General features: G+C 43.0%; 2 protein-coding genes across 4 annotated transcripts; one reads left to right on the top strand and one right to left on the bottom strand.

Annotated features, from left to right (window-relative positions):
- Positions 1–26870: 26870 nt before the first annotated feature.
- Positions 26871–44345, top strand: ZNF331 (zinc finger protein 331). Of its 3 annotated transcripts, XM_060085276.1 has the most exons (5): positions 26871–27028; positions 28067–28132; positions 34868–34952; positions 36579–36705; positions 39571–44345. In XM_060085276.1, the coding sequence occupies exons 3-5, from the start codon at positions 34944–34946 to the stop codon at positions 40899–40901; spliced, it is 1467 nt and encodes a 488-aa protein (XP_059941259.1). In that variant the 5' UTR covers positions 26871–27028; positions 28067–28132; positions 34868–34943; the 3' UTR covers positions 40902–44345. The 3 variants fall into 3 exon arrangements, with proteins under 3 accessions (XP_059941259.1, XP_059941260.1, XP_059941261.1); XM_060085277.1 differs by lacking the exons at positions 26871–27028; positions 28067–28132 and adding an exon at positions 31972–32029; XM_060085278.1 differs by lacking the exons at positions 26871–27028; positions 28067–28132; positions 34868–34952 and having other exon boundaries at positions 36656–36705; positions 39645–44345.
- A 3958-nt stretch (positions 44346–48303) lies between these two features.
- On the bottom strand, positions 48304–56890 carry LOC132480691 (cationic amino acid transporter 3-like). Its single transcript, XM_060085074.1, has 12 exons — positions 56813–56890; positions 53301–53700; positions 52551–52709; positions 51230–51407; positions 50911–51023; positions 50233–50455; positions 49923–50062; positions 49718–49820; positions 49328–49527; positions 48961–49127; positions 48586–48694; positions 48304–48422 (listed from the first exon to the last, which is right to left on the bottom strand). Exons 2-12 carry the CDS (start codon positions 53680–53682, stop codon positions 48304–48306), a joined length of 1893 nt encoding a protein of 630 aa, XP_059941057.1. The 5' UTR covers positions 53683–53700; positions 56813–56890.
- Positions 56891–72089: the final 15199 nt, after the last annotated feature.

Raw genomic sequence — 72089 nt, 5'->3', positions numbered from 1 at the left:
AAAAAAAATTTCCAAGGTGACAGCTCTCATAATTTCCCAGCACATTTACAAATAAATCTATGCCAGGCTTCTTTGGCAACAAACCTTGGATGTCATGAGAAAATACAGCTGAAAGATAACAAATAACCAAGTATTCCACTTAGTACTTTGGGTAAATATACTTTACAATTTTATATAGTATTAACAAACCCTTAGCTAAATTAAGAAGAGGTAAGATGCAAGTAAAATCAGAAGTAAAAGAGACATTATAAATGATACCAAATAACGAAAACTAATTATACAAGGCTACTATGAACAATACTACACAAAAAAATTGAACACCTCAAAGAAAAGAAAAAGATCGAATTTCTAGAAACATAGAGCCCCTTAGATTCTAGCATGAGTGAATTTAAAAATTACGACAAACCTACAACTAGTAAACAGACTAAAAAAGTAATTTAAAAAAACCCTGGAGTAGATGAATTAACTGGATAATTCCAGGAGCATTTCAAGAAAAATTAACATCAATTCTCCACAAATATTTCCAAAGTGTGAAGAAAAGAGAAATTATCAAAACACTTTCTGGAACTTCCCTGGTGGCACAGTGGTTAAGAATCCACCTTCCAATGCAGGGGACATGGGTTCAAGCCCTGGTCCAGGAAGATCCAACATGCTGCAGAGCAACTAAGCCCGTGTGCCACAACTACTGAGCCTGCACTCTACAGCCCATGAGCCACAACTACTGAGCCCGTGTGCCACAACTACTGAAGCCTGCACACCTAAAACCCTTGCTCCACAATGAGAGAAGCCACCACAATGAGAAGCCTGTTCACTGCAACAAAGAGTAGCCTCTGCCTGCCACAACTAGAGAAGGCCCATGCACAGCAACGAAGACCCAATGCAGCCAAAAAGAAGAAAAAAGAAAATAAAAAGCTATAGTTATCAAAAAGGATACTACAAATATACAGACAGAAAGAGAATAACAAATTAGCATAGAGAGCACAGATATAAGCTCTTATGTTTATGGTCAAATAATCTTCAACAAGGGGGCCTATAACACACGATGGTGTTGGGAAATTTAGATGTTCATATGTAAAAGAATGAATTTGGACTCTTCGCTAACACCACTTACAAAAATTATTTCAAAAGAGACTGAAGGTTTAAATATAAACCTGTACCTGTATATTTCCTAAAAGAAAACAGAGGGGGAAAGTTCTAAGATGTGATTTAGCAATGATTTCTTGGATATGAAACCAAAAACTCAGGCAATAAAAGCCAATATAGTCAAATGGAATTACATCATATGTAAAAACTGGTGCACATTAAAGGAAAAAAAAAGTCAATGGTGTGAAAAGGCACCAGGTGGAATGAGAGAACATTTTTCAAAGCATGTATCTGATAAGGAATTAAGGTCCAGAATATATAAAGAACTCCTATGACACAACAACATTAAAAACAAATAACACAATATATGGACAAAGGATATAATAGAAATTAACCCAAACAACATATACAACAAAAGTACAACAAAAATGTGAAAGATACACAAAATCAGTAATAATTGGAGGAAAAAAAACAAAACCACAATAAGGTATCACCTCACACCCATTAGGATGACAGGAAGGAAGGAAAGAAGGAAGGAAGGAAGGAAGGAAGGTAGGAAGGAAGGAAGACAGACAGACAGACAGACAGGATGTGGAGAAATTGGAATGCTTATGCACTGCTTAAAAATATATAAAATAGTGCAACCACTCTAAAAAAACAATATGGAGGTTTCCTTAAAAATTTAAGATAGAATTATGATCCAGTCATCCCACTTATGGGTATATATTAAAAAGAATTCTAATCTCCAAAATTTACAAGCAGCTCATGCAGCTCAATATCAAAAACACAAACAACCTAATCCAAAAATGGGCAGAAGACCTAAATAGACATTTCTCCAAAGAAGATATACAGATTGCCAACAAACAAATGAAAGAACGTTCAACATCATTAATTATTAGAGAAATGCAAATCAAAACTACAATGAGATATCATCTCACACCAGTCAGAATGGCCATCATCAAAATATCTACAAGCAATAAATGCTGGAGAGGGTGTGGAGAAAAGGGACAGTGCAACCCTCTTGCACTGCTGGTGGGAATGTAAATTGATATAGCCACTATGGAGAACAGTATGGAGGTTCCTTAAAAAAAGAACTACCATACGACCCAGCAATCCCACTACTGGGCATATACCCTGAGAAAACCATAATTCAAAAAGAGTCATGTACCACAATGTTCACTGCAGCTCTATTTACAATAGCCAGGACACAGAAGCAACCTAAGTGTCCACTGACAGATGAATGGATAAAGAAGATGTGACATATATATACAATAGTATATTACTCAGCCATAAAAAGAAACGAAATTGAGTTATTTGTAGTGAGGTGGTTGGAACTATAGTCTGTCATACAGAGTGAAGTAAGTCAGAAAGAGAAAAACAAATACCATATGCTAACACATATATATGGAATCTAAAAAAAAAAAAAAAGGTCATGAAGAACCTAGGGGCAAAACAGGAATAAAGACGCAGACCTACTAGAGAAAGGACTTGAGGACATGGGAAGAGGGAATAGTAAGCTGGGACAAAGTGAGAGAGTGGCATGGACATATATACACTACCAAATGTAAAATCGATAGCTAGTGGGAAGCAGCCACATAGCACAGGGAGATCAGCTCGGTGCTCTGTGACCACCTAGACAGGTGGGATAGGGAGGGTGGGAGGGAGACACAAGAGGGAGGAGATATGGGGATTTATGTATATGTATATGTATAGCTGATTCACTTTGTTATAAAGCAGAAACTAACACACCATTGTAAAGCAATTATACTCCAATAAAGATGTTAAATAAATAAATAAATAAGATTTTAAATAAAAATAAAAACTACATTGATCTCTTTTTAAAAGTCCAGGACCCGATGGCTTCACAGGTGAATTCTACTAAATATTTAGAAAAGAGTTAAGACCTATCCTTCTGAAACTATTCCAAAACATTGCAGAGGAAAAAACACTGCCAAATTCATTTTATGAGGCCACCATCACCCTGGTAACAAAACCAGACAAAAATACCACAAAAAAAAAAAGAAAGAAAATTACAGGCCAATATCACTGATGAAAATACATGCAAAATCCTCAACAAAATACTAGCAAACTGATTCCAACAATACATTAAAAGGATCATACACCATGATCAAGTGAGATTTATCCCAGGGATGCAAGGATTCTTCAATATCTGCAAATCAATCAGTGTGATACACCACATTAACAAATTGAAGAATACAAGCCATACGATCATCTCAGTAGATGCAGAAAAACTTTTAACAAAAATGTAATACCTATTTATGATTTTAAAAAAAACTCTCCAGAAAGTGGACATAGAAGGAACCTACCTCAATATAATAAAGGCCATATATGACAAACGCACACCTAACATCATACTCAATGATGAAAAGCTGAAAGCATTACTGCTAAGATAAGGAACAAGACAAGGATATCCACTCTTGCCACTCTTATTCAACATAGTTTTGGAAGTCCTGGCCACAGCAATCAGAGAAAGAAAATAAATAAAAAGGATCCAAGTTGGAAAAGAAGAGTAAAACTGTCACTGTTTGTAGATGACATGTTATTATACATAGAAAATTCTAAAGAAACTACCAGAAAAGTACTAGAGCTCATCAATGAATACGGTGAAGTGGCAGGATACAAAATTAATACGCAGAAATCTCTTGCATTCCTATACACTAACAGCAAAAGATCAGAAAGAGATATTAAAGAAACAATCTCATTTACCATCATATCAAAAAGAATAAAATACCTAGGAATAAACCTACCTAAGGAGGCAAAATACCTGTACTCCAAAATCTATAAGATGCTGATGAAAGAAATCAAAGATGACACAAACAGATGAAAAGATATACCATGTTCTTGGACTGGAAGAATCGATATTGTCAAAATGACTATACTACCCAAGGCAATCTACAGATTCAATGCAATCCCTATCAAATTGCCAATGGAATTTTTCACAAAACTAGAACCAAAAATTGTAAAATTTGTAAGGAAACACGAAAGACCCTGAATAAACAAAGCAATCTTGAGAAAGAAAAACTGAGCCAAAGGAATCAGGCTCCTTGACTTCAGGCTATACTACAAAGCTACAGTCATCAAGACAGTATGGGGCCTCCCTGGTGGCGCAGTGGTTGAGAGTCCGCCTGCCGATGCAGGGGACGCGGGTTCGTGCCCCGATCCCGGAGGATCCCACATGCCGCGGAGCGGCTGGGCCCGCGAGCCATGGCCGCGGGGCCTGTGTGTCCGGAGCCTGTGCTCCGCAGCGGGAGAGGCCACAGCAGTGAGAGGCCCGCGTACAGCAAAAAAAAAAAAAAAAAGACAGTATGGTACCAGCCACCCCCCTGCCCCCCAAAAAGGAATACAGATCAATGGAACAGTACAGATAGACCAAAAATAAACCCACCCACCTATGGTCAATTAATCTACAACAAAGGAGGGAAGAATATATAATGGAAAAAAAGACAGTCTTCAAAAAGTGGTGCTGTCATACAGAGTGAAGTAAGCCAGAAAGAGAAAAACAAATACTGTATGCTAACACATATATATGGAATCTAAAAAAAAAAAAAGGTCATGAAGAACCTAGGGGCAAGAAGGGAATAAAAAGATGCAGACCTACTAGAGAATGGACTTGAGGATATGGGGAGGGGGAATGGTAAACTGGGACAAAGTGAGAGAGTGGCATGGACATATATACACTACCAAACGTAAAACAGCTAGTGGGAAGCAGCCACATAGCACAGGGAGATCAGCTCAGTGCTTTGTAACCACCTAGAGGGGTGGGATAGGGAGGGTGGAGGGAGGGAGATGCAAGAGGGAAGAGATATGGGGATATATGTATACTGATTCACTTTGTTATAAAGCAGAAACTAACACACCATTGTAAAGCAATTATACTCCAATAAAAATGTTTTTTTAAAAAGTGGTGCTGGGAAAACTGGACAGCTATAAGTAAAAGAATGAAATTAGAACATTCTAACACAAAAAATAAACTCAAAATGGATTAAAGAACTCAATGTAAGACCTATTATTATAAAACTCCTAGAGGAAAATATAGGGAGGACACTCTTTGACATAAATTGCAGCAATATCTTTCTGGATCCATCTCCTGGACTAATTAAAATAAAAGCAAAAATAAACAAATGGGACCTAATGAAACTTAAAAGCTTTTGCACAGCAAAGAAAACCATAAGCAGGGCTTCCCTGGTGGCGCAGTGGTTGAGAGTCCACCTGCCGATGCAGGGGACGCGGGTTCGTGCCCCGAGCCCGGAAGATCCCACATGCCGCGGAGCGGCTGGGCCCGCGAGCCATGGCCGCGGAGCCTGTGTGTCCGGAGCCTGTGCTCCGCAACGGGAGAGGCCACAGCAGTGAGAGGCCCGCGTACAGCAAAAAAAAAAAAAAAAAAACCCATAAACAAAAAGACAACCTGTGGAATGGGAGAAAATATTTGCAAATGAAGCAACTGACAAGAAATTAATCACTGAAATATACAAATAGTTCATGCAGCTCACTATCAAAACAAACAATCCAATCAAAAAATGGGCAAAAGATCTAAATACACATTTCTCCAGAGAAGACATACAGATGTCCAACAAGCACATGAAAAGATGCCCAACATTGCTAATTATTAGAGAAATGCAAATCAGAACTATAATGAGATATCACCTCACACCAATCAGAATGGTCATCATCAAAAAGTCTACAAATAATAAACATTGGAGATGGTGTGGAATAAACAGAACCCTCGTACACTGTTTGGTGGGAATGTAAATTGGTGCAGCCACTGTGGAAAATAGTATGGAGACTCCTTGAAAAACCAAATATAGAACTACCATATGATCCAGCAATCCCATTCCTGGGCATATATCCAGAGAAAACCATAATTCGAAAAGATACCTGCACCCCAGTGTTCATTGCAGCCACTATTTACAATAGCCAAGATATGCAAGCAACCTAAATGTCCATCAACAGATGAATGGATAAAGAAGAAGTGAATATATATATATATATAAAATGGAATACTACTCAGCCATGAAAGAGAATGAAATAATGCCATTTACAGCAACATGGTTGGACCTAGAAATTAACATACTATGTGAAGTAAGTCAGACAGAGAAAGACAAATATCATATGATATCACTTATATGTGTAATCTAAAAAAATGATACAAACAGACTTCCCTGGCAGTCCAGTGGTTAAGACTCCTCACTCCCAATGCAGGGGGCACGGGTTCGATCCCTGGTGGGGGAAGATCCTGCATGACGCGTGGCATGGCAAAAAAATGGAATGGAATGAAATGGAATGAAATCTTATTTACAAAACAGAAACAGACTCACAGACATAGAAAACAAACTTATGGTTACCAAAGGGGAAAGGCAGGGGGAAGGATAAATTAGGAATTTTGGAGTAACATATACACACTATTATGTATAAAATAGATAAACAACAAGGACTTATTGTATAGCACAGGGAACTATACTCAATATTTTATAATTACCTGTATGGGAAAATAATCTGAGAAAGAACATATATATCTATCTCTAAATTACTTTGCTGTACACCTGAAACTAACACAACATTGTAAATTAACTATATTTCAATTTAAAAATTAAAATAAAACATGATAATAATATAAATTCATCAATAAATAGCTGTTAAATTAAGACTATTTCTATAACTGCTCACCAAGGCAGAATAAAACAAATATTGCTCATTAACCAAGAAGAGAAATAAATTAAGTCATGAATGCAATAGAGGTAATAATTAAAAGACACAGACACATAATTTTGTTGGCAGGAGACACATGGGAGATTCAAATTTGAATTCAACACCACACTATCTTAAGTGTACTGAATTTAAAATTATCATTTACATTCATGAAATATAGGTAAAAACAAAAATGCAATTAACTAACTTCAGGGAACCTATCATAGAAAAAAAAGAAAAGTGTTATGAAATTGCTAAACAAGAATAAGACAAATTTTATCCCCCCAATTCTGAATATAACATACATGTACTATTAAAAAACAATCCTTCTAAATAAGTATATTTTCAACTGTGACTGGGCACCCATTAAAGCAACCATTTTGAGTCACTGGTATGTGTTGCAAGGCAGGAGAATTTCACGGAAAATGCATTACAATCATTTATTAAAAGTCTCTAATGAAAAGTTTGAACGAATTATTTAAATGACAGTAGAGAAATTTATCATATTATTAATATATTGTTGCTATACATACACAATATCAAGTCTGTAAACCATTCTTTTTTTTTTTTTTTTTTTTTTGGCGGTATGCGGGCCTCTCACTGTTGTGGCCTCTCCCGTTGCTGAGCACAGGCTCCGGACACGCAGGCTCAGTGGCTATGGCTCATGGGCCTAGCCTCTCTGCGGCATGTGGGATCTTCCCAGACCGGGGCACGAACCCATGTCCCCTGCATCGGCAGGCGGACTCTCAACCACGGCGCCACCAGGGAAGCCCCCTGTAAACCATTCTTTAGAAAAAAAAAAAAAACCTTATTTATAAATAAAAGAACATGAAAGTTGTAAAATATGCAAAGAATCACTGATACATAAAATAAACTGTTGTGATTAAATTATACCATGATTCTCACACATTGAGAAAAGTAAATGAAAAATCTGACTACTTTTTGCTTGAAGTGAACCAAACATTTTCATAAATATGGATACCTACTAATTATCTAATTCATTTCTTTCTAAACATGTTTTTATTTGAGCTTGTTATATTAGATCTTTTGAATGTAAAATCATATATGATTTTGACATAGAACTAATCAGAAAGTGAAAAAATAGGATACAGTACCCATAAGCTTCATACTAAGTAAGAGAAACTTATTTAATTTCTTAATAACTATTATATTATAACAATTGAGACTTTAAAATATGGTGGGCAATGTTACAAGTGCCCCTATAGCATTAATATATTTAAGAATTCTATAAGTTAATAGGTATACTAAATTAATGAATTGGGGCAAATACACTTAAAATGTCTAATGTTCGTTCAAAGTGAAAGAAAACTGGGAAGAGCCAGATCATGCAGGTCCTCACAAGCCAGGAGGAAGATTTTGGCTTTCATTGTTAATGTGAGGGAAAAATCACTGGAGCTGAAGAATACATGGAGGATTTAAGAGCACAAGAATGGGGCAGGACATGTCCCTCTTTTACAGAAACAGAAATACACCTGGGGCGGGAAAAGGCGTTCCAGCTTTGCTACCGTAACTACACGTTTACAGAACTCCAAAACAGAGATGGATAAAACTGCCCTGCCCGGGGAACGTACGCTGGGAAGGTCTGGGAAGACCCTGTGATGGGCAATACCTGGCAAGATCAAAGCTGCAGGAGAACAGACAATGAGGTACAGAGAGATGGAAGGATCTTGGATTTGACTGACGATGCTAGGCGAGAAGACAAGCTGCCTTATGAGGATGTTGCAACACCACTGAATGAGCTTCCTGAACCTGAACAGGACAATGGCGGCACCACAGAATCTGTTAAAGAACAAGAAATGAAGTAGACTGGGACTTCCCTGGTGGCACAGTGGTTAAAAATCCGCCTGCCAAGGCAGGGCACACGGGTTCAATCCCTGGTGCAGGAAGATCCCACGTGCCACGTAGCAACTAAGCCTGTGTGCCACAACTACTGAGCCTGCATGCCACAAATACTGAAGCCCGCGTGCCACGAGCCCCAACTACTGAAGCCCACGTGCCACGAGCCCGTGCTCCACAAGAGGAGCCACCGCAATGAGACTCCCGCACACCACAATGAAGAGTAGCCTCTGCTCGCCGCAACTAGAGAAAGCCTGCGTGCAGCAATGAAGACCCAACACAGACAAAAATAAATACATTTTTTTTTAAAAAGAAATGAAGTGGACTGACTTGGCCTTACAGTATTCCATGAGAACGTTCTCCCCATAGGAAACTGATGCCTGGCTCATTGTTCATCGACAGATTTTTTTTAAATACACAGATACAAAATGTTTTCTTTCAGTCTCTTAATTTGAATCTTTTGGTGGTAGATCAATGTGCAAAAATGTACAACTAATTTTGTGGCCGCAAAATGCAATGTGAAAATTCTCAACCAGAATGAGAAGCTGATCATGATTTCTTGGGAATGCAGAATATCTGGCCCTTTAAACCTAAAGTTCTTCACTGACTAGCTTGTGTTTGAACGTGATTCATTAAACATTTGCCTTTAACTCTGATTTTGCTTTACTGTCAGAGTTTAACACTTCCCAACTACTTATGTGTGTCCTGTGACAAAGGTGATTGAAGATATGAGAGTGAAAGGCAAGGAACGACGAAGCCAGACAGGAGAATTAACTTCTCATATACCCGCATTCTGAGAATCATCTGAGTGGGTGTGTGTGGAGTCTGTAGACGTAATGGACATACAGATAGCCCATTCACTGACTACTGGGATTCCTAAGATTCTCCGTGATATTTTCAAAATTTGGATAAATTTACACATTAAAAGCTGTCTTGGGGCTTCCCTGGTGGCGCAGTGGTTGAGAGTCCGCCTACCGATGCAGGGGACACGGGCTTGTGCCCCGGTCCGGGAAGATCCCACATGCCACGGAGCGGCTGGGCCCGTGAGCCATGGCCGCTGAGCCTGCGCGTCCGGAGGCTGTGCTCCGCAACGGGAGAGGCCACAACAGTGAGAGGCCCGCATACCGCAAAAAAAAAAAAACAAAAAAAACGTTGAAAACAACCTCGCTAGGCAAGAACACCAAAAGTAGATAATTAAAGGTTTGCAGGTTCTTGATCCATGACATTTCAGGAGGAAAAGCAAACCCAGCCTCTGACCCAGGACAGGACACTTACCTGAGAAGCTGCCAGTCCTCCTCTTCTTCCTCCTGCACTGGGTCCTTTTCTCGTCAAGATTATGTTGAGGAATCACACCAGCATCTTGAGAACATGCCTTCAACGGTGTCAGCACAGCTCCTTCACCTGCTCCCAGCACAGCCACAGGAGGAAGGACCTTGAAATACTAAAAAGGTCAGTCTCTCCTGTCCTTTGTCTCAGGAGAGATTCAGGAACAATCAGCTCCTACATGAAGACCAATCTATGAGTTTTTCTTTGTTGTCTACACTTCTTCTCTCTTCATATAAATGTCCCAAAATTCTGCTAACATGCGGTATGTGGGCTTCACCGACTAGCCCCTTGAAAGCCGACGCAGAGCAAAACTTACTGCCTCTCCTTGGCTCAGAACTCTCACAAATATACCCAGAAGCCCACGTCCTTAATCCTGACCTCACCTTAGAATCACCTGGAGCACTTAATTAAACTAGCACTGATGATCCCACAGGACTTATAGATGGACGCTGTGGGGAGGGCACAGGTGATGTGATTTCTTACTACTGGTTTTCTGATCCTAATGGGAAACCAGATGGGAACCACTTAGCTAAACTTTTTTTTTCTGAACCTTGAAAATGAATACAAATCTCTTTGGAATCAGGACCCCATTCTAAGAAGTTGAGAATCTGCAAGTTTGAGGTGGTGCCCATGAAATGACATCTTTAACAACTTTCCTGTTGGTGCTGAGGTTGCTCCCCCAAGACCCATTTTCAGTAGCACTGACCTAGAGATATCACACAACACACCTGAGACCTCTGAGTAGTGTGAGGATTCGGGGCGGCAACTTCTAGAAGCACAGGTTCTGTCAGCCTGATTCTCTGAGAAGGTTTGAACATTGTAAGTTTGCTTAAATAGCCCCAATAAACCTTGATGGGTAAGCAGGACTCCCAATTTCGTTAAGTTTCATGAGCTACTCTTACTGGCAGACATATCATAACACTTTTTAATAGAGGTGTTGAGATCAAGCCATCTGAATTGCCAACAAACAGATCACGTATATAGTGAAAACGTGGGATGTGAAAGGACGGAGGTACTCAGGCTACATCCTATTCTACCATGCCCACTGCTGGCAGACAGTGAGGGGGTTGGTCTCACTAACGCTCCTCTACCTGCACTAGTCCGTAATGAGGATATTCCCTCTAAAACTCATAAATCAGGGAAATACATCATGGAACACATCAATTCCTGCTATAAATTCTGAAGCAGCAAAAAATAACAGGATGTTGAATTCATCTAAAAAGTTCTGTCTGCTTTGTTATGGTAGCTTCCTCCCCTGGTGTGAACCCTTTCCAAAAACAATACGTTGAATATATTTTGGGTTTTCTTTTTTTTTTTCTAAGTGGTCACCAGGAATTTTAACATTTTAAAATGTCAGAAGCTCTAGCAATATTACAATCACCAAGTGTGTAAAAGGATTCAAAGGGCTAGTTATGGGAGGCTACCATGAAGGGCTGCCTAAGGGAACAGGCAGATTTCATTTTCCTTGGGCTCTTCACCCTGAGATCTCTGTTGCCTATTCTACCACCATCTAGAGTGACCAGGATAAGGGGCTTCACTCTATCTGCTGATGAGTGCAGCCATGCTTAACCCCACAGTCCTTGGTGCTTCCAGGCTCCCCTGTTCCTAGTATCCCCTCCATTCATGACATAGCATAAACTAGGATGGTGACATGTGTAACTGTATAAAACAAGCTAAAATATTTCAGTTTTTCCCTACCTCATAATTCCAATGAATAGATGGAGCTTTTTTTCCACATCTTTATTGGAGTATAATTGCTTTAAGAAGGTGTGTTAGTTTCTGCTTTATAACAAAGTGAATCAGTTACACATATACACATGTTCCTGTATCTCTTGCCTCTTGCGTCTCCCTCCCTCCCACCCTCCCCATCCCACCCCTCTAGGTGGTCACAAAGCACCAAGCTGATCGCCCTGTGTAGATGTAGCTTTTTGATGAATACATCTGAAGTCGGTATATAAGTATAGTGAGGTATCAGAGTACACCAAGAAGACAGTAACTACACACAAATACCAACAAGATGCATTTCTGTTTAGTTTCAAGCACTCTACTGGCTAATTGCAGCTCAGCCAATAAACTTGCAATATTTTTGAATCACCCAAAACTCTACATCAATGTTGGTAACTCACTGATCTTTACTCCTTCCACCAGTAAGAAAACAAACAATAATTAAGGACATTTAGACTGCTTGTTTCATCCTTACCTTTTATAATCAGCTGTATTAACATATAGAACAATAGAAGGCACATACTCCCGCCTCACACACTGTTTGGACTAGAGAATTTGCTACTTTTCACTGGGACTATTCTCCTAGTCCTCCACCAGCTCTATGAAGAGGCCTTATTTACTCTGTTTAAGGAAGTCACGTCTCTAGCTGCCCACCTCCACCATAAACCCCCAGAGGGCATAACCGTGTCTTCTATCCCCCACAGTCTGTGTATCAGTGCCTCATGACAAGGAGCTCCATAAATATTCTTCACGTTGAACTGAACAAGGTGTGAGCAAACAGGAAGGGCCCTGGTGGCTATTGGAAGGGGAGTCTTCCACTGGTTCATTTAAAGGGGAAATATTACCTATTGCTGCAGGTGATAATTAGGGTTTATTAGAGTGAAGAGAGAAAGAGAAGAAACATTATCCCCTCTAATTTGCTTTTTTTTTTAATCTTGGAGAAAATGGAAAAAAAGAAAAAAGAAAGTCATGTCTCTTTGGGTATCCCATGATCACCAAAGAAAAGAAATTTGGGGCTTCCCTGGTGGCACAGTGGTTGAGAGCCCGCCTGCCGATGCAGGGGACACGGTCTCGTGCCCCGGTCCGGGAAGATCCCACATGCCGCGGAGTGGCTGGGCCCGTGAGCCATGGCCGCTGAGCCTGCGCGTCCAGAGCCTGTTCTCCACAGCAGGAGAGGCAGCAACAGTGAGAGGCCCACATAGTGCAAAAAAAAAAAAAAAAAGTAGTTGAAAACAACCTCGCTACGCAAGAACACCAAAAGTAGATAATTAAAGGTTTGCAGGTTCTTGATCCATGACATTTCAGGAGGAAAAGCAAACCCAGCCTCTGACCCAGGACAGGACACTTACCTGAGAAGCTGCCAGTCCTCCTCTTCTTCCTCCTGCACTGGGTCCTTTTCTCGTCAAGATTATGTTGAGGAATCACACCAGCATCTTGAGAATATGCCTTCAACGGTGTCAGCACAGCTCCTTCACCTGCTCCCAGCACAGCCACAGGAGGAAGGACCTTGAAATACTAAAAAGGTCAGTCTCTCCTGTCCTTTGTCTCAGGAGAGATTCAGGAACCACCAGCTCCTACATGGAGACCAATCGATGAGTTTTTCTTTGTTGTCTACACTTCTCTCTTCATATAAATGTCCCAAAATTCTGCTAACATGGGGTATGTGGGCTTCACCGACTAGCCCCTTGAAAGCCGACGCAGAGCAAAACTTACTGCCTCTCCTTGGATTAAAGCTTGCTCTGAACTCTCACAAATATACCCAGAAGCCCACGTACTTAACCCTGGCCTCACCTTAGAAACACCTGGAGCAGTTAATTAAACAACACTGATGATCCCACAGTACTAATAAATGGACGCTGTGGGGAGGGCACAGGTGATGTGATTTCTTACTACTGGTTTTCTGATCCTAATGGGAAACCACATGGGAACCACTTAGCTAAACTTTTCTGAACCTTGAAAATAAATATAAATCTCTTTGGGATCAGGACCCCATTCTAAGAAGTTGTGAATCTGCAAAGTTTGAGGTGGTGCCCATGAAATGACACCTTTAACAACTTTCCTGTTGGTGCTGAGGTTGCTCCCCCAAGACCCATTTTCAGTAGCGCTGCCCTAGAGATATCACACAACACACCTGAGACCTCTGAGTAGTGTGAGGATTCAGGGCGGCAACTTCTAGAAGCACAGGCTCTGTCAGCCTGATTCTCTGAGAAGGTTTGAACATTGTAAGTTTGCTTAAATAGTCCCAATAAACCTTGATTGGTAAGCAGGACTCCCAATTTCATTAAGTTTCATGAGCTACTCTTACTGGCAGACATATGATAACACTTTTTGTTTTTTACAACTTTATTGGAGTATAATTGCTTTACAATGGTGGGTTAGTTTCTGCTTTATAACAAAGTGAATCAGTTACACATATACACATGTTCCCATATCTCTTCCCTCTTGCATCTCCCTCCCTCCCACACTCCCCATCCTACCCCTCTAGGTGGTCACAAAGCACTGAGTTCATCTCCCTGTGTAGATGTAGCTTTTTGATGAATACATCTGAAGTCAGTATATAAGTATAGTGAGGTATCAGAGTACACCAAGAAGACAGTAACTACACACAAATACCAACAAGATGCATTTCTGTTTAGTTTCAAGCACTCTACTGGCTAATTGCAGCTCAGCCAATAAACTTGCAATATTTTTGAATCACCCAAAACTCTACATCAATGTTGGTAACTCACTGATCTTTACTCCTTCCACCAGTAAGAAAACAAACAATAATTAAGGACATTTAGACTGCTTGTTTCATCCTTACCTTTTATAATCAGCTGTATTAACATATAGAACAATAGAAGGCACATACTCCCGCCTCACACACTGTTTGGACTAGAGAATTTGCTACTTTTCACTGGGACTATTCTCCTAGTCCTCCACCAGCTCTATGAAGAGGCCTTATTTACTCTGTTTAAGGAAGTCACGTCTCTAGCTGCCCACCTCCACCATAAACCCCCAGAGGGCATAACCGTGTCTTCTATCCCCCACAGTCTGTGTATCAGTGCCTCATGACAAGGAGCTCCATAAATATTCTTCACGTTGAACTGAACAAGGTGTGAGCAAACAGGAAGGGCCCTGGTGGCTATTGGAAGGGGAGTCTTCCACTGGTTCATTTAAAGGGGAAATATTACCTATTGCTGCAGGTGATAATTAGGGTTTATTAGAGTGAAGAGAGAAAGAGAAGAAACATTATCCCCTCCAATTTGCTTTTTTTTTTTAATCTTGGAGAAAATGGAAAAAAAGAAAAAAGAAAGTCATGTCTCTTTGGGTATCCCATGATCACCAAAGAAAAGAAATTTGGGGCTTCCCTGGTGGCACAGTGGTTGAGAGTCCGCCTGCCGATGCAGGGGACACGGTCTCGTGCCCCGGTCCGGGAAGATCCCACATGCCGCGGAGTGGCTGGGCCCGTGAGCCATGGCCGCTGAGCCTGCGCGTCCAGAGCCTGTTCTCCACAGCAGGAGAGGCAGCAACAGTGAGAGGCCCACATAGTGCAAAAAAAAAAAAAAAAGTAGTTGAAAACAACCTCGCTACGCAAGAACACCAAAAGTAGATAATTAAAGGTTTGCAGGTTCTTGATCCATGACATTTCAGGAGGAAAAGCAAACCCAGCCTCTGACCCAGGACAGGACACTTACCTGAGAAGCTGCCAGTCCTCCTCTTCTTCCTCCTGCACTGGGTCCTTTTCTCGTCAAGATTATGTTGAGGAATCACACCAGCATCTTGAGAATATGCCTTCAACGGTGTCAGCACAGCTCCTTCACCTGCTCCCAGCACAGCCACAGGAGGAAGGACCTTGAAATACTAAAAAGGTCAGTCTCTCCTGTCCTTTGTCTCAGGAGAGATTCAGGAACCACCAGCTCCTACATGGAGACCAATCGATGAGTTTTTCTTTGTTGTCTACACTTCTCTCTTCATATAAATGTCCCAAAATTCTGCTAACATGGGGTATGTGGGCTTCACCGACTAGCCCCTTGAAAGCCGACGCAGAGCAAAACTTACTGCCTCTCCTTGGATTAAAGCTTGCTCTGAACTCTCACAAATATACCCAGAAGCCCACGTACTTAACCCTGGCCTCACCTTAGAAACACCTGGAGCAGTTAATTAAACAACACTGATGATCCCACAGTACTAATAAATGGACGCTGTGGGGAGGGCACAGGTGATGTGATTTCTTACTACTGGTTTTCTGATCCTAATGGGAAACCACATGGGAACCACTTAGCTAAACTTTTCTGAACCTTGAAAATAAATATAAATCTCTTTGGGATCAGGACCCCATTCTAAGAAGTTGTGAATCTGCAAAGTTTGAGGTGGTGCCCATGAAATGACACCTTTAACAACTTTCCTGTTGGTGCTGAGGTTGCTCCCCCAAGACCCATTTTCAGTAGCGCTGCCCTAGAGATATCACACAACACACCTGAGACCTCTGAGTAGTGTGAGGATTCAGGGCGGCAACTTCTAGAAGCACAGGCTCTGTCAGCCTGATTCTCTGAGAAGGTTTGAACATTGTAAGTTTGCTTAAATAGTCCCAATAAACCTTGATTGGTAAGCAGGACTCCCAATTTCGTTAAGTTTCATGAGCTACTCTTACTGGCAGACATATGATAACACTTTTTGTTTTTTACAACTTTATTGGAGTATAATTGCTTTACAATGGTGGGTTAGTTTCTGCTTTATAACAAAGTGAATCAGTTACACATATACACATGTTCCCATATCTCTTCCCTCTTGCATCTCCCTCCCTCCCACACTCCCCATCCTACCCCTCTAGGTGGTCACAAAGCACTGAGTTCATCTCCCTGTGTAGATGTAGCTTTTTGATGAATACATCTGAAGTCAGTATATAAGTATAGTGAGGTATCAGAGTACACCAAGAAGACAGTAACTACACACAAATACCAACAAGATGCATTTCTGTTTAGTTTCAAGCACTCTACTGGCTAATTGCAGCTCAGCCAATAAACTTGCAATATTTTTGAATCACCCAAAACTCTACATCAATGTTGGTAACTCACTGATCTTTACTCCTTCCACCAGTAAGAAAACAAACAATAATTAAGGACATTTAGACTGCTTGTTTCATCCTTACCTTTTATAATCAGCTGTATTAACATATAGAACAATAGAAGGCACATACTCCCGCCTCACACACTGTTTGGACTAGAGAATTTGCTACTTTTCACTGGGACTATTCTCCTAGTCCTCCACCAGCTCTATGAAGAGGCCTTATTTACTCTGTTTAAGGAAGTCACGTCTCTAGCTGCCCACCTCCACCATAAACCCCCAGAGGGCATAACCGTGTCTTCTATCCCCCACAGTCTGTGTATCAGTGCCTCATGACAAGGAGCTCCATAAATATTCTTCACGTTGAACTGAACAAGGTGTGAGCAAACAGGAAGGGCCCTGGTGGCTATTGGAAGGGGAGTCTTCCACTGGTTCATTTAAAGGGGAAATATTACCTATTGCTGCAGGTGATAATTAGGGTTTATTAGAGTGAAGAGAGAAAGAGAAGAAACATTATCCCCTCTAATTTGCTTTTTTTTTTTAATCTTGGAGAAAATGGAAAAAAAGAAAAAAGAAAGTCATGTCTCTTTGGGTATCCCATGATCACCAAAGAAAAGAAATTTGGGGCTTCCCTGGTGGCACAGTGGTTGAGAGTCCGCCTGCCGATGCAGGGGACACGGTCTCGTGCCCCGGTCCGGGAAGATCCCACATGCCGCGGAGTGGCTGGGCCCGTGAGCCATGGCCGCTGAGCCTGCGCGTCCAGAGCCTGTTCTCCACAGCAGGAGAGGCAGCAACAGTGAGAGGCCCACATAGTGCAAAAAAAAAAAAAAAGTAGTTGAAAACAACCTCGCTACGCAAGAACACCAAAAGTAGATAATTAAAGGTTTGCAGGTTCTTGATCCATGACATTTCAGGAGGAAAAGCAAACCCAGCCTCTGACCCAGGACAGGACACTTACCTGAGAAGCTGCCAGTCCTCCTCTTCTTCCTCCTGCACTGGGTCCTTTTCTCGTCAAGATTATGTTGAGGAATCACACCAGCATCTTGAGAATATGCCTTCAACGGTGTCAGCACAGCTCCTTCACCTGCTCCCAGCACAGCCACAGGAGGAAGGACCTTGAAATACTAAAAAGGTCAGTCTCTCCTGTCCTTTGTCTCAGGAGAGATTCAGGAACCACCAGCTCCTACATGGAGACCAATCGATGAGTTTTTCTTTGTTGTCTACACTTCTCTCTTCATATAAATGTCCCAAAATTCTGCTAACATGGGGTATGTGGGCTTCACCGACTAGCCCCTTGAAAGCCGACGCAGAGCAAAACTTACTGCCTCTCCTTGGATTAAAGCTTGCTCTGAACTCTCACAAATATACCCAGAAGCCCACGTACTTAACCCTGGCCTCACCTTAGAAACACCTGGAGCAGTTAATTAAACAACACTGATGATCCCACAGTACTAATAAATGGACGCTGTGGGGAGGGCACAGGTGATGTGATTTCTTACTACTGGTTTTCTGATCCTAATGGGAAACCACATGGGAACCACTTAGCTAAACTTTTCTGAACCTTGAAAATAAATATAAATCTCTTTGGGATCAGGACCCCATTCTAAGAAGTTGTGAATCTGCAAAGTTTGAGGTGGTGCCCATGAAATGACACCTTTAACAACTTTCCTGTTGGTGCTGAGGTTGCTCCCCCAAGACCCATTTTCAGTAGCGCTGCCCTAGAGATATCACACAACACACCTGAGACCTCTGAGTAGTGTGAGGATTCAGGGCGGCAACTTCTAGAAGCACAGGCTCTGTCAGCCTGATTCTCTGAAAAGGTTTGAACATTGTAAGTTTGCTTAAATAGTCCCAATAAACCTTGATTGGTAAGCAGGACTCCCAATTTCGTTAAGTTTCATGAGCTACTCTTACTGGCAGACATATGATAACACTTTTTGTTTTTTACAACTTTATTGGAGTATAATTGCTTTACAATGGTGGGTTAGTTTCTGCTTTATAACAAAGTGAATCAGTTACACATATACACATGTTCCCATATCTCTTCCCTCTTGCATCTCCCTCCCTCCCACACTCCCCATCCTACCCCTCTAGGTGGTCACAAAGCACTGAGTTCATCTCCCTGTGTAGATGTAGCTTTTTGATGAATACATCTGAAGTCAGTATATAAGTATAGTGAGGTATCAGAGTACACCAAGAAGACAGTAACTACACACAAATACCAACAAGATGCATTTCTGTTTAGTTTCAAGCACTCTACTGGCTAATTGCAGCTCAGCCAATAAACTTGCAATATTTTTGAATCACCCAAAACTCTACATCAATGTTGGTAACTCACTGATCTTTACTCCTTCCACCAGTAAGAAAACAAACAATAATTAAGGACATTTAGACTGCTTGTTTCATCCTTACCTTTTATAATCAGCTGTATTAACATATAGAACAATAGAAGGCACATACTCCCGCCTCACACACTGTTTGGACTAGAGAATTTGCTACTTTTCACTGGGACTATTCTCCTAGTCCTCCACCAGCTCTATGAAGAGGCCTTATTTACTCTGTTTAAGGAAGTCACGTCTCTAGCTGCCCACCTCCACCATAAACCCCCAGAGGGCATAACCGTGTCTTCTATCCCCCACAGTCTGTGTATCAGTGCCTCATGACAAGGAGCTCCATAAATATTCTTCACGTTGAACTGAACAAGGTGTGAGCAAACAGGAAGGGCCCTGGTGGCTATTGGAAGGGGAGTCTTCCACTGGTTCATTTAAAGGGGAAATATTACCTATTGCTGCAGGTGATAATTAGGGTTTATTAGAGTGAAGAGAGAAAGAGAAGAAACATTATCCCCTCTAATTTGCTTTTTTTTTTTAATCTTGGAGAAAATGGAAAAAAAGAAAAAAGAAAGTCATGTCTCTTTGGGTATCCCATGATCACCAAAGAAAAGAAATTTGGGGCTTCCCTGGTGGCACAGTGGTTGAGAGTCCGCCTGCCGATGCAGGGGACACGGTCTCGTGCCCCGGTCCGGGAAGATCCCACATGCCGCGGAGTGGCTGGGCCCGTGAGCCATGGCCGCTGAGCCTGCGCGTCCAGAGCCTGTTCTCCACAGCAGGAGAGGCAGCAACAGTGAGAGGCCCACATAGTGCAAAAAAAAAAAAAAAAGTAGTTGAAAACAACCTCGCTACGCAAGAACACCAAAAGTAGATAATTAAAGGTTTGCAGGTTCTTGATCCATGACATTTCAGGAGGAAAAGCAAACCCAGCCTCTGACCCAGGACAGGACACTTACCTGAGAAGCTGCCAGTCCTCCTCTTCTTCCTCCTGCACTGGGTCCTTTTCTCGTCAAGATTATGTTGAGGAATCACACCAGCATCTTGAGAATATGCCTTCAACGGTGTCAGCACAGCTCCTTCACCTGCTCCCAGCACAGCCACAGGAGGAAGGACCTTGAAATACTAAAAAGGTCAGTCTCTCCTGTCCTTTGTCTCAGGAGAGATTCAGGAACCACCAGCTCCTACATGGAGACCAATCGATGAGTTTTTCTTTGTTGTCTACACTTCTCTCTTCATATAAATGTCCCAAAATTCTGCTAACATGGGGTATGTGGGCTTCACCGACTAGCCCCTTGAAAGCCGACGCAGAGCAAAACTTACTGCCTCTCCTTGGATTAAAGCTTGCTCTGAACTCTCACAAATATACCCAGAAGCCCACGTACTTAACCCTGGCCTCACCTTAGAAACACCTGGAGCAGTTAATTAAACAACACTGATGATCCCACAGTACTAATAAATGGACGCTGTGGGGAGGGCACAGGTGATGTGATTTCTTACTACTGGTTTTCTGATCCTAATGGGAAACCACATGGGAACCACTTAGCTAAACTTTTCTGAACCTTGAAAATAAATATAAATCTCTTTGGGATCAGGACCCCATTCTAAGAAGTTGTGAATCTGCAAAGTTTGAGGTGGTGCCCATGAAATGACACCTTTAACAACTTTCCTGTTGGTGCTGAGGTTGCTCCCCCAAGACCCATTTTCAGTAGCGCTGCCCTAGAGATATCACACAACACACCTGAGACCTCTGAGTAGTGTGAGGATTCAGGGCGGCAACTTCTAGAAGCACAGGCTCTGTCAGCCTGATTCTCTGAGAAGGTTTGAACATTGTAAGTTTGCTTAAATAGTCCCAATAAACCTTGATTGGTAAGCAGGACTCCCAATTTCGTTAAGTTTCATGAGCTACTCTTACTGGCAGACATATGATAACACTTTTTGTTTTTTACAACTTTATTGGAGTATAATTGCTTTACAATGGTGGGTTAGTTTCTGCTTTATAACAAAGTGAATCAGTTACACATATACACATGTTCCCATATCTCTTCCCTCTTGCATCTCCCTCCCTCCCACACTCCCCATCCTACCCCTCTAGGTGGTCACAAAGCACTGAGTTCATCTCCCTGTGTAGATGTAGCTTTTTGATGAATACATCTGAAGTCAGTATATAAGTATAGTGAGGTATCAGAGTACACCAAGAAGACAGTAACTACACACAAATACCAACAAGATGCATTTCTGTTTAGTTTCAAGCACTCTACTGGCTAATTGCAGCTCAGCCAATAAACTTGCAATATTTTTGAATCACCCAAAACTCTACATCAATGTTGGTAACTCACTGATCTTTACTCCTTCCACCAGTAAGAAAACAAACAATAATTAAGGACATTTAGACTGCTTGTTTCATCCTTACCTTTTATAATCAGCTGTATTAACATATAGAACAATAGAAGGCACATACTCCCGCCTCACACACTGTTTGGACTAGAGAATTTGCTACTTTTCACTGGGACTATTCTCCTAGTCCTCCACCAGCTCTATGAAGAGGCCTTATTTACTCTGTTTAAGGAAGTCACGTCTCTAGCTGCCCACCTCCACCATAAACCCCCAGAGGGCATAACCGTGTCTTCTATCCCCACAGTCTGTGTATCAGTGCCTCATGACAAGGAGCTCCATAAATATTCTTCACGTTGAACTGAACAAGGTGTGAGCAAACAGGAAGGGCCCTGGTGGCTATTGGAAGGGGAGTCTTCCACTGGTTCATTTAAAGGGGAAATATTACCTATTGCTGCAGGTGATAATTAGGGTTTATTAGAGTGAAGAGAGAGAGAAAAGAGAAGAAACATTACCCCCTCTAATTTGCATTTTTTGTAAATCTTGGAGAAAATGGATAAAAAGAAAAAAGAAAGTCATGTCTCTTTGGGTATCCCATTATCACCAAAGAAAAGAAATTTGGAGAATCTGGAAAGAAATTTGAGGTGTCTTTGATTTTACCATATTTGCAAAGACAACATGTTAGCCTGATAATGTCATGGGTTTGGGCAAAAATAAATAAAATTTAAATGCCTTAATATAAGACAAAATACTTTATCTTTCATGACATAACAGGCAGCTAGAGTTTCATGATTATCTATGTTCACCTTGTTCACCCTGAATTCCACAGGGTGATGCAAAGAGATCCAGGTGGATGCTGCGCATGGGAGAGGTTTGGATCACAGCCGAGGATTCCTTAGTTCAAGATACCCCAATCTCTTAAAATGAGTTGCAAGCAATCCTGCCCAATATTTGATCAGAGGGAGTCATTATCTTTATTATATTAGTTAGGCAATTATTCTGCCCTGTGCCCCAGTGAGAGACACTACTTACATCTTCCAATTCAGTGTGGTCAAAAATTCTTGAACAGAGGATGTAAGCAGACATTGTTTCTGTCAAGGACCTGAAACTTACTACAGATGAGGAAAAGCAAAGCCTGGTATTATCCCTTTGGACAGAATGTTTAATCCAAGTAGTCTAGTGCCTTTGCTTCTTTTTTAATATGTATATATAAAATATTAGACACTTGATTCTGCAAAGATTTACATGCTAGGGAGCGCCTGTTGCTTTGAACCAAGGACATAATGAATATAACTTTCCTTACCTGTGTATCTAATAACATGAGACCTACCTGTTACAGGTGTCCAGTTGGCCATACATACTAACAGAGGTACATAGAAGAAAGAACAGCAAATTACTAAATGTCCCAGAAGGTGACAAAAACCGTACTTCTTGACAAGTTTATTTAATCCAGTGTGGTAGGAAAGGCACAGCTCAATAAATGTATCATTTAAATTTAGAAAAAAAGAAAAGAAAAGAAAATCAATAAGGCAACAATGGCCTTAAATGACAAAATACACCAGTTGGACTTAGTAGATATATTACAGGACATTACATCCAAAAACAGCAGAATATACATTATTTTCAAGTATATATGAAACGTTCTCCAGAACAGATCACATGCTAAGCCACAGAAAATATAGGTCAATATCTATAATGAATATAGATGCAAAAATCCTCAACAAAATATTAGCAAACTCGAATCCAACAATATATTGAAAGGATCATACACCAAAACCCAGTTGAATTTCTTCCAGGGTCACGAGGATGGTTCAACTGTCACTATTTGCAGATGACATGATACTTTATATAGAAAACCCTAAAGTCTCTACCCACACTTAGAACTAATAAATGAATTCAGCAAGTTGCAGGATACAAGATTAATATGCAGAAATCTATTGCTTTTCTATACACTAATAATGAACTATCAGAAAGCTAAAGTAAAAAAAATCCCATTTAAAATCACAACAAAAAGAATAAAATATCTAGGAATAAACTTAACCAAGGAAGTGAAAGACCTACATTCTAAAAACTATAAAACACTAGTGAAGGAAATTGAAAATGATACAAAGAAATGGAAAGATATCCAGTATTCATGGATTGGAAGAATACTGTTAAAATAGCCATACAACCTAAAGCAATCTACAAATTTACAATCTACAAAACTACTGAGCCTGCACTCTAGAGCCCACAAGCCACAACTACTGAGCTCACGTGCCACAACTACTGAAGCCCATGAGCCTAGAGCCCGTGCTCTGCAAAAAGAGAAGCCACCACAATGAGCACACACACTGCAATGAAAAGTAGCCTCTGCTCACCACAACTAGAGAAAGCCCGCGCATGGCAACGAAGACCCAATGCAGCCAAAAAAAAAAAAAAAAACAGTATGATACTGGCACAAAAACAGACACATAGATAAATGGAATAGAATAGACAGCCCAGAAACAATCCCATGCATATATGGTCAATTAACCTATGACACAGGAGGCAACAATATACAATAGGGAAAAGACAGTCTCTTCAATAAGTGGTATTAGGAAAACTGGACATCTATATATGTAAAAGAATGAAATTAGAACATTTGATCACACCATATACAAAAATAAACTCAAAATGGATTAAAGACCTAAATGTAAGACCAGAAACCGTAAAACTCCTGGAATAAAACATAGAACACTCTTTGACATAAGTTGTAGCAATATTTTTGGGGGGTCTGTCTCTTCCAGCAAAGGAAAGAAAAACAAAAATAAAGAAATGAGACCTAATTAAACTTAAAAGCTTTGCACAGCAAAGGAAAACATCAACAGAATGAAAAGACAACCTACTGAATGGGACAAAATATTTGCAAATGATATGTCTGAAAAGGGGTTAATATCCAAAATATATTAACAGCTCATACAACTCAATATCAAAAACAAGAACTCAATTAAAAAATGGGCAGAAGACCTGAATAGACATTTTTCCAAAGAAGACCTACAGATGGCCAAAAGGCACATGAAAAGATGCTCAACATTGCCAATCATCAGGGAAATGCAAATCAAAACTACAGTGAGATATCACCTTACACCTGTCAGAATGACTATGGTCAAAAAGACCACAAACAGCAAATGTTGCCAAGGTATGGGGAACAGGGAACTCTAGTACACAGCTGATGTGAATGTAAACTGATGTATGTAGCCATTATGGAAAACAGTATGGAGGTTCCCCAGAAAACTAAAAATAGAACTACCCTATGATCCAGCAATTCCACTCCTGGGTATATATCTAAAGAAAACAAAAACACTAATTCAAAAAGATACATGCACCCCAATATTCATAGCAGCATGATTTACAACAGCCAAGATATGGAAGCAACTCTATGTGTCTATCCACGGATAAATGGATAAACAAGATGTGGTTTATATATTCAATGGAATATTACTCAGCCATAAAAAAAGATGAAATTTTAGCTTTTTGCAACAACATGGATAGACCTGGATGGTATTATGCTTAGTGAAATAAGTCAAACAGAGAAAGACAAACACTGTATGCTATCACTTACATGTGGAATCTAAATAAGAAAACAAATGAATAAATATAACAAAATGGAAACAGACACATATAGAAAGAACAAACTAGCGGTTATCAGTGGGAGGAGTACTGGGGCAGGGGCAAGATAAGGGTTGTGGATTAAGAGGTACAAACTGCCATGTTTAAAACATATAAGATACAAAGATATATTGTACAGCACAGGGAATATAGCCAATATTTTAATAACTTTAAATGGAGTATAATCTATAAAAATATTATATCACTATGTTGTACATCTGAAATTAATATAATATGTAAATCAACTAGAATAAAAAATAGAGAAAAGATTAGAATAATCTAGGGAAATGTTATCCCTACACAAAAATGCATAAACAATTGAGAGTATTGGTTTATGTTAAATGTCTCTGTGTTTCACTTGGTCCCATTAGAAGACCAATAAAACCTGTTTGAAAAACAACAACAACAAAAATAACCTGGGCCTCCCTGGTGGCGCAGTGGTTAAGAGTCCGCCTGCCGATGCAGGGGATACGGGTTCGTGCCCCGGTCTGGGAGGATCCCATATGCCGCGGAGCGGCTGGGCCCGTGAGCCATGGCCGCTGGGCCTGCGCATCCGGAGCCTGTGCTCCGCAACGGGAGAGGCCACAACAGTGAGAGGCCCACATACCGCAAAAAGAAAAAAAAAAATAAATAAATAACTTATGGGAGGCAGGTAAACCCCCAGCACAGAAACTGAGCTCTTTCATAGTAGAGGTGTTAATAACATGGGATGAGATCTTAGCACAAAATTCGTAGGCACCTTAGAAAGTAAATATGAGTATTACTGACTCACAGCAAATAGACCTAAATTAAACTAATACATAAACAGTATAAAACAGCATGATATACAAAAAGAGAACACTTACTGAAAGATTTCATGGCCTTCCTTATTGCAAGCAATGCCTGTATCATAATTGATGGAAACCAGGTATATCAGCCTAAAATATGCCTCTTTGACATAAAAATTATTTTGAGCTGAAGGCAATTAAGAAGCGGTAAACAGGGCTTCCCTGGTGGCGCAGTGGTTGAGAGTCCGCCTGCCGATGCAGGGGACACGGGTTCGTGCCCCGATCCCGGAAGATCCCACATGCCACGGAGCGGCTGGGCCCGTGAGCCATGGCCACTGAGCCTGCGCGTCCGGAGCCTGTGATCCGCAACGGGAGGGGCCACAACAGTGAGAGGCCCGCGTACCGCAAAAAAAAAAAAAAAAAAAGAAGAAGAAGAAGAAGCGGTAAACATACAGAAAGATCCCCCTTCTCTGTCCAAAGGCAGGAAATAAATTCTTCTTTTAATGGAGATAGGCTCTTACCAGTCCACAGATGGCGCCAGAGGAATCTGCAAACAAACCTCATTAAATGTAGATAAGGATTACCAGGCCCTAATTGGACTATCACTAGCCCATTGCACTGTCAGTACTTCACAAATTTATCCTTTCTTTGTCTAAAAGGTATAAAAGCTTCCTGCTCTGGTTTATTCTTCAGGGCTTCATTCTCTTCTGAAAGCTCTCACGTACATGTAAAAATTTAATAAAATTTGTATGCTTTTCTCCCGTTAAAATAATAATAATAATAATAATTTTAAAAAGAAAAGAAATCTGAACGGCTGGTAGGTCTCCCAGCATTTACAAATTCTGCGACTCTGAAATACGCTCCCTCCCACGTCACAGCTCCTCTAGAGGCAGGGAGAGAAGCCTTCCGAAGGCCTGTGTATTACCTGAGATGCGAACTACATTTCCCAGAAGTCTCTGAGGCACAGCTCTATTAGTGCCGTTGTGGAGTTGCATGCTGGGAAAGAGAGGCCGTGCGTTTTCATCTCCGCCGATTCCCGGGTTTCTGGACTACGCTTCCCAGAGGGCTCTGGGGCACGGCCCTATTAGCAGCTCGGGGAGTTGCATCTGGGAGATGTGCTTTCTGCGAGAAGGATTTTTATTCAAGCTCTAGTTTCCCGGTGACCCTGTCCGGAGTTAACCTCAACGCCGGCGCTCCCTCCCGACGCCGTCGGTTGTTGGGCCCCAAGCGGTGAGTAATTAGCATCCCAGGAGGAAAACAGAGCGGAATACGGCGAGCGATGGCGATGAGGGAGAAGGAGAAGAGGCCCGAAACGGAGCCTTGGCCTCTGGCTTCGGGAGCGCTGCGGAGGAAGTGCGATCGTGTGTGTGTGTGTGTGTCCCTGCGTGTGTGATCAGGGGCTCGGCCATGTCTACAGACTGAGATGTGCGCGTGGGCGTCGGTGAGGGAGACAGGCCCGGTCCCTGTGGTTGTGACGCACTTGCGCGTGAGTGTGTGTAGGGGGAGACGAGACGCGGCCCCCTCCCGGTTTGTGTGCGTCCCGTACGTGTGAGCATCTGTAGCGGTGACGCGGCCGGGCTGTGCCTCCTCCACTGTGCTCTGTGTGAGTTACATGCGTGTGGGCTGTGCGGGGGTGGCGGGGCCCAGATGTGTCCCCGAGGCTATGAGATGTGCCGTTGCGTTTCTGTGGGGTTGGCGCAGCCGTGTACCATGTCTCTGGCGTGGGCGTCAGCCGGTGTGACAGAGCCGAGCTGTATGCGATTGTTCAGCTGTGACAGGTGCAGGACTGTGCTTGGGTGTGTGGCCCCGGATTGAGTGTGTAGCTCTGATGTCTCTGCTGCTTCCTCTCCCTTCACGTTCCAACCATGCGGGTACTTGTTTGGGCACAGTGGCCCCAAAGGAAAGTCAGAGCCTGAATGCTGTAGTGAAAATGACAAGAATGGCACAGACATGGTCATGAGATGGCAGATTTAGAGCTAGAGGTGCTCTCCATCTAAAATTCAGGCTACCTGAATGACACAATGGAAGGGCCTCCGGAATAAGATTCTTTTTTGGAAAGGAGAGGTCCCTGACCTAGGAGGTGGGGGTACCCCAATTACTAGAGTCTAGTTCCAAGAATCTCTGAAATACTCAGATGTGGGTGCCCTCTTATTTCTGATTGGTTTTAGATAAGACATGGGAACAGGTGTGGCCTCGGAGGGCATTTTCGGATGTAGTCTGTGCTCCAGAAAAGTCCTAATGTCTCACTCTGACCTCTCTTTCCTCCAGGCCAGCTGTCCCCCAGAAAAAGCATCCCAAGGAGAAAGAATCATCATCACACATCTTGATATCAAGGTTCAGATGAGTTACCTTCTTGTTCAGTAAATGATTTGTGTTTATAGCACTTAAGAATATTTGCTTTCCTTGCCCCGAAATGTCCTCTTTAATAGTGACTTGACCCAGTAATTTCTTCCCAAGAGGTGTGACAAGAGTCGTGAATGTGTATTCCCCATTGACCAACCCTCTCCAATGAGTACTCACATATTCAATAAGCAAATTGTTCACATCCTCCTGTGTCGTCTTCTAAGACTCCGCTAGGATCGAAGAATACTACTGGGAGGTTAATGTTAGCACTTTTAGTGTGTGATTTGGTAAGGGGGATATTAAATTTTTAGGTGGAATCAAAGGCTAGCTATCTTTGGTCTTTTCCACAGGGCTGACTTTCAGAGCACAGCAAGAAAGGAGAAGGTTTGATTGTTTTAGTCAGTTAATGACTAAGTTATCAGCTTTGTGAGGCTTTTAAGAGTGGGGTTTGAGCAAAGGTCTTTGTCATCAAAGGCAAGGATAGTTTTTTTTCAGTAATCAATAAATAGAAATTTGTTGTATTAGCCAGGTCTTATTTGAGGTCTGACAGTTTCAATATGTTTCGGTTATATCTTTGTATGAACTGTGAGAAGCAGTATGGTTTGATGCTGATTACGAGTTTTGGATCCAGAGCAGGGTTTGGCAAACTTTTTCTCTAAAGGGTCACATATTAAATATTTCATGCTTTGTGGGCTACATATGGTTGCATATTGTTCTTCTTTAATAGATTTTATTTTTTAGAATGGTCTTAAAGAAAAATTGCAAAGATAATACAGAGAATTCCCAGGTACCCTGCACCCAGTTTCTTCTATTATTAACAACTCAATTCTGAACCATTATCATTAACTGATGTCTTTGCTTTATTCACATTTCCTTACTTTTTACATAATAGTTTTCATCTGTTCCAGGATCCCATCCAGGACACCACATTACATTTCGTTGTCATGTTTCCTTAAGGTCCTCTTGGCTGTGCCCATTTCTGACTTCCATTGTTTCTGATGACTGTGACATTTTTAAGTGGTACTGGTCAGGTATTTTGTAGGATGCCTCTCTATTGGAATGTGATGTTTTCCTCATGATTAGACTCGGTTTATGGGTTTTGGGGTGGAAGATCACAGCAGTAAATTAACACTTTCATCACATCGTAGCAAGAAGACATACTATCAACGAGATTTATGATTGGTGAGGTTGAAATTGATCATCTGGCTTAGGCAGTGTTTGTCAGTTTCCTCCACTGTAAAGTTATTCCTTTTTTTCAAAGACTGTGTCACCCTGAGTGACAGCTGCATATTTCAAAACCCCAAGTACTAGAACCTAGTCACTCCGCCTCTGTTTCTGTCCTCACTTCTCTCTCTCCTCTTTCATCCCCCTTACTTACTTTTGAGGACCCTCGTGATTACACTGGGCCCACCTGGCATAATTCAGGATAGTCTCCCTATTTTAAGGTCAGATGATTCGGGACTTTAAGTCCCTCTGCAATCTAACTCCCTTTTGCTGTGTAATGTAACATATTCACAGGTTCCAGGATTAGGACATGGACATCTTTGGGAGACTGTTCTTTTGCCTACCACAGACCTATCTATTCAAAGTTCACTTAATGGCTGCAACATACCTGCCCCCTCATAACTGTAGTCCTTTTCTTTGTTAATTTTTTTTTAATTTGGGACTATCTTAAGGTATATTTCTTATAATGGGATTAATGCAGGCCTGCTGAAAAAAATGTTAATCCTCTAAAGCACTTATAAAGAAGAAACAGAAGACTACCCATTACTGTACCTTCCAGGGATAATTACTGTTGATATTTTGGTAGGTATGTTTCCAGTCCTCCCCTCCCCCTCTAAGCATATGTGTGTGTTTTCTTTCTGGAACACTGAATCCTGCTAATTGGTCTGTAAGTGAGCCCAAGACTTTCCAAATCGTAGTTTGTAAAAGGAATCCACCTCAGCTAAGGGTCACATTCTACCTTTGTGCATGAGGAGAGGGGAGAGGTGTGCCCAGTGATCCCGTTCTTGCTTTGAAAAGAATCTCTCACATATTTACACCTTAAAGGATTAGAGAGGCACCATTTGAAACTAATCCCATGGCAACAAATTATCAAGAAAGACAGACTTTCAAAATTAGATTTTCTAGGAGTTGAGTATTGCTTTCACAGAACATGACAGTGATCACTGATACATAATAAATATGGCCTGCACAAGTAACATTTCCATGGGCAGATATGTGAAAAAGAGATGACAGGTTTAAAATGTTCACCTGAATCTCCCATGTCACATAGAAGACAAGATTCAACCACTTACTAATGTTCTCAGTTTGGCATCTTCTCAGTTTAGATTCTTTGAGCTGGAACTGGGTACAGAAATCATGTCTGTCCCTCTCTTTGCTGGTGGCAAGGGAACATTTCCTCATTATCTGTCTTAGAATCTTTTTTTGCTTATGTTGTTAATTGGAAAGACTTTCATTTTTAAGAGGATCTTGAAAGTTTTTAGTTAGCATTGATTATATAAACAGCAGTTTTGAGAAATACATATTTTAGCATAAGAAAAACGGGAAACAGCAGGCTTGAGTTTGTTTTATAAAAACGAATTAAGGGATGTGTTATGTTATTGATCTTAAACCATAACAGCTAACTTGTATTAAATAATTGTTACATGTTTTTGTGTTTTATGTAGATTATCTTCTTAGTAGTTGAGAAAGTCATACCTGGTAGGTACGATTTTTATCCCAGTCTTACCTGTCAGAAAATAGATACTGTAAAGTTAGTAACTGTCAGAGCAAAGATCCATATCCTAAAAGTCAGACCACAGAGCCTTGTTCTCAAATTCATGAAGACCTCTTGTCCCAAATCACCAGTACCTTTTTAAACATACCTTCTCCACTGGGTAATTCATCTTAAATTTTTTTCTCAATTAATGCAAGTCAATATCATTATTGGTAAATGTATAGTATGCCATTGTAACAGACTGCAATCGATTTAATCTATCCTCTACTGGGAGATATTTATATTTCTACTTTTTTCATTTGTTAAAATGATCCTCTGGAAAATCTGAATAAAACTGATGGATTGTATCGATGTCAAGGTCCCGGCTGTGTATTGTATATTGTACTATAGGTTTGCAGTGTATTGCCCTTGGGGTAAACTGGATAAAGGAACACAGGATCCCTCTGTGTAATTGCTTCCATCTGCATGTTGAATGTACAGTTATCTCAATTTAAAAAAAAACTATCCAATAAAAAAAATTCTCTGGGGTCTTCCCTGGTGGTCCAGTGATTAAGACTCCGTGCTTCTACTGCAGGGGGCTCAGGTTCGATCCCTGGTCGGGGAACTAAGTTCCCACATGCTGCACCGTGCGGCCAAAAAAAAAAAAAAAAATTCTCTGAACATTCTTGTGCATATATTTGTGTACTAGTATAGCTATTTCCTTGGGATAAATTCCAAAAAGTGGAATTTTTGAGTCAAAGTCATACTTCTGTTAAGCGCCTACAATAGTACTTAGAATGACAGATGACTAAAAGGCATTGTTACCTGTACATTACTTGTAGTCCAGCAAGGAAGGGAAACTGAATAGAGAAGTACAAGACGGCCTGTGGCCAAGGCCTGTGGAGAATTCCAGGTGATGTGGCCTGAGAAGTGCCGGGAAGGGGGTATCATTCTCACTATAGCTGCTGATGTCAGGTCACGACCAAGTAATTCTGAATGCACAGTAGAGATATCTACGTAGAGATAAATGAAATTTATTTTCTAAGTTTTATGCCTTACATACTTTTTTCTAATAGTGTTGGATGCAAAGTGAAGACTAGCGGGGTCAGGTGATTTAGCAGTTATCTACAGGACACTGGCTGAAAGGACAAGTTCAAAAGCAAAATTCACCCTTGCATCAAGACATAAAAGTAAGCAGTGTCAAGATAACTGTCAGTATCTACAGGCCATCACTTGGCATTGTAGTCATTTTTTTCCCGTCAGTACTCCAGCACATGTGGGCATATTTAGACATCAAAGAGTTGGTTTAGGTATTAGGTAGTGAAAGGAAACTAAGAGAAGTTATTCAGTAAAATAATCCAAAGATAATATATTCTGAGCCTTTTCGGCAAGTTCCAGAGGAGTCTGTTTAAAAAAGAGAGTGGAACTTTATCCCTTGAGAATCTAACTCTCTTAATAACTTTAAAATAAATAAATGCACACACATTTATATACGTTAAGCCAATGCATGACTGTTGTTAAAACACTTAACAAGGTATACTTAAAAAGAAGAAAATCAAGGTCAAAGGGTGTGTCAGGGTCACCAAGACCACCACCAGGCTCAGTGATTCTCTAGATAATGATTCAATATATCATTCTCCTCATGGCTAAGATTTGTTAGTGAAAGGATATACAGCAAAATCAGCAAAGGGAAAGACACCTAGGCAACATCGGAGGAAAGCAGACCCAAGCTTCCGAGAGTCCTCTCCCGGTGCGGTCACACAGGACATGCTTAATTCCTCTAGCAACGAGTTATAGCTACACATATGCAGTGTTGTCTACCAGAGCAGCTCGCCTGAGCCCAGGAGTCCAGGGTTTTTATGGGGGAGTCTGTCACATAGGCACCCTCTGCCCAGCACACACCCAGATTCCAGGCTCTCGGAGGAAGGTTCGTGTTCACTGTAAACCACATGGCTTGTACAAAAGCAATTTAAGAACAGTGAGCCACTTACCAGTCAGGGAATGGTTGGAACACACTGGAAAGCCAGCCAAGGGCCCAGTCTTGCAAGCAGGCCTAAGATTAGCGGTTTCAGAGCCACTCTGTGGCTCTTTTCTGCACATGGGATGTATCTTTCTAGGCTTTTTCTATTTCTCTATTTCTGTGTTTACATCTCTTTCTGTTGCTGTCTCCTGGGTTTTTGTGTATGTGTGTGTCTCTATGTGTATTCATACATCTTGTATGTGTGTATATATCTATATAGATATAGATATCTTTATCATGTTATACATATGAGTATGTATCTATATCTATATTTAGAATTTTTACAAATGTATTATTGTAACATCTTTCCTACTGACAATATACCTAAAACATCTTTCATGTCTTTAAGTATTTCTTCCAACTTAGCATTTAATAGCCCACTAATACTTTTTTTAAACATTGTTTGGCCACACTGTGCGGCATGTGGGATCCTAGTTCCCCGACCAGGGATCAAATCTGCACCCCCTGCATGGGAAGTGTGGAGTCCCAACCACTGGGCCACCAGGGAAGTCCCCTAATACATTTTTACACTGATATTCTGCATGTACTTATGCAGCCAGCTTTCCTGGATTCAGAATGCCAGACGCTACCTGGGCAGTCCCTTCTCCACACTGTCCACCTGCCAAGTCTTGACTGACATCACACTGTCTAGAGGCCAGAAGAGCTCGAGTGTGCACGATGCAGCCTCTCCCCACCCTGGATGGTGTGCCCAAAGAGAGCAGGATGTGCCCAGAGTGAGACTGAGCTCCCTAAACACACCCAGTCTCAGTCCAGGTCACCGTCCCTCTGTCCAGAGTTAGCCAACTTCAGACAGTGAGGTTTGAGGGTGCAGTCTCCACACCAGACCCCCCTCAGTTCTCACACCAACTGCAAGTTCAGGAGTTTCCCAAAACCACCCTCAGGTTTCATAATTCAGGACTAGAAGGAAGAACTCACTGAGAGCTGTTGTACTCCCAGATACAGTTAATGACAGGGAAAGAATAAAGGTTAACATCAGACAAGGAAACAGGTGCACAAGGTGAGGTCCAGGAGGGTTCCTGTCCTGGGTCTTCCAGTGTCTTCTGCCTGTGAAGTCAGAACCTGTTATTCTGCCGACATCAATGTGTGACAGTATGCTCAGGGTATTACCAACCAGGGAAGCATACCTGAGCTTCAGTGTCCAGAGTTTTCATCTGGGGCTTCAACATGTGGGCAAGATTGATTGATCATGTAGGCATGATGATTGATTGATTTGTTGTCCGGATGTTCATCTCAGTCTCCAAGTCAACTGACAGCCCATGACCCAGAGTTCCCCCAACCCCACCCATCACCTGGTTGGTCTTTCTGGTGTGGCCGGCTTCCACCATGAGATGCAGTGCAGCCTGCCCCTACCCAAAACAAAGACATTCCTGTCAGGTATGACGTAGGTTACCTCTCAGAAGCTGAGGGCAAAGGCCACACCTCTCTTTGGTCAAGGCCAAATTCTTTTTTTTTTTTTTTTTTTTTTGCGGTACGCGGGCCTCTCACTGTTGTGGCCTCTCCCGTTGAGGAGCACAGGCTCCGGACGCGCAGGCTCAGCAGCCATGGCTTACGGGCCCAGCCGCTCCACGGCATGTGGGATCCTCCCGGACCAGGGCACAAACCTGCGTCCCCTGCATCGGCAGGCGGACTCTCAACCACTGCGCCACCAGGGAAGCCCCAAGGCCAAATTCTTAATCCATATTCCCCCAACAGGGAGCTGGCCAGGAATCCTCCCACTGAAATGTCTGGATCTGACTTCAAGACAAAAAATAAAAGTTCCTCTGTCCTGTCTGTGCAGCTGGGTTTCCTGGGGTTTCAGGGAAAACTTGTTTTGTTTTTTTCCAGAATCCTTTTAATCTTCTCCAGACGTGTTGTGTTTATGTGGGGGGCCTTGTGGGGGAAGAAGATGAGCGTTCTTTGGAAGAAAAGAAGGAGGAGTGAAAAGGTTGTATTAAGTCATTTGGGGACCAAGGTGCACTTATTTTAATGCCTCTTTTTCCTTGTCTAGATCTGGCTTCTCTGGATTTTGTGTCTTCAGTAAAGGAGACCCCAAGAGGACCGATCAGTTCTTGAATTCTAAAACCATGGCCCACGTAAGTATGTTTTTCTCTTTCCTTCTTGAATTGTGATATTTAGCTCCTGTGGAGACCTCTTTGAAATACCATGAAGCCTCCTGCCCAAGGGAGTCCCATCCAAGTACCTACTTCCCAGCTCTTCCTGTTCCGGTAAATAATAATGCCATATAGCCTGTTGCCCACCTCTGTGACTAATGTTCACTTAACCCTTGAGCTAGTCACTCAGTATCTCTTATGTACTCACTTTTTTGTCAAGAGTAATTGGAACAATGGAAGCAGAAACTACCTTGGGAGAAATATTTGAGTCAAGTCTACGATTTGATGAGTTGGAGACATTGGTCCCATTTGACCACACGAGAAAACTAGAATTCCTCACTCATCTCCACTGATCTTTTTCCCAGGCAGAGAAGAGAGAACGTTCATATTCTTTGGTCTCAGTCTTAGTGTGTAGTGAAAGCTCACACTTTACAAAGCTTTTAGAATTGCGTAGAGCTGTGATTAGGGCCTGTGGACTCAGAGATCATGTTCCTACCAGGGGACCCAGGAGGTAAATTTTGTTTTGCACAGACCTGTCTGTATGCTCCTGAATCATTTGATACCAGTTTCCTTTAAATCAGGAACAAAGAAAAGGCAAGGCTAGCAGATGGTGACAGGTAAGAAGGTCATTTCATACAAGAGTAATAAATGATCACATACTCTTGGAATTGGGGAAACTTTATAGACATTTTGCTCAACCTAAATGTGTAACTGTCATAATTAAATCTAATCCTTCCCTATGATGGAATAAAAAAATGCTTTTGTCATTACAAAGGTGGACTGCTTAAAAGATAACCTGGCAAAATGACGAACCCGAGACTTGAAAACATTCAAACATGCAAACCCAATTTTCTAAGATAAAAGATCTTATATTACATTTGGGAAGTAAACCCCAGGCATTTTTTTTCTTTCTCCTTAAAGAGAAAAGGATGCTGTAGGAATCCATGCTTGCTGAGAATTCATGAGACTGGCCCGTTAGCAGGCTCTGTGCTTGTGCAGCGGAGGAAAACTGGGATTGGTTTATCCATTTCCTGACAGGTTGGCATGATTAAGAATTCCCCAGGGGCTTCCCTGGTGGTGCAGTGGTTAAGAATCCGCCTGCCAAGGCAGGAGACACGGGTTCGAGCCCTGGTCTGGGAAGATCCCACATGCTCCGGAGCAACGAAGCCCGTGCGCCACAACTACTGAACCCGTGCGCCACAACTACTGAACCCGTGCGCCACAACTACTGAGCCCGTGCGCCTAGAGCCCGTGCTCTGCAGCAAGAGAAGCCACTGCAATAAGAAGCCTGTGCACCACAACGAAGAGTAGCCCCCACTTGCCGCAACCAGAGGAAAGCCTGCACGCAGCAACAAAGACCCAACACAGCCAAAAATAAAATTTAAAAAAAAAAAAAAAAAAAAAGAATTCCCCAGGGTGTAGGTGGTTTCCCCTGCAGCAGGAGGGGCTTCAGCCACAGTCTTGTCCTCACTGGCCCCTCCCCATATCACAGGCTTTTAATCTACTCGCTGTATCCACCCCTGCACGGAGCGTAGCCCTTCCTCCCCGCTCCTCCATCTGGAAACTGTGCTTTCATTTCATCAGGGACGTGTGGGTTTGCGTTTCCAGGGTTTGGTGACATTCTCCGATGTAGCCATAGACTTCTCTCAGGAGGAGTGGGCATGTCTGGACTCTACGCAGAGAGACCTGTACTGGGACGTGATGTTGGAGAACTACAGTAACTTGGTCTCGCTGGGTAAGTTGCCTGCCTCAGATAATCTGGACTCTGCTCTCTGCACAGTCAGCCCTCTCCTTTCAGGACCACCTTTCAAGATACTAGTTGAATTTCTTTCTTCCTGCACCCAAGGGATGTTTTGAGCTTTGTCCAGTTGGAAATGGGCGTTATGTATGCCCCTTCACCTCCTCATCCAGCAGTGATCTTCCCACCTCTGTCTGGCCCCTCCTATAATCACCTCTCTTCCTTACTGGCCAAAGGACTGATTAGAGTTATTTAATTTATTAGAATAAATGTATGTATTTTATTTCATGACCATCTTCAAAGAAACCAAGCTTCATGCTGTGAGCCTATGTTTACACCCAAATTGCTGTCTGTGGTACTTTGAGGACCCACCTTTAGGGGAAATGGCTCTACACAGTGACTTGATTTTCTCTAGCAAACCAGACTCTATGTTTGATGTAGAGGTGGGATGAATGAACAGAATCTGTGTAAAACCACACTGAGCATATTGCATTCCCTACACACTGTACCTGAAGTGAGGTTGAAAGTTATAATCTATGAATTCTGAGTTAAATATTGGATGATAATATCTTGTAAATATGTAAGGAAATTTCTTGTTTTTCTATTAGCAAAACAACAGCCATAATATTAATGGCTAATAAATACTGTGCTTGCTCTGCACCAGAAAACATTCTGAGCCTGGTGTGTGTGTATATGTACAAATACGTTTCGTTCCATTCTCACAAGTTTATGAGCTAGGAAATTATTACGTCTAATTTGTAGATGAGTATACTGGGGCACAAAGTGACTTAATCAAGGAAGCAGAAGCAAACCTGGAACCTAAGAATTCTGGCCCCAGAATCCATACTCTCAACTGCCAGGTTCTGCTTGCCTCCAGAAGTTTAAATAAAGACCTTTTCAGGAGTTCCCTGGCGGTCCAGTGGTTAGGACTCGGCGCTTTCACTGCTGTGGGCCCGGGTTCAATCCCTGGTCGGGGACCTAAGATCCCGCAAGCCTCGACACAAGACCAAAAAATAAATAAAAATAAAAATAAATAAAAGTTTTTCATTTTTTTAAAAAATAAAGTAAATGTAAAATAGAATAGAATAGAATAGTCCTTTTCCCTACCCATCTGGTTTCCTGTTTGTCCTTCAGGCCTTTCTCTTTTCCTGAGGTCAGTTTTAGGTTGTTACACATCTAACTAAAGCTCAATCAAAAAATCTTGAGCCCACAGTTTTCTCCTAAGTTCTACATCATGTGGTATTTCTTTTTTTGAAAGCAAGGCATCTCATTTCTAAGCCAGACACAGTTGTCTTATGGAAGCAAGGGAGAGAGCTTCGATAGTTGAGGAGAAAAGACACTAAAGTGGTACAGAGGAGAGCGCCAGCCAGCCCGGCTCGGGCAAGGCCACCATTACCACAGGCGGCCCAGCTGGGCAGGGGGCAGCTGCACCCCTGAGGTGTTTGCAGAGCTCCCTACAAAGGTCTCAGGCCCAAGGCCTCTGAGGAGGAAGTCACCACCTTGAACTTTATCTTCACCCCATTCCCTTCTCAATTTGTTTCCCTTCTCATGTTTCACCCCTACTGAGTAGCAAGGGCATAGAAAACAGGACCCTGTGCCATTCGTAGTTTCTGAAAGTTGGTTGTTATCCTAGCTTCATGTGCTTTTTTCCTTTTTATCTATTTTTTGGTGATACTGCTTCCTGGGTTCTCTCTTCTTCCATCACGAAGCAATATCTGCTTATGTCTCTTTTGAAGCTGTGTTAGCAGTCACTGACACTCAGTACCTAGATTCAGTATTTCATTGGGGGTTCAAAATGGTGGTATTCTATCATTTATTCACTGTAAATAATTCCTTAAAGAGAAACTGATCCACCTGCTAATTGGTTGTGTAGTGGAACTGCTCATATTGGATAAGAAAGATGAAAACTTTGTTCTTTAAAGAAAAAAAAACTATCAGTTTTTAATAACAAAGGGCTGGTTTCCTAGCATGCTCCAAAGTTGGCCATTTAACATTTTTTAGTATCTGAATGAACTCATAAATTTCAACATGTTTGATGTTTTACAGTCCCTAGAGTTAGCATCCTTATTTTTCTGTTGTTGTTGTTGCGGTACGCAGGCCTCTCACAGCTGCAGCCTCTCCCGTTGCAGAGCACAGGCTCCGGACGTGCAGGCTCATGGGCCCAGCTGCTCCGCGGCATGTGGGATCCTCCCAGACCAGGGCACGAACCCGTGTCCCCTGCATCGGCAGGCGGACTCTCAACCACTGTGCCACCAGGGAAACCCCTAGCATCCTTATTGATGCTCAGATTTTTCTAAACATTTCCTTCTAAGTGTTTCACAATTTTTGTTATTAAATTTAATTCTACACACATCTTTTGAATGTTGGATCTTTTTATCCAGAATTACTTTTAATGATATTACTTGTGTTTTTGTGTGTACACACAACTATCCAACTGTATCTTTTTATTTTCCTACAGTAGTTCTATATTTGATTTTCTTGGTTTTCCAGGTTTGTCATCACATCTATAAATTGTACTCTTTTTCATCTTCATTTTTGAGATTTGTCCCTCTAATTTTTTTTTTTTTTTTTTTTTTGCTTAATTGTTTCAGCTGGTAGGAAATAGTAGAGCTAATAGTAAGTGCCTTTTTTGTTTGATTTTAGCAGGGATGTCTCCAGTGTTTCCTCATTAAGTATTGTGATGCTAGACGTGGAATCTAGATTTTAATAAGAGCCCTAGGTGATTCATATTTTTCCCACTGGAGAAGTTTTATTTCTGTTAGAGAAGGTTTTAGTTTGTGATAAGGTTTGTTTTTGTTTTCTTAAAAAGAAACAAAATATGTTGGGGTTTGGGGGTTTTTTTGTTCGTTTTGTTTTTTTCAGATTTGGAATCACCGTATGAGACCAAGAGTTTACCTACACAGAAGGGCACTTATGAGATAAATTTTTCCAAACAGAACTCAAATAGAAAAAGTAAATCCCTTGGCCTTGACTGGATGTGTGAAGGTGAGTTTGAAGGACCACAGGCCCCACAAGAGGGATATATCAATCAAATCAACTGTGGGAAAACGCCCACTTGCAGAGAAAATACCTCTGTCCGACCACATCAGAGACTTCATAACAGGGAAAATTCCTATGAATGTAAGGAATGTGGGAAGGCCTTTAGCCGAGGCTATCAACTTACTCAACATCAGAAAATTCACACTGGTGAGAAACCCTATGAATGTAAAGAATGTAAAAAGGCCTTCCGGTGGGGTAATCAGCTTACTCAACATCAAAAAATTCACACTGGTGAGAAACCTTATGAATGTAAGGACTGCGGGAAAGCGTTTCGGTGGGGTTCAAGCCTCGTTATTCATAAGAGAATTCATACGGGTGAGAAGCCCTATGAATGTAAAGACTGTGGGAAGGCCTTCAGACGCGGTGATGAGCTCACTCAGCATCAGAGATTTCACACTGGTGAGAAAGACTATGAATGCAAAGACTGTGGGAAGACCTTTAGCCGAGTGTATAAACTAATTCAGCATAAGAGAATCCACAGTGGTGAAAAACCCTACGAATGTAAAGACTGTGGGAAGGCCTTTATTTGTGGTTCCAGCCTTGTTCAGCATAAGAGAATTCACACCGGCGAGAAGCCCTACGAGTGCCAAGAATGTGGGAAGGCCTTTACTCGCGTCAATTATCTCACTCAGCATCAGAAAATTCACACTGGTGAGAAACCTCACGAGTGTAAGGAATGCGGGAAGGCCTTCCGTTGGGGTTCGAGTCTCGTGAAACACGAGAGAATTCATACGGGTGAGAAGCCATATAAATGTACAGAATGTGGGAAGGCCTTTAACTGTGGCTATCACCTTACTCAGCATGAGAGAATCCACACTGGTGAAACGCCTTACAAATGTAAGGAATGTGGAAAGGCCTTTATTTATGGGTCAAGCCTTGTCAAACATGAGCGAATTCATACAGGGGAGAAACCCTATGAGTGTAAGGAATGTGGGAAGGCCTTCAGTCACGGCCATCAACTTACACAGCATCAGAAAATTCATACTGGTGAGAAGCCCTCTGAGTGTAAGGAATGTGGAAAGGCATGTAAACGTGTAAGCCATCCTCCAGGACATCAGAGAATTCATGCTGCTGAGAAACCTTTTGGGTACAAAGAGCGTACAGAGGCCTCTATTCAACATTCATTTCTTCCACGACAAGAGGAAAATCCATGATAAGACTTAACGCAAGAAAGCCCTCACTGGTCCCTCTTCTGCTTATGGAATATCAGAAGTCATATGAGAGGTGAATTGGGAGAATTGGAGAAATCACTTTTTCTTATTGATCACAACAGACTCAGCGGTAGACTATTTTCTACTGGATAGATTAGTTTCCTGAATGCGTAGAAACCTTCCAATACCATTTCGTCTCTGTCGTATTTCAGATTTGTTCTAAGGTAAAACTCTGCTAATGGAGCATATGTGGGAGAGCTTTTCTCGTGGTACATACCCCTACCTGTTTCCATCACTGTCCCACCTCTTTACTCCCTGTGAGGCACTGAGAAAATTAGCTATTACTCCCTGTGCATTATCTGTGAAATGGGGATAATCACACCTACCTAATACTGCTGTTGTGGTGATTAAATGAGTTTGGTCCATGTAAGCTCCTTGAACGTGTATCTGAAATGTTGTGTAAGCTCAATAAATATTAGCTGTTGTTGTTGTTCTCATCACCATTAACGTTGCTATTAGGGAATTTTTACAAGAAGACCCCCTGCGGGTGCAGTGAGCTGAGAAAAGACTATCAAGCTTCTAGAAGAAAATACGGGGAATTCCCTGGTGGTCCAGTGGTTAAGACTCCATACTTCCACTGCAGGAGGGCACAGGTTCGATCGCTGGTTGGGGAACTGAGATCCCACAAGCCGTGCAGCACGGCCAAAAAAAAAAAAATAGAAAATTTAGGAGATTATTGTCAAAGCATTGGGGTAGGCAGCATTTCTTAGTGTACAGAAGACATTAAACAGAAAATAAAAAGTTATTAAGTTGGACTTCATCAAAAGTACAAAGTTCTGATCATCAAATGACACCATGAAGGTGGTGAAAAAGCAAGAAGACCAGGAGAAGATATTTACATAAACCTGACAAAGGATTCACAAAGAAAGGATAAAAAGAATCCTTCAAGTCAATAATAAAACAACAAATCAATTAAAAGGTGGAGGGAGACTTGCATAAGCACTTAAGAACACCAAATGGCAAATAAGTAAGAGCAGATGTGTTAAACGTCATCACTCCTCAAGGATATGCAAAGTAAAATCATCATGTGATGTCACTAGACACGCACCAGAATGGCTGACATTAAAATTGCTTATAAGCCAGTGTCTTTGTTGGATGTTCAAACATGGCCTGTTCAAGAAGGAACAGCGGCTTCCCTGGTGGCACAGTGGTTAAGAATCCTCCTGCCAATGCAGGGGACATGGGTTCAAGCCCTGGTCTGGGAAGATCCCACATGCCGCGGAGCAACTAAGCCTGTGAGCGACAACTACTGAAGCCCGCGTGCCACAACTACTGAAGCCCATGTGCCTAGAGCCCATGTTCCGCAACAAGAGAAGCCACCGCAATGAGAAGCCCACGCATCACAAAGAAGAGTAGCCTCCGCTCATCGCAACTAGAGAAAGCCTGTGTGCAGCAACGAAGACCCAACGCAGCCAAAAATAAATAAATAATAAATAAATTTATATTAAAAAAAAGAAGGAACAGAACCAGCACACTGGACCTCTCCAAATCCCGGAGGTCCCTCAACAGGGATGGGAAGGTGATACTCAAGGGAGGCAAGTGGATTTGCCCTGGGGAAGGGGCCAGGGCCTAGGATCAAGTCCTTGAGAAAGCTCAAGGAGCAGTTAGACTCTGGAGGGACCTGAGCTGTCTTAAGAGGGTCAGTCCTAGAGTGAAGAAAGTGGGTTGTCTTGGAGAAAGGACTTGAGCCCATGGTGGGGAATCTTAGCGTATGGGTGGGAGAGGACTAGAGCCCATGGGAGTGAGTTTGAAAAGCTAGGGGCGGGGCTAATGGCCATGGGAGGGCCTGGTGCATTAGGAGGGAGAGGCTTGAGCTCAGACAGGTCCTGGGAGACTGGAGAAAAGGAGAGAGTCCAGGAGGGGAGCCTCTGAGAGCTGGAGAACTTGAATGCTATCCATGAATGTGGCCTGGGAGATCTAGGGTGGGTGCTACAGCCAGTGGGAGAACTGTGGCACAGGGGATGCCAGTGTGGTTAGAGCCCAGGAGTGCCTTATGAAGGCTGACAGAGGGTTCAGAATCAGGTTGACGTAGGCCTTATGTTTGGTTTATCTCAGGGTTGGGGTTACATTTCACTTCAAGTTACTTTGTCCTTGGGTTACGTATACCTTAGTGTTAGGGTTAGGTTAAGGATTTGGATCCTCGGCAGGGAGGGAATGAGGGAACATGGAACATATTTGGGGGGAGGGATGCCAGACATATACAGACCATTCCACCAACAACAGAACATATATAGAACATTCTCCAGGATAGACCCTATGTTAGGCCACAAAATAATCTCAACAAATTGAAAAGATTAAAAGCACAGATTGAAACCTGACCATAATGTAATGAAACTAGAAATCAACAGAAGGAAAACAAGAATACTATATGGGAATTAAACCACACACTCTTAAGCAACAGATAGGTGAAAGAAGAAATCATAAGGGAAATTAGAAGATACATAGGAGTGAAAATCAAAACAAACCACAACTTACAGGATGCAGTGAAAGGCACGCTCAGAAGACAGTTTATGGCAGGAAATGCCTACACTGAAAAAGAAGAAAGATCTCAAATCAATAAACTAACTCTACATGGTAAGAAGCTAAAAAAAAGAACAAACAAAACCAAAAGCAACAGAAGGCAGAAAATAATAGGGATTAGAGTAGAGAAAAATGAAATAGAGAATTTTTTTAATGATACAAAGAATCAACAGAACCAGAAGTTGGTTCTTTGAGAAGATGAACAAAATGAGCAAACCTTTAGCGAGACTGACCAAGGGGGAAGAAAGCAATTATGCAAAGAGAAGTCAAAGATAACTAGAGATGCTTCCAGTCTCTTCTAGGTATGTGTGGCTAAAGTGAAACATCACAAAAGCAAAGAAACTTGAACTCATTGACATTGCAAATAAACAGAATAAACCTGAGTGCATTCAGTTACACCAGACCAGGGTTCACCAGAGTTTTTCTGTTGAGGGCCAAATAATATTTTAGGTTTTGCAGGCCACATATGCTCTGGACCACATGTTCCTCTTTATTTTTATTATTATTATTTTTTACAACCTTTTAAGAATAAAAACCACTCAGCCTCTAAACCAAACAAGAATCAGGGCCACAGTCAAGATTTGAGCTATGGACCAGAGTTTACCTGACTGCTGCACTAAATCAATAAGTAAGCATGGGAAAAGATTCTAGGTCACCATTATCCAGTTTGGTAACAAACAGCCACATACAATCTTGAGCACTTGAAGTGTGGCCAGGTGGTAAAGTAAGTGTAAAATACACACTGAGATTTGATGACTGTTCAGAAGTAAAAAAGGTAAAATATCTCATTAGTGAGTTTTACATTATATGTTTAAATGATAATATTTTGGATATTTTGAACTGAATAAAGTATATTATTAAAATTAACTATCTGTTTCTTTTTCCTTTTTTAATGTGATACTAGGAAAATTTTAATTATATGTGTGGATGTCATATTTGTTTCTTCTGAAATTTGGCAACATTTGTCAAAAATTTTAAATGTGCATGTCTTTGACTCAACGTTCCTACTTAAAAGAATATACTATTTTATAGCATTAATTAAAAATTTTCAGGGCCTCTCTCACCTTCTGAGATGGCCCACACTCTGTCTGTGGAGTGCGTTTCTCTCTAAATAAATGTACTTCTTACCTATCACTTTGTCTCTCACTGAATTCTTTCTGTGATGAGACATCAAGAACCTGAACTTCATTGAGTCCTGAGACCAGGTGTGTGATCTCAATTTAAAGACCTTGGGTTCAAGTCCCAGTCTGGGTTTTGGCTGGGCTCAATTCCTGGTGCGTGGGTTCAAGTCCCAAATCTGAGTTCCACGGTTTCAGCTGGCAAGCCACGAAGGGACAGTGATAAGCTAGACCAACACCCTCTCATCGTCAACACCACTGGGGACACATTCTGTGCCATTTCTTTGAGACAACTTTTTGGGCACTCTAACACCTGGTTGGGAGACTGCCTTGGAAGGGATAGCATCTAAAATCTCTTGTTATTTATAGATAGATATTTTTGTACTCTGATGCTGTTAGAAAAAGTGCTTCATCAAGGAGATCATAGAAAGGCTATGGAAGCAGTTACAGCAGTTCCACATCAAGATGTATGGCTATGTGAGGATTCCAGCCCATACTGACTTAAAACAAGGAGCTGTCCTGCCCCTGGGCCCCTAGATCAGGCATCCAGAGATTTTTACTCCCTGACAGGAAGAGTCAATGTCCCTACTCAGCCTTGAAGCAGTTACAGATGACTATCACCCCTCTGCTTCCCATAAGAATACAGGAGTAAAATCTCTAAGAGGGGAATGAAATAGGAGGGGAAGGGGGCAGGGCATAACCTTTGAAAGAATGACACAGCCCGAGGCCATGACATAAACTGACTGGAACCAAATCGCTCCAAGATAGTGGACAAGTCAACTTCCACTAGACCTTGAGCCTCAGTATACAGTATACCCTCACTGTAACACATCAGCAAGCTAAATGATGTACCCACAGGCACCGTGACCGCTGCAACACTGATAAGGATCAAAAAGTGGGCATGGCCCAATTCCTGGAAATCCCCACCCCTTCCCCAAAATAGCTGGAATACTCCTCCCACTCAGCCTATGAAATTATCCACCCCTATAAAAACCGACAACCCCGTACCCCTGACGCCTCTCTCACCTTCCAAGATGACCCATAGTCTGTCTGGGAAGTGTGTTTCTCTCTAAATAAATCCACTTCTTACCTAAAAAAAAAAAAAAAAATTGGAATTTCCTGGCAGTCCAGTAGTTAGGACTCTGCACTTTCACTGCCAAGGGCCCAGGTTCAATCCCTAGTCAGGAAATTATAATCCCACAAGCCCTGCAGCATGGCCCAAAAAAAAAAATTTTTTTTTTAATCACTTAAAAAAGAAAATTTTCTATAGACACATATCACCTTTCCCAAAGAACCTCCTCTTATTCTCAGGAGCTCTTTAGTGAAAATTACATTGTTGACTTGCTGTGGAGTTGTTTTGTTTTTCCTTTTTCTTTTGGCAGGGTGTGGGGATTATTCCAGTATTCGTATGAAGCAAAACTCATGCACAAATCCATAGAAAACTTCCACATCTAGGTTATACGTGGTTATCCTGGAGGAACAGGCCGTCTTTTGCTAGACAGAATTCATATTCTTTAAATTATTATGTAGGGAATTCCCTGGTGGTCCAGTGGTTAAGAATCCACCTTCCAATCTGGGGCCTCAGGTTTGATCCCTGGTCAGGGAACTAAGATCCCACATGCCACAAGGCGACTTAGCCTGCGTGCTGCAACTACTGAGCCTGTGCACTCTAGAGCCCTTGTGCCACAACTAGAGAGCCTGCATGCCGCAACTACTGAGCCCACACACTCTGGACCCCATGCATCACAACTAGAGAGCCCATGCACTGCAACAAAGAGCCCACCCACCGCAACAAAAGATCCCACGTGCCACAACTAAAACCCGATGCAGCCAAATAAATAAATATTTAAAAAAATTTTTTTAATTATTATGTAATGAGTAACCTAGCCAACTGTGAAATTTCAAATAAGGGAAAAAATTAAGAGTATTTAAATACTTTGACAGAAGTCTTAGCTGGAATTAACCAGACTGGCCCACAGGCAGGACCTTTGTGGACATGGAAGACAAAGAGTGTACAGTTGTGCTTCAAGCCTGCAGGTAAACAGAAGAGATGAGGCACCGAAGATGGGAAGCAAATGTCTACTGAAGTTGGTGCAGCCGCTATGGGAAACAGTATGAAGGTTTCCCAAAAAGTAAAAAGAGAACTACCATATGACCCAGCAATTCCACTCCTGGTTAGATATCTGAAAAAAGCAAAAAACACTAACTCAAAAAGATACATTCACCCCAATGTTCACAGCATTAACGTTCACAGCATGTCTATTTACAATAGACAAGATACAGAAGCAACCCAAGTGTCTGTCAACAGATGAATGGATAAAAAAGGTGTGGTATATAAACACAATAGAATACTACTCAGCCATAAAGAAAGAATGAAGTTCTCCATTTGCAACAGGATGGACCTGGAGGTTATTATACTTCGTGAAATAAGTCAGAGAAAAACAAATACTGTGTAATATCACGTGTGGAATCTAAAAAATAATGTGTACAAAAGAGAAACAGTCACAGATAAAGAGAACAAACTAGTGGTTACCAGTGGGGAGAGAGAAGGGTTAGGGCAAATAGGGGTGAGGGATTAAGAGATACAAACTACTATGTATAAAATAAGCTACAGGATATGTTGTACGGCACAGGAAAATAAAGCCATTAGATACAATTACTTTAAATGGAATATAATCTATAAAATATTACATCACTGTGTGGTACACCTGAAACTGATATTGTAAATCAACTATAGCTCATTTTTTAAAAAATGAATGAATGTGTGAAGACAGCAGATGTGTATTAAAATATCCCAGTGGAAGTATGGAGGTATCAAAAATCCAATAAGAATCACTGTGTGATGTTATCTTAAAAATGAATGATGAATGTGATAAAGTCATCCAATTTCCCTATTTGTATTCCAGCTTTACTGAGGTATGACTGTAAATTAAAAATTGTATATATTTAGTTTTTTAAAGAAAATTTTAAATAAACACAAAAAATTGTTTTTCATTTCACCAGTAACAAAAAGAAGAGAAAAAATTATAACAGCATTGGGAGTTCCCTGGTGGTCTAATGGTTAGGATTTCGGGTTTTCACTCCTGTGACCCGGGTTCCATCCCTGTTCTGGGAACTGAGATCCTGCAAGCTGTGTGGTGCAACCAAAAAAATAATAATAATACAACAGCATCAAAATTTTAAAATATTTAGGAATAAAAAATATGTGTATATTTAGGAATAATTTCCACTCAGCTCTTTGGAAATAATAACAAAGTTATTGAATATCATTAAAGAAGATTAATAAAATGGAGAATCATACCACAAAAAAGTAAATAAATACAGTGCAACTCTTGACACAGTATATAGTTACCTATGTTTTCTTCCCATGTGGCAATCTATGTGTTTTTGCTGGAAAAAGGCACAAGAAGGCACTTCTTACATACAGGTTACTATTTTATTTTTTCTCTGGTTTCTGGTTACCTTGTACTTTCTTTGTGAAAATTCATCTTGCTGCACAGGTATGAAGCATGCACTTTTCTGAGTGGTTACTTAAAAAATGGTTACTTAAAAATTATACAACATAGAAGTCATTTTGTCCACTGGCATTAAATATAGGGCTGTAAATTCATCCCACCTTCACACTCCATAGAGCCTCAAAGTGCCCCTTGAACCAGAAGATACCTCCAGTGCACGGTGGGATTCCACACAGCGTCTACTGCCTGTGGTTAAGATGATTCAGCACCAGGGATGTTTTTGTCAAAAGTCTGGGAGTTGGAGGCTGGTGGCTGTTGATTATTCTTCTCCAAGCTGTGTCGGATCCCATATCCAAAGTATATGACAAATCCTAGTAGAGAAATAAGACGAGAAGGAGAAGTAGGTGCTCTCCCCGCTTACAAATGCCCAGCAGGCCTGCTATGATGGTGTCTGACACAGTTTGCGGGGAGAGGTTGTAGAGAGGATTGGGCTCAGTCACTCAAGAGGCCTTTTAATCCCAGAAAGCCACTTACCAATCACCATCCAGACACCAAATCGGGCCCAAGTCCCAGAGGTCATCTGCATCATCAGGTAAACATTCACAAAGATGCTCACGAGTGGGAGGACAGGCAAAGCAGGGACCTGCGGGCAAAGTCAGTTATTCCCTGAACACACCGCAGACGTCTGAAAGGCAGGCCTCCACCCCACATGGCCGAGAAGACTTCAGTCCTACTGTGTGTTCAGTGCCTACTGCAGTGGGGCATGCAAAGCACCGAGTGTGGATCAGGGAAGGGTCCATTAGTTTTAATAATTCCTCTTCTTCCCTGGTCCAGCAAAGGATGTTTAGGTCTCAGAGCATGCAGACTTCACTCACTCAGGTGGACAGGTGGGCACCTAAAGTCACCTACCTTGAAATGAAGAGGAGTGGGGCTCTGGGGCTGCCTCCAAACGATGACAGTGACCCCAGTGATGAGCAGTAGCAGCAGCACAGCTGCGGTTGTATACACGGGGTCTCCAGAGAACACGTGGCTGGGCCACTGGGCCAGTATCAGGCTCAGGATCGTCAGCAGGAGAACTGCAAGGGTCAGGGTGGAGGAGAACAGGTTCCACTCCGGAAGCCAAATAGCTCAAGACCTTGGGTCACACCCCTCCCCAAAAACTGCCCACATCACGAAGGGCCATCATATCTCCAAGACGCCTCTACTGCCAAAATACACACTCCCGTCCTATCCTGTCAATTTCAGAACACCACCAAAGAGAAATCCCCCTGCTCACCAAGCAGTGAGGCACATCCATAGATGATCTGGCCAGATTTCCGAGTGGGGATGGCGCTGATAGGGGCACACAGACTCTTTAGCATCTTTGAGGTTCCTGCTTCAGGTCCAGATTCCAAAGGGCTTTCTTCGGCTACAGGCTTCATCTCAGTTTCTTTCTCTGTTTTCTCAGTCTTGCTTAAATTCTGGTCTGGTTGGTACCTGAATTAGAGGTATTAAGTCAATATTAACAGCAGCCCCTACTCATCCAACATCAAGCAGTCGAATCCATCTCTTTCCCAACTTAAGCCTAGTGGGACATTTAGAAGGCAGCATGAAGGCAAACGACGATTATCCCCCCTTCAATCCCCACGAGTCAAAGACCCCCAGCCAAGGGGTAACGTAGTCTCACCTGAGGACAAGAACAGAAAAAGACACCAGGGAATACGCAAGCAGGGTCCCGATTGACATGAGGTCCACGAGATCGCTGAGCTCGAAAAGTAATGCCATGACCCCTAGAATGAGGGCACAGACAAGGTGGAGAGGGAGTGAAAAACCAGTAGAAATATCCAAGTTAAGAAAATTGATCAAAGAAGGAATGGGTCTTGTTTATTTACCTGCAAGAGTTCCAGAAGCCAAGGTGGCCATGATGGGGGTGCGTGTACGGGCATGGATCCGGGCAAGTCCCCGGAAAAGGAGCCCGTCATCTGCCATTGAGTAGATGACACGAGGCATAGGAAACATGGCACCCAGGAGACTGGAAGAGAAAATGGGAACATGTGTGAGGACGTGGATAAGCAGGACAGACTGGGGTGTCTACTCCCTAGTCTACGTGGGGTAAGGTGTCTTTCCCTCTTGTCTCTCAATCCCAAGGACGGGGATACCTGAGCATCTGACAGTAGATGGGGAAAAAGCTTTGACACTGACCTGGATGTAAGAGCACAGAGGGTGCCAACAGCCACGACATATCTGGCAGGGGCCCAGCCGACATGGAGGAAAGCGTGTGGTAAGGGGCTGTCGGGATCAATCTGGTAGTAGGGCACCATGAGGGTGAGTGCCGCCGAGACACCAGAATATGCCAAGAAGCAGATGCAGAGCGAGATCACAATGCCCAAGGGGATGGATCGCTGAGGATTTCGGGCTTCCTCCCCTGCAGGATGGGAGGAAGTATTGGGCCAGGAAAACACACTGTGATGAAATACAAAATCCCCTTTCCGGACTTCCCTGGTGGCGCAGTGGTTAAGAATCCGCCTGCCAGTGCAGGGAACACGGGTTCAAGCCCTGGTCCGGGAAGACCCCACGTGCCACAGAGCAACTAAGCCCGCGAGCCACAGCTACTGAGCCCACATGCCTAGAGCCTGTGCTCCCAACAAGAAAAGCCACCGCAATGAGAAACCCGCGCACCGCAAAGAAGAGTAGCCCCCGCTCACCACAGCTAGAGAAAGCCTGCGCGCAGCAACAAAGACCCAACGCAGCCAAAAATAAAAAATTTATTTTTTAAAAAAAAATCTGCTTTCCTCTTGAACCTCCAAAAGAAACCCCTATGCCCAAGGGCAGCCTAATCTGTGCCCAAACCCCTGATGGGACACCCAGTGACCATGTTACCTGTAGTGGCAATGGCATCAAAACCAACAAATGCGTAGAAACATGTAGCTGCTCCTTGGAAAATCCCATCAAAGCCAAAAGGCACAAACCCTCCAGAACCCAGAGGGCCCAATCTATGGTGAGAGAAGGAGCAAGAAAGAATGTGGGTGAGCTGTGTCCAGCCATCTGTACTGGACTTTTTGGTTAATACCACAAGTTCTGGGCTCCAGGACCCCATCACCTGGATCCATCAGCCCAGATCCCTTTAGTCCCCACCATATTCCCAGCTTTGCACACGTGCCCCCACAAGCATCACTATGGTCGAGGATACCCTCCTAACCTAGAGGTGTCATTGGATCCAGATGTGTTCAATCTGTAGTCCTGTTCCGTGAGCTGCCAGTTGTGCAGATCTCCCTTGACGAAGCCAGAGATGATCATGAAGCTGAGAACCAAAAGGTTCAAGCCTGTGAACACTTTGTTAACCAGGGCCGACTCACGAGCTCCCAGAACCAGTATTCCTGTGGGAAAGATGGAATATGAAACATGCAAAATAACCAAATCCATAGACACAGAAAGCAGACTAGTGGTTGCCAGGGGCTGGGGTATTGAGAAGTTGGACAGTGAGTGCTCGGCGGGTATGGGATTTCCTTTTGGGGTGATGAATTTTTTGGAACTAGAGCGAGGTGACGGTTACACAACATTGTGAATGTACTAAGTGCCACTTAATTGTACACTTTCAGATGGTTAATTTCTTATTGTGACAATCATCACACAGTAGACAGGTCTATCAAATCATCACATTGTACACCTTAAACTTATACAATGTATATCAATTATATCTCAGTAAAGCTGGGGAAATAACAAAATGGTTAATTTTATGCTATACGAATTTCCTCTCAATTAAAAAACAATCTTTGATCTCAGTACAAAGGAAGAAACTCACTGGTCTAAGTAAATGATTCTCCCCTGGGGTGATTTTGCCCCCCAGGGGACTCTTAGCAATGTCTGGAGACACTGTGACTGACACAACTTGGAGGATGGGCGTCCCTGGTATTTAGTACATAAAGGCCAGGGATGTTACTCAACATCTGACAATGATTTAAAAAACAAAACAACAACAACCGGGCTTCCCTGGTGGCGCAGTGGTTGAGAGTCCACCTGCCGATGCAGGGGACACGGGTTCGTGCCCCGGTCCGGGAGGATCCCACATGCCGCGGAGCGGCTGGGCCCGTGAGCCATGGCCGCTGAGCCTGCGCATCCGGAGCCTGTGCTCCGCAACGGGAGAGGCCACAACAGTGAGAGGCCCGCATACCGCAAAAAAAAAAAAAAAAGAAAGAAAAGAAAAAGACTCTACTCTTCCACTGCAGGGGGGACAAGTCTGACCCCTGGTTGGGGAACTAAGATCCCGCAATGCCACGCAGCGCGGCCAAAGAAAAAAAACCTCAAATGCACTGAACAGCCCCACACGCCAGAGAATGGTCCAGCCCAAACTGGTGCCAACAGTGGGAAACAGTGGTCTGTGTCCTGCCTTCCTGTCTCTCATACCACAGACCCCTCTTTCCGGTCGTAACCCCCCACCATTCTTCCATCCCAAGCCTTTCCCACCCCAGCTCTCCCTCCACACCCCACTCTTCCCATCCTATCACTGAACCCTGTCTCACCCGTGAGCAGCAGTACCAAGCCCAGCGCAAAAAAGTCTGGGTACTTGGCCAGGAAGTAGGGCACACGCAGAGAGAAAGTTCCCTGTAACACCCGAGAGATGTGGTTCCCAGTCAGGCTGTCAAAAGCGGAGCTCCAGGCCCGGGCCACGCTGGCAGTGCCTGCAGCAGCAGAAGAAGGAATATTTATTAACAAACATTCATTGAACCCCTACCACGTGTCATGGGATGTATTTGGGAGAGGTGGGGGGACGCATACAAAATACCTAATCTCTAAGAGTTTCTTTTCGTGGGCTGGGGACAGTAGACCCAGATGATCCACAAAATAGGTCAACTGTTTAATGTTAGGAGATCAATGTTATGCAAAAAAAAAAGAAAAAGAAAACAGGTTAAGTGGGAGTGAAAAGTCTGGGAGATGAGGGTTGAAATTTTAAATCAAGTAGCAAAGGAAAATCCCATGAAGGCAACAACTGAGGAGAGACTTCCGCATGGTGAGGGGATGAGCCTGTGGGACATGCCTCCCTCTCACCCACTCCCTACACTTTCCTTTCCTTCTTTGTTCTAGGCCCCATAATTTAAGGAAAATAGGATACAGCAGAGTAGAATGAAGTTGTGGGGTTTTCCTGCCACTATTATCCACTTCACCCCACAAGGTGGATAACAAATTTCTCACAAACGAGTCAAGACCTAAATCCCATCTCCTAGTTTCCTGATCTTAAGCCCCACACCGTCCTCCCACTCCCATCATCTCACCGATGACATAGGACAGTATGAGGTTCCAGCCAGTGATGAAGGCACACAGTTGTCCCACTGTGACATAGCTGTAGAGATACGCAGAACCAGAGCACGGTACCCGGGCCCCAAACTCTGCATAGCAGAGCCCAGACAACACAGAAGACAGGGCGGCCACCAGGAAGCAGATGACAATCGCTGGCCCAGCTTTGTCCTTGGCCACTTCGCCAGCCAGGATGTACACACCAGCTCCCAAGGTGCTGCCCACGCCCAGGGCCACCAGGTCTAAGGTGTTCAGACAACGAGCCATGCGACTCTCAGACTCTTCCCTGGGCTCCAGAGGCCTCCTGCGGATCAGCTTCTGACCAAATTGGTAAACATCCTGACACAGCATCTTAGACATAGTTGGGGAGGCTACAACCTGCTGAGAAAGCAAGACACAAAGCCATCAAGAATGTCCATCCAACCCTGGCCCTGGGAGTTCAATTCCACAGAACAATGGAGTTATGGGGAGCAGGCGGTAAAAGTACACGTTGGGCAAGTTCTCTGTCTCTGAGCTTTGGTTTCTTCAAACATAAAGAAGACTTCTAATGTATTTCAAAGTTACTGGAAGAGTTGCTTGAAGAGAAGTGAGGGGGAGCAGGTTATGTATCCCCAAACTGTGCCATTTGGGGATGTGGACTGTTTTGAGTTGAAGGCAATTAATACCCAGCAGACTGGACTTCCCTGGTGGCTCAGTGGTTAAGAATCCACCTGCCAATGCAGGAGACATGAGTTCGATCCCTGGACCAGGAAGATCCCACATGCCAGAGAGCAACGAAGCCCGTGTGCCACAGCTACTGAGCCCACGCACCTAGAGTCCGTGCTCTACAACAAGACAAGCCACCGCAGTGAGAAGCCCACACACCGCAGCAAAGAGCAGCCCCTACTCACCGCAACTAGAGAAAGCCCACGGGCAGCAACGAAGACTCAACACAGCCAAAAATAAAATAAATAAACTTAAAAAAAAAAACCAGCAGACTCAGGAAAAGCTCCTTGCCTCTCCCTTAACTGCTCAAAATAATTTAGATTAGGAGGCTTATGCCAGGAAGAGAGATAACTTTTTTTTTAACCAGAGAGAACTTTTTATCTCAGAAAGACCTGCATGGAGTGGCAAACATTTGCTTACCAAGCATTTGCTTTTCCCATCTTTCTGTGAGTTGTCTTCCCCTTGACGGCCCAGATCCATACCCCTTTCTCCTTAGCTCAGGGTAGCATATAAGCCTCAACTGCTTGTCTTTGAACCTCAGAGTTTTTATGGGGCTCCCGTACATAGGAAATTACTTAATCTGTCGTATATCAATTTAATTATTAGACTCAGCAAAGAACCTAGAAAGAAAAGTTTTTCACCCCTATAGAAGCAAAAGCTTCCAGCACAGTGCCTGGCACACAGTAGCTGCTTAAATACTATTAGGTGAATGGATAAGAATGTTGATCCTTAAAGTGAAATCAACCAGCTTGGGACTTCCCTGGTGGCTCAGTGGTTAAGAATCCACCTGCCAATGCAGGGGACATGGGTTCGAGCCCTGGTCTGGGAAGATCCCACATGCCGCGGAGCAACTAAGTCCGTGCGCCACAACTACTGAGCCTGCACTCTAGAGCCGGTGAGCCTCAACTACTGAAGCCCACGCGCCTAGAGCCTGTGCTCTGCAGCAAGAGAAGCCACCTCAATGAGAAGCCCACGCACCACAACGAAGAGTAACCCCCGCTCACCACAACTAGAGAAAGGCTGCACACAGTAACTTAGACCCAACGCAGCCAAAAAAAATTTTTTAATAAATTAATTTTTTAAAAAAGACATCAACCAGCTCTGCTGGTTCAAATCGAGCACTGTGATGTGTAGCTTGTTTGATTTTGCATGAGCTGTATACCACTTTGTCCTCCTTCCTTCTATAAAACAGGGAAATTTATTATTATCATCTTTATTCCCTCCCTTCCTTGATGTGAGTGAAGCCACAGTTTAAGGGGCTCGGTGATCAGAGCGATGAAACCAAGTCCCTGTAAAACCAAATTCCCCTGCTGAGTTTATGATTCACCTCTCCATCCGAAACTTTATTCCCTTTCTTGTCCCAACCTTGTTCCCCTCAGGATTGAGGGGTATCAAAGAAAGGGGGAACTGAACTCAGGCAGGACCCTGCAGGACCCTCCTCGTACAAAAGTTTCTCCGTGCCCCCTCGTTGGTTTGTAAAGAAAGGATTTAGTCTCCTAGGTCTTCCCAAGTTCCAAAGAGCAGACTCAAGCAGTTACTAGTTAGGGAAGTGAGGGTATGCAGAAACAAAGGAAAAGCAGTACCAAATGGCCTTAAAGGAATAAACAGCAGGGACCAACCTGCTTGAATTCTTAACTTGTCACGTAGGCTCTAAGTAAATAACAAAATGCCTCAACCATTGTTTTTGCTCTCTTCTAGAAAGAAGTTAAGGGACCACAAGACCTTGACGTACTAGTTTGCTTTGCAGGAACACGTAGATCAATCACAATCACCAATGACCCACTGAGTCACAAAAATGCTGTCAGGAAGTCTGCAACTGAGATCTTATCCAGAAACTAAAATCACAAAGATCACCTCCCCTTTACTCTTCTTTTCTTTAGAAACCTTGCAACCCGGCCAGCCAGCAAAGGTGGATTTGAGATCAACCTATTTCTCCCAACTTCTCAAGAGGGTGGCACCCTCGCAATTGATAAACCTTTCCCTGCTCCAAACACCAATGTTTCAATTTGTTTGGCCTCACTGTGCACCAGGCACATGAACTTGGATTCCACAACAAGCTCACACTCCACACATTTCTACACCAAGGATCCTGAAACCTGAAGCTTTCTCTTTCATTGCTTGCAGAGTGAAATTGGACTGAAACTCTGCGTTGGGGGAGAATGAGATGGAATTTGCAGGGAGGGACAGGCTGTAGCCCAGCCCAGGGAAAGCATCAAACGAGAGTGGCTCCAACTGCCTGGAGGGAGGGAGGGAGGACTAATCTTCATTCTGAATCAGAAATGATGAACTCTGTGTCCTGCTCCTTTGGGGCATGAAATGTCTCCTCTCTACAAGGCTGTAGGGCTAGGCGGACCCAGTGAACAAAAGTTATCATCAGGGTGCTTCTGTACCTGATACTCCAAGTTTTGCATTTTGGTTAAGAGCAAGCATTCAAAAAGCCAAGAAACTGGGCTTCCCTGGTGGCGCAGTGGTTGAGAGTCCGCCTGCCGATGCAGGGGACACGGGTTCGTGCCCCGGTCCGGGAGGGTCCCGCGTGCCGCGGAGCGGCTGGGCCCGTGAGCCATGGCCGCTGGGCCTGCGCGTCCGGAGCCTGTGCTCCGCAACGGGAGAGGCCACAACAGTGAGAGGCCCAAGTACCGCAAAAAAAAAAAAAGTTCAGCCAATGATAAATAGTAGAGCCAGCTTCACAGAGTTGCTGGGTGTAACGAACCCAAAAGCGATTTAATGTAAATCACCATACAGTCCTCCTCCTCGGCGCAAAATCCGCAAAGCTCAAGTTTCTTACAGTCTCCCCTTGTACCCCCAGAGGAGAAATCCACAGATACAGAGGGCCAACAGTATACAGGAGACTGAAATCAGTGGTCCACACGTCATAAACCCTATATAAGGGTAAGCTTTAATATTGTTTGAACACCAATCAAAAAAATGAGTCTTAGGGGCTTCCCTGGTGGCGCAGTGGTTGAGAGTCCGCCTGCCGCTGCAGGGCACACGGGTTCGTGCCCTCGTCCGGGAGGATCCCGCATGCCCCGGAGCGGCTGGGCCCGTGAGCCATGGCCGCCGAGCCTGCGCGTCCGGAGCCTGTGCTCCACAGGGGGAGAGGCCGCAGCGGTGAGAGGCCCGCGTACCGCAAAAAAAAAAAAGAGTCTTAGAGCCTCCAGACACTGATGCAACCTCCCCCTACCCCACCTCTTCTTACACAACCACACACACAGCTCACAGCTCCTTCTGCTTTCATCTGGAAAATGGGTCTTGCCACCCTCAGGCTGGAGCCAGGCTGACCCAGCTGCACACTTGGAATGCAGAGGTCTCTTTAGGAGGATGTGAACTCAGCGCCCAGTCTCCTACAGAAGAGCGGTTGCCCAAGACTTACCAAATTCTTGGAGCAGAAACTGGAGCCCTGGATCAGAGTCAGTGAGGTTGAGTTTAGGCTGTGTAGGGCTGGAGCTGATACATCTCTAAAAACCAAATCTGGGAACGCTTCCACAATAAAAGACAACCCAATCCCTGGGTGGGGATGGGTGGGGACGCTCGGGGATGGGCGGGGCAAGCCTGCAGCCAATTGAGCGTGAGTGGTTATCCTCAGGGGACCGTTCTGAGATTTGGAGTCTGTGTGTGGCAAAATACACACAACAGAAAATTTACCGTTTTAACCATTTTTAAGCGTGCAGTTCAGTAGTGTTAAGTACATTCACATTTTGTGCAACCAAACAAGTTTTTCATCTTGCAAAACTGAAACTCTGTACCCATTAAACTACAATTTCCTCTTTCTCCTCCACCGGTTCCTGGCCATCACCATCCTACTTTCGGTCTCTATGAATGTGATGACTCTAGTACTTCATTTAAGTGGAATCAAACAATATTTGTCCTTTCCTGTCGTGCTTATTTCACTTAGCAGAATGTCCATATGGTTAATCCATGTTGTAGCATGTGTTAGAATTCCCTTCATTTTAAAGATAGCTAGGGCTTCCCTGGTGGCACAGTGGTTGAGAATCTGCCTGCTAATGCAGGGGAACGGGTTCGAGCCCTGGTCTGGGAAGATCCCACATGCCGCAGAGCAACTAAGCCCGTGCGCCACAGCTACTGAGCCTGCGCGTCTGGAGCCTATGCTCCACAACAGGAGAAGGCCGCGACAGTGAGAGGCCCGCGCACTGCGATGAAGAGTGGCCCCTGCTCGCCGCAACTAGAGGAAGCCCTCTCACAGAAACGAAGACCCAACACAGCCAAAAATAAATAAATAAATTTATTAAAAAATAAATAAATAAATAATAAAATAAAATAGATAGCTAGTGGGAAGCAGCCACATAGCCCAGGGAGATCAGCTCCGTGCTTCGTGACCACCTAGAGGGCTGGGATAGGGAGGGTGGGAGGAAGAAGCAAGAGGGAGGGGTTATGGGGATGTATGTATATGTATGGCTGATTCACTTTGTTATACAGCAGAAACTAACACAGCAGTGTGAAGCAATTATACTCCAATAAAAATGTTTTTTAAAAAACGCATTAAACATCATAACACACATTTCTCTTTATATGTGCGTTTACCTGGAAGTGAAATTGCTGGGTCATCAGGTACCTATAGGTCTGTTTTACTAATATTGCCACCTTGCTCTCCAACGTTTGTGTGCCAGTTTACACTCTATTCTGCAGGATATATGAATTCCTATCTTGTCAAATCTGGTCACCATTTAGTATTCTCAGACTTTTACAAATTTTGCCAATCTGATGGGTGAGAAACATCATTAAAATTTTAAATTGCATCTCTGGGCTTCCCTGGTGGCGCAGTGGTTAAGAATCCACCTGCCAATGCAGGGCACACGGGTTTGAGCCCTGGTCCAGGAAGATCCCACATGCCACGGAGCAACTAAGCCTGTGTGCCACAACTACTGAGCCTGTGCTCTAGAGCCTGCAAGCCACAACTACTGAGCCCGTGTACCATAACTACTGAAGCCCGTGTGCCTAGAGCCCGTGCTCCACAACAAGAGAAGCCACTGCAATGAGAAGCCCACGCACCACAACGAAGAGTAGTCCCTGCTCACCACAACTAGAGAAAGCCCACGTGCAGCAAGGAAGACCCAACACAGCCATAAATAAATAAATAAATAAATAAATTTATAAGAATAAAATAAATAAACTGCATTTCTCTGATTAATGAAGTTGGGCATATTTTCATCTTTACTGGCAATTCCAGCAACTATTCTATGAATAACCTGTTCACATTTTTGATTGGTGGTCAGCTGAATTATTTTTCTTTTGCACGGGGAGGGGCACAATTCTACATAGTAGTTAGCAGCAGACATGCTGAACTGCATTAGTTTCAATTCCAAATGTGTCATTAACTGTTGTTTGTACTTGGATGTTACCTCTCTGTGGCTCAGTTTCTTCATCTGTAAGATAAAGATAAAAATAGTATCTCATAGGATTACTCTGATGGTTAAGGGAGTTAATACATACTAACCACTTAGAACAGATCCTGGCATATAGTAACTACTTAGTAAATGTTAGCTACTCTCATTATCCTACTGGTGGTAAAGTGTTCTTTATATATTTTGGAGAGATTCTTTGTCTGTTATGTATGTTCCAAAAAATCTTTGTCGTTTGGCTTTGTTACCTTTTGTCATGCAGGCATTTTAAATTTTAATGTAAATGAATCAATTTTCTTTACAATTTGTGCTTTTTTTCCATGTATCTAAACATATTTTTCTTCACAGGATCATAAAATTGTCCTCTTGTTTTTTTTTGTTTTTTTTTTGTTTTTTGCGGTACGCGGGCCTCTCACTGTTGTGGCCTCTCCCGTTGCGGAGCACAGGCTCCGGACGCGCAGGCCCAGCGGCCATGGCTCACGGGTCCAGCCGCTCCGCGGCATGTGGGATCTTCCCAGACCAGGGCACGAACCCGTGTCCCCTGCATCGACAGGTGGACTCCCAACCACTGCGCCACCAGGGAAGCCCCCTCTTGTATTTTAAAACTATTTTTAAACAAATTTAAGCCTTTAATCTACCTGGAATTTATTTTTTTTATACAGAGGCAATGATCTATTTCTCTTTCTTGCCATACAGATAGCCAATTATTCCAATAAGTTTCCTTTTTTTTTTTTTTTTTTTTTTGCGGTATGCGGGCCTCTCACTGTTGTGGCCTCCCCCGTTGCGGAGCACAGGCTCCGGACGCGCAGGCTCAGCGGCCATGGCTCACGGGCCCAGCCGCTCCGCGGCATATGGGATCCTCCCAGACCGGGGCACGAACCCGTATCCCCTGCATCGGCAGGCGGACTCTCAACCACTTGCGCCACCAGGGAGGCCCTAAGTTTCCATTTTTGAGGCTACTTTTCTCATAAACCAAATATACATATAAGCCAGAATCTATTTCTAAGTTCTCGAGTTTGTCTAATTAATCTATTTTTAACCCTACAAAATTCCATACTGTTTTAATTACTTTAGCTTTAAAATAATTCTTGATATCTAGAAGAGCAAATTCTCTTAGTTCTTCTCATAGCTGCCCTGCCTATTCCTGAACATCTTCTCATACACAGGAATTTTAAAATAAGTTCACCAAATGTCATGAAAAAACCTATTGAGATTTTATTGGAATTATATTAACTTTGTAGGTCAATTTTAGTTATAATTTATAGTACATGTCCTTGATATTGAGCTTGTACATGCATTAACAAAATGTTTTTATCTTGTTTGATTTTATCATTTTCTTCCATAAAAGTATTAAATACTATTTTCTAAATTTTTTTCCTTGGGTACCATGTAAATTTGAATGTAATTGTGAATGGAATTTTTTTTTTTTTTTTTTTTTTGTGCAGTACGCGGGCCTCTCACTGTTGTGGCCTCTCCCATTGCAGAGCACAGGCTCCGGACACGCAGGCTCAGCAGCCATGGCTCATGGACCCAGCCGCTCCGCGGCATGTGTGATCTTCCCGGACCGGGGCACGAACCCATGTCCCCTGCATCGGCAGGCGGACTCTCAACCATTCAAGGGAAGCCCTTGAATGGAATTTTTAATAACATTTTCTATTTTCCAATAACTGTTAAGTAAAATCTTACATTATAATAAAAAAAACAAAAAAGGAAAAGGAAATGTAGTGTGTATATATAGACAATGGAATATTAGTCAGCCATTAAAAGAAGGAAACCTTGCTGTTTGTGAAAACGTGAATGGACCTGAGGACATTATGCTTATTGAAATACATCAGACAATGAAAAACAATGTATGATTTCACTTATATGTGGAATCTAAGTAAATCAAACTCATAACACCATAAATTAGAACTGTAGTTGTAAGGAGTAGGTGGTGGAGAAAGTGGGGAGATATCGGTAAAGGGTACAAACTTTCAGTTAAAAGACAAAAAAGTTCTAGGTATCTAATATATGTCATGTTGACTATAGTTAATACTGCTGTATTGTATTTTTGCTATCTAGTATGAGACAACTGCTTGTGTTCTCAACACACAGACACACACAAGTAGAAGCTATGGGAGGTGACAGTTAATTAACTTGATTGGGATAATCATTCACAGTGTCTATGTGTATTAAGTCATCATTTTGGACATCTTAAAGAGATCTTCACTTTGTACAGTCTAAATATATGCAGTTTTGTGAATCATACTTCAGTAAACTGGAAAAAAGGAAAACCAATGAAGTGGCATTATCAGCCTACTACAGAATAGATTCCAAACAAGAAAGAGTGGCCTCACACATTAGACATTTACTGAGAATGTACTGGGTTGAAACAAATAACCCTCTATTAAAAATATTCTACTGTTTTTTTTAAAAAAATTTTATTGGGGTGTGGTTGATTTGCAATGTTGTGTAGGTTTCAGGTGTACAGCAAAGTGAATCTATTATACATATACATATATACACTCTTTTTTACATTCTTTTCCCATATAGGCCATTACAGAGTATTGAGTAGAGTTACCTGTGCTATACAGTAGGTCCTTGAATTTTGTTATTGTTTAATCTTTGACAGATGCTCTGTACACTAATGCCATCATCATAGTCACCAATGCTGTATGATGATGTGCATTCAACTAAACCACACTTGACTGAAATTCGAAGGCCACCAAAGCCAACGTTATAAATGACTTTTAAAACACAACCCTGATATTTGAGTAATCACTTATTTCATGAAAGAGGGAAGACCGAAAAACCAAAGAATGATACAACTCTGAAGATCACATAAAAATGTTTTCTGATTATGAACATTCATCTTTTTTTTTTTTTTTTTTTTTTGCGGTATGCGGGCCTCTCACTGTCGCGGCCTCTCCCGTTGCGGAGCACAGGCTCCGGACGCGCAGGCCCAGCGGCCATGGCTCACGGGCCCAGCCGCTCCGCGGCATATGGGATCCTCCCAGATCGGGGCACGAACCCGTATCCCCTGCATCGGCAGGCGGACTCTCAACCACTGCGCCACCAGGGAGGCCCGAACATTCATCTTTAATTTAGAATCTAGATGACACAGTCCTGCGTTTCAGAGACTGTATGTAAATATTCTAAATGAAAGAAATGTTTAGAATTGTATTTGAATAAAATATTGTTTATATAAAAAAAAAAAGAATTCCCTTCATTTTTAATGCTGTATAATACTCTACTATTTGTACATACCACATCTGGCTTATCCACTCTTTGGTCAATGGGCACTTGGGCTGCTTTCATGTTTTAGCTATTGTGAATAGTGCTGCTATCAATAAGAGTTTATAAATATCTCTTCCAGAGTGTGCTTTCAATTCTTCTGGGTATATCCTCAGAAGTAGAATTGCTGGATCCTATGGTTCTAAAATTTTTGTCTGCTTGTGATGGAGAAAATGATCACATATTGAGGTAGGAGGAAGTCATTTTGGCTTATACGTGGTTCAGCCTGAACTCTGAACTAAAACAGCCTGTCCACCCCTCGCAGCACATCTGCTTTAACCATTGAGGCAAAGAACGTCTGTTTTGAAGATAAGGAGGAGCAACTCCCTTCTCATGGCGTCCATGTTACACTCCCTGGAAGATAAGGTTCCCTTCCCAGACTCCACGGTCTTGTTGTCTCACTGTCTGTGTACTAAGTCTGTCTCTTTTGAAACCTTGATGGAATATACCCTGTCATTTTGATGTATGTTCTCTGTTGGGATAAGGTATAAAACTGTGCTGAAAACCATGCTTCAACAGAGCAGTTCCAGGAATTCCCTGGAGGTACCCCGAGCTTCCACTGCAGGGGGCACGGGTTTGATACCTGGATCCCTGATCAGGGAACTAAGACCTAAGACCCCTGCATGCCGAGCAGCGCAGCCAAAAAACCAAAAATAAACAAACAAACAAAAACCAGAGCATTTCCTCAGACGTATGTAAGAGGTTGCCTACTGGGCTATAGTGCCCAGTTTGGCTCAAATAAAACTCTTTTCTATTCTTATTATAGATTGTTTATTGATTATTTCCATGGACTCTTGAACTCATTTGATCCTTAAGGACCCTGAGAAGTAGGGGCTATAAGACTGGGGACCCCACTCCCAGCCCTGCTCTCTCCATTCCTCTTGCACTACTCGACTTTGCACAGTCCGCCCATGGCCTGAGACACTCAAATGTGGGGAACCCCCAAGCCCACCTGGGCCCCAACCAGGAGAAGGGGAGCTTAAAATCTCTGATGTTAACTCAAGCAACAAAAACATTTAATAAGCATGGTGCCTGCATCCAGCCTTGCACAAAGGGATGGAAGAAGATAAAGGGGAGTGCGACTTAGTCCTCTTCTTCAAGGGCCCCTTCTGCTGGGAGAGCTGAGAACCCAGGCAGGGAAGGGAAATAGGATGTAAGAGGTAAGGAAGGAAAAACCTGGGAGCGAGAGGGGAGTGTTGCAGCTGGGTGGCTGCTGGTGGAGGCTTGACAGGATTATAACATGCATCAAATAACACACATGCTAAAACACTGGGCACACACCACCAACCTGGGATTTAACTGTCATGGTTGACTGTTACATTAACTTTTATTTTTTTTAATTTTTGGCTGCGTTGGGTCTTCGTTGCTCCGCACGGGCTTTCTCTAGTTGAGGCGAGCGGGGGCTACTCTTCGTTGAGGTGCGCGGGCTTCTCATTGCGGTGGCTTCTCTTGTTGCAGAGCATGGGCTGTAGGCATGTGGGCTCAGTAGCTGTGGCTCGCAGGCTCTAGAGCGCAGGCTCAATAGTTGTGGCGCACGGACTTCATTGCTTCATGGCATGTGGGAACTTCCTGGACCAGGGCTCGAACCCATGTCCCCTGCATTGGCAGGCGGATTCTTAACCACTGCGCCACCAGGGAAGCCCTACATTAACTTTTGAAGGGCCAACCACACAAGATGGAATGAACTGGCTTAAGCTGTTGTGGAGCGTTTTAGTTGGTTGTGTTGGGGACCCGCTCAAAACCCAAGAGTTGGTAGAAGGATGATTTCAAAGGGAAGACACTGCGATGCAACAGATGCAGAATGACTTCTCAGAGCTTCCCTTGTCTGACTCAAAGCAGAAAATTCTGGTAAGTAAGGCTGCCAGAAACTCCCACTTGGGGAGAGGCTATTCCCAAAGAGGCAAAGGTGAGTAAACCTATTACTGTAATTTTTTGTCCCGTAGCTTTATAGCCTGAAGAAGGTGGAAAGACCACTGACATCTGCACAAACATTATTGCAAACTTTCTCATCTCCAGTTTCTTCTCTTAATTTATTTGTCTTTCCCAAAGAAACCCATTTGTTCTTCCCATAGAAGCCTTTTCTCCCTACCCCCTCCCCCTACTAAGTTGAGTATATAAGCCTGTGACTTGAATCATTTAGCAAGTTATACTTTTGTTAGGTCCTGTATACAATCCTTTCTCCTGGTAATTTGCCTTTGGTCTGTCTTTTTTGTAAGCTCCAGTCAAAGACTCTAAGAGGATAGAGGGGAAAGTTTTTCTGCTCCAACAGCAGCAAAGTTTAAATGCTTCAACAGTGTGATGCTGCTACTGAGTAAGATGTGTGGTCAAGGGCTTCCCTGGTGGCACAGTGGTTAAGAATCCGCCTGCCAATGCAGGGGACATGGGTTCGATCCCTAGTCTGGGAATATCTCACCTGCTGCAGAGCAACTAAGCCCGTGCGCCACAGCTACTGAGCCCGCGCTCTAGAGCCTGTGAGCCACAACTACGGAGCCCACGTGCCTAGAGCCTGTGCTCCACAACAAAGAGTAGCCCCCACTCGCCACAACTAGAGAAAGCCCACACGCAGCAATGAAGACCCAACACAGCTGTAAATAAATAAATAAATAAATAAATAAAATTTATTTTTTAAAAAAATGTGTGGCCAAGTAAAAGAAGTAGAGTATAGAGTTCATTCATCTAACACTGCCAAAGGGCCCACTGTGTGCCAGGCACTAAAATATGCATCAGGGACTTAGAATTAAAGGGCACTCCCCTCTTTAACAACAGCAGGACATTTGGAGACACTTTATATGGAATCCATTCCACACACCTTATACTGAAATAAACTTCATATACTTAAAGGAGTCTAACTTTTCAAAACAACCATAACATAATAGGAGAAACCATGCAAAGAGTTTAAAATAATATTAGGACAGAGATTTAAGCCTTGAGGATGTTTATCTCCAATATCACATTGTATAGAATTTAAAAGACCCCAATAGTCAGGCATTATCTTGCTGTTATGATTCATGAGAATGTAACTCACTTCCACCTCTGCTTCTTTCTCCTCACCCTCTCATATGTCCAATATAATTTACCATTATATTTAGTTCATCTCACAGTGACTTTGGTAAATGTAAGAGATATGCTTACATTGTTTTTCTTTTTTCCTTTTTCATTCAACCATTACCCTGTGTTTCAAGGTGAGAGTGTCATGACCATCACCCCTCATGACACCCTAATTTCCCAGCCTCTCTCCTTTATATCTGAAGGGTTACATTGCCATATGGAATATTCTTGGCCAGGAATCTTTTCCTTTCAACACTTTGAATATGTCATTCCCGTCTCCTGGGCTTCTTCTGAGAAATCCACTGATACCCTAATGGGGGTTCCTTTGTAGGTTACAATTTTCCTTTCCCTAGCTGCCTTGAGAATTCTTTCTTTTTCCTTGATTTTTGACAGTTTCATTGTACTGTTTCTCTGAGAAGGTCTTTTGCATTGAGATAATAGGGTGACCTATGAGATTCATGTATTTACACATCCAATTCTCTCTTCAGGTTTGAGAAGTTCTCAGCTAATATTTCTTTTTTTTATTATTTTTTTATACAGCAGCTTCTTATTAGTTATCCATTTTATACATATTAGTGTATATATGTCAATCCCAATCTCCCAATTCATCCCACCAAGCTAATATTTCTTTAAATAAATATTTGCTCCCTTCTCCCTCCCTTCTCCATCTGGTTCCCAATTATTCTACTATTAGTACTTTGGATGGAACTCCATAGATCACACAGGCTTTCTTTGCTCTTTTTCATTCTTTCTTCTTTGTTAACCTCTATTCAAAATTCCTATCCTCTAATTCACTTATTCTGTTTTCCATTTTCTCTACTCTCCTACAGATGTTTCCTGCTGCATTTTTCATTTCATCCACTGAGTTCTTCACCTCCAGAAATTGTTTGGTTCTTTCTTATGATTTCTATCTCATAGGTAAAAATCCCACTTTGATGGTGTGTGTTTTGTTTTGGGGGGTTTTCTAGATTTCATTTAATTTTCTTTCTGAGTTTTCTTGTAGCTCACTGAGTTTCTTCAAAACAGCAGTTTTGAATTCTTTAACTGCTAAATCACAAAATGTCATGGCTTTGAGCTCAACTGTTGGAAAAGTATTATTTTATTTTTGTAATGACATTTTTATTTTCTACTTTCCTTGGAGTTTTGCATTAGTGCTTTCACAGCTGGGGTATTATATTCCATGGTGGTGTCCTTCGTTATCTGCGGCTTTCTCTTTGTATCAGTACACCTGTTCCATTCTTCTTGCTCCCTCTTGTGGAGAATTCTTAAGCTTTTACGTCTTCTCTGGTCTTACAACTCGGCAGACAGCCTCCTGGAAGCCTCTTTTTGGTTTTCCAGAAGGTGGCGCTATAGCTCAAATTTGCGGGCGCCCTTGCCCATAGCAGGTGGCCAGTTTTCTGAGCATGCGCCCTGTCTACCAGAGTTCCCTTTGGTGCTGCAGAAGGAAGCTCAAACAAGGAGCCCCCGAAGAGTGGCGGGAGGTGTGGGTTTAGCAATCAGGGCTTTTGAGGGCGCTGGTGGATCCAGTAGGGAGATTCCCAGGTGTAGTACTCCCAGAGGCTTGTAAGAGGACCCCCTGTTGAAAGCAATTGCTTTAGTACCCTTTGAAATGCTTATCTGCGTCTTTCCCAATATGCAACTTCTCCCTTGTCAGGGATGTCCAGCCTCAGTACTCTGGGTCTCCAGCGGTGTCCTGCGTAACTAGGGTAGCTGAGCGCTCACTCACCACTTTCCTTCTCTGTGGTGGGAGAGGTGGCCTCTGGATAGATCAGCCCCACGAGATGTTTCCTTGGAGGGGGGAGGGGAAAGTTTATCTTACTGCCACATTTGCTTTGACCAGACTGGTTTTTTTGGCGGTTGGAATCTCCACTGGAGAAGACTGGACTTTTGCACATTCTCTCTCCTGCTTGGGAATCTGCCCAAGTCAGTACTCTCCAGGTTCCCCCCACCTTCTCACCGCCAGAGGAGGGGTCTGCGCAGGTTCCCTGGCTCTGCAGTTTCCGTAGCCCACATAAACATCTTTCTGGCGTTTCCCAGATCCACGGATAGACGGGACTTCTCCAGGGTTCTTTGGGCATATGGTGCTAGATCCCACAACACCCACAAAGGTGCTTTTCTTCCTGAATGGATTTGTTTGTTTGTTTATTTATTTATAAATATAGTTGGTTGGTTTACAATATTACATTAGTTTCAGGTGTACAGCATAGTGACTCAGTATTTTTACATATACTATGTGATATCACTTATATGTGGAATCTAAAAAAGAAATTACAAATGAATGTATATAGCAAAACAGAAACAGATTCAGAAAACAAACAGGTGGTTACCAGTGGAGAAGGGAGAGGGGCAACTTAAGGGTTTGGGATTAACAGACACTAAGCACTATATATAAAATAGATAAGCAACAAGGAGATATCTTAGAGCACAAGGAATTATAACCATTATCTTGTAATAACTTTTAATCGAATATAATCTGTAAAAATACTGCATCATTAGGCTGTACATCTGAAACTGATATAATATTGTAAATAAACTATACTTCAATTTAAAAAATGCTAGCATAACAAATAGTTCACAATTGCTCATTTCTTAGTTTCTACTAGAAATTAACTTTTCTAAGGGTTAAGATTCTGGTTAATATATGTAATTAAGAAGGAAGGGCTTCCCTGGTGGCGCAGTGGTTGAGAGTCCGCCTGCCGATGCTAGGGGTCATGGGTTCGTGCCCCGGTCCGGGAGGATCCCACATGCCGCGGAGCGGCTGGGCCCGTGAGCCGTGGCCACTGAGCCTGAGCATCCGGAGCCTGTGTTCCGCAACGGGAGAGACCACAACAGTGAGAGGCCCGCGTACAGAAAAAAAAAAAAAAAGAAGAAGAAGGAAAACAACTTTGTGTGCAAGGAAGTTTCTAAAAAGTTATAAGGAATGGACATGCATTTTGTTAAAGGAAATTAATTTTGTCCCAAAACTAGGTTAAAGTGAGGAGGGTAGGAGAAGCACAGGATAAAATCTGAATGTAGAGAAGGAAGTTATAGAAAGTTTGTGAAAAAGGAACTCTGGGAAAAGAGTTCTGTTCATGACCAGGTCTGGCAAAGCTGAGAATGAATTTAATTGAGTGAATAAATTTTAATATTAAAAGTAAGTCGCTGCATGGGACTTCCCTGGCAGTCCAATTGTTAGGATTCCACCCTTCCACTGCAGGGGGCACGGGCCTGACCTCTGGTCGAGGAACTAAGATCCTATATCTTACAAGCCAAGCCGCACGGCACGGCCAAAGAAACCAAAAACCAAAAAAACAAAAACAGGGGCTTCCCTGGTGGCGCAGTGGTTAAGAGTCCACCTGCCGATGCAGGGGACACGGGTTCGTGCCCCGGTCTGGGAAGATCCCACATGCCGTGGAGCGGCTGGGCCGGTGAGCCATGGCCGCTGAGCCTGCGTGTCTGGAGCCTGTGCTCCACAACGGGAGAGGCCACAACAGTGAGAGGCCCGCGCACCGCAAAAAAAAAAAAAAAACAGACAAAATACCTAATCTCAAAGAGTTCCTTTTCACTGACTGGTGAGCGTAAACCCAGACGGTCCAAAAAAAATGGGTCATTTTTATTTAATATGTTAGGAGATCAATGTTATTCAAGAAAAGAAAACAGGTTAAGTGGGAGTGGGTGGTCTGGGAGATGATGGTTGAAATTTTTTTTTTTTTTTTTTTTTGCGGTATGCGGGCCTCTCACTGTTGTGGCCTCTCCCGTTACGGAGCACAGGCTCCGGACGCGCAGGCTCAGCGGCCATGGCTCACGGGCCCAGCCACTCCACGGCATGTGGGACCTTCCCGGACCGGGGCACGAACCCGTGTCCCCTGCATCGGTAGGCGGACTCTCACCCACTGCGCCACCAGGGAAGCCCGAGTGTTGAAATTTTAAACTGAGGTGTAAGGGAAAATTCCAAGAAGGCAACAGCTGAGCCAAAACTTCAAAATGGTGAGGGGATGAGCCTGTGGGACATGCCTCCCTCTTACCCCTTCCCTACAGCTCCCTTTCCTTCTAGGTTCTTGGTCCACCATTTAAGGAAAGCAGGGTAGAGCTCAGTAGAATGAAGTTGTGTGGTTTTCCTGCCACTGTTACATATTACATCACACAAGGTGGATAACAAATTCTCAGGAATGACTGAAGACCCCCCTCCTAGTTTCCCATAATAAGTCCTTTGTTTCTCCCACCCCTACCATCTCACCAATGACATTAGAGAGGATGAGGTTACAGCCAATGATGAAGGCATACCGTTGTTCCATTGTGACATAGCTGTAGCAATACACAGACCTGGTACCCAGGTCCAAAACTCAGCATAGCAGAGCCCAGATGACACAGAAGACAGGGTGGCCACCAAGAAGCAGATGACCATTGCAGGTCCAGCTATGTACTTGGCCACTTCACCAACCATGATGTGCATGCCAGCTCCCACGGTGTTGCTCACACCCAAGGCCACCAGGTCAAGGGTGTTCAGACAGGGAGCCATGGAACTCTCAGAACACTCCCTGGGCTCCAGCAGTCATGTGTGGAGCAGCTTTGGAACAAATTGGCAGACGTTCTGACACAGCATCTTAGATGCAGTTGGGAAGGCTAAAAAGAGCTGCTGAGGACTTCCCCGGTGGCGCAGTGGTCAAGAATCCGCCTGCCAGTGCAAGGGGCACGGGTTCGAGCCCTGGTCCAGGAAGATCCCATATGCCACGGAGCAACTAAGCCCATGTGCCACAACTACTGAGCCTGCGCTCTAGATCCTGGGAGCCACAACTACTGAGCCCACATACCACAACTACTGAAGCCCTCGCGCCTAGAGCCCATGCTCCGCAACAAGAGAAGCCACCGCAATGAGAAGCCCGCGCACCACAACGAAGAGTAGCCCCTGCTCGTCACAACTAGAAAGCCCTCGCGCAGCAACAAAGACCCAACCAAAAATAAATAAATAAATACATAAATTTCTTAAAAAGAAAAAAGAGCTGCTGAGAGGGGACTTCTCTGGTAGTCCAGTGGTTAAGACTCCGTGCTCCCAATGCAGGAGGCCTGTGTTCGATCCCTGGTCAGAGAACTAGATCCCATAATGCTGCAATGAAGATCCTACATGCTGCAACTAAGACCTGGCACAGCCTAGTTAATTAATTAATTATTATTTTTTTAAATGTCCATCCACCCTTGGCCCTGGGAGTCCAATTCCATGGAGCAAAAGAGTTATGGGGAGCAGTCGGTAAAAGGACACATTGGGCAAGTTCTCCCTCTCTGAGCTTTGGTTTCTTAAACATAAACAAGACTTTTAATATGTTTCTAAGTCTCTGGAAGGACTGCTTGAAGAGAAATGAGGGGGAGTGGAATCTGTCTCCCTCAAATGTGCCACTCTGTCATGTGGATTGTGTTGAGCTGAAAGCAGTCAAGACCCTGCAGAATCAGGGAAAGCTCTTTGCCTCTCCCTTAATTGCTCAAAATAATTTAGATTAGGAGGCCTATGGCAGGAAGAGACCTATTACCAGAGATAAATTTTTATCTCAGAAAGACTCACCTGTATACTCCAATAAAGATGTTTTAAAAAAAAGAAAAAGAAAAAGACTCACCTGGGGGCTTCCCTGGTGGTGCAGTGGTTGAGAGTCCGCCTGCCGATGCAGGGGACACGGGTTCGTGCCCTGGTCTGGGAAGATCCCACATGCCGCGGAGCGGCTGGGCCCATGAGCCATGGCCGCTGAGCCTGCGCGTCCGGAGCCTGTGCTCTGCAACAGGAGAGGCCACAACAGTGAGAGGCCCGTGTACCGCAAAAAAAAAAAAAAAAAGATAAAGAAAAAAAGAAAGAAAGAAAGACTCACCTGCAAGGAGTGGCAAACATTTGTTTACTAAGCCTTTGCCCTTCCCATCTTCCTGTGGGATGTCTTCCTTCCCTTTGAAGCCCCAGATCCCTACCCAGTTCTCCTTAGGTCAGGGGAGCATTTAAGCCTCAGTTGCCTGAATGTCTTTGAGCTTCAGAGTTTATACGGGACTCCCATACATACCAAATTAAACTTGTTAATCTGCCTTATGTCAATTTAATTATTAGACCAGGCAAAGAACATGGAAAGCCAAGTTTTCCACCCCTACGGAAGCAAAAGCTTCCAGCAAAGTGCCTGGCACACAGTAGCTGCTTAATTGGTATGAGTTGAGTGGATAAGAATGCTGATTTTTAAATTGAGATCATCAGCTCAAGAAAGCTATCAGAACGCTCTGGAGTGAAGCAGGCTTGTTTAACTATAAAGCCATAAATAAAAGCACAAGATATGCCCCAGGTCATTAGGTGGAAGAAAAATGTTACCACCCTTCTAACTGATTTGAAGAAGTGCTATGACAGTCCTAGTTAGACCTCGTAGGGTCAGACACTCTCCTGTC

The sequence above is a fragment of the Mesoplodon densirostris genome, chromosome 19 (assembly GCF_025265405.1).
Source record: "Mesoplodon densirostris isolate mMesDen1 chromosome 19, mMesDen1 primary haplotype, whole genome shotgun sequence".
Taxonomy (NCBI): Eukaryota; Metazoa; Chordata; class Mammalia; order Artiodactyla; family Ziphiidae; genus Mesoplodon; species Mesoplodon densirostris.
This window is presented reverse-complemented; position numbering and strand designations above follow the sequence as displayed.

Coding starts and splice junctions, on each gene's coding strand:
- ZNF331 (XM_060085276.1), top strand. Junction 36,706..39,570: donor CAGTAACTTGGTCTCGCTGG/GTAAGTTGCCTG, acceptor TGTTTTTTTCAG/ATTTGGAATCACCGTATGAG.
- LOC132480691 (XM_060085074.1), bottom strand. CDS start 53,682: ATGTCTAAGATGCTGTGTCAGGATGTTTACCAATTTGGTCAGAAGCTG. Junction 52,710..53,300: donor CATACTGTCCTATGTCATCG/GTGAGATGATGG, acceptor CTGCTGCTGCAG/GCACTGCCAGCGTGGCCCGG. Junction 49,821..49,922: donor GGCTTCTGGAACTCTTGCAG/GTAAATAAACAA, acceptor CCCTCATTCTAG/GGGTCATGGCATTACTTTTC.